Genomic DNA, 72,089 nt, shown 5'->3' on the forward strand with positions numbered 1-72,089 from the left:
TCCGGTAGCCCGATCATTACCAAAGATTTCGCACCAATCATGGTAATAGATCCACCTTTTGTGTCTTATTGATCGTGCATTGTTGTCTGCCTATGAATTTCATAAACAATACACTGAGATGCACATTTTTTTTTAAATAACCAAAGTTGAGAATATGTAAAACACAAAAAATACCTTAATTAATGCTTCCCATATGTCATTTGAAGCTTCAATGGTCTTCTCTGTGTCGTTCCATCCGACCCCACTTTTACTTAATATTGTCACCAAAGATCCGTACAATTTCTTCTAGACATGTACTTTCGAGTTAATATGTGGGTTTCCACGTAAGTTTGTGTTCGGGAATGCAATTTTCATACGATTTTCAAGAAAACATAAATAGCCTGGACGAAATCCATTCCCGCTCTTCCAACCTTCTATGGAAGCCTCTTTCAGTGCTTGTATCAGCAACTCTTCTTCACGTTCACTCCAACTACGTCTTGTCTTATCACCTTTCTTCAATTTGCCAACACAACTCTCCGAAGTTGCACCACTTTCCCTAATTATGATGTGGCTTCTGCTGTTGTGCTATGTCTGTAAATACTACACAGAACTAGTTAAACATGTACATAATATTTTAATGACTGAAAATCTCATTTCGTAAGAACTTAAAAACACAACATTTACGGTTTAGTTAATGAAAACAGAATGACATAAAATTCAATCATGTTCTCAACATTTGAAAGTAATGAACATCAAATGCCACAAGTACAAATCTTCAAAAGTTGAAACAAAATAACTACAGAAATCATAATGTTTTAGTCCAAATTGTTCCACATCGACATTGCGAGGTTCTCCCTCCACATATCCCACTCATCCGATGACTCCAAGGTGTTGATGAAATCATCTTGTGTCTCATTGGCCGGACTTACTACATCATCATTCAATTCCTCAATTGGATCATCGGGCATTTCAGACCTGATGAAGTTATGCAACAACATACATGCCATTATGATTCTGTTTTGTGTCTTCAATGGGTAGAACAAAGGACTTCGAAGTATGGCCCATCTTTTTTTCAACAAACCGAAGGCTCTTTCGATTACGTTTCGGGCTTGCGCGTGTTTTCAATTAAATAACTCCTTATAATTTTGTGGGCCATTTGCACGGTTTCCCCAAGCATCCCTATGATAACGTACACGCCTGTACGGAGTCAAGAATCCCTCGACATTGGCATATCCATTGTCACATAGGTAATAACAACCTGAGATAATAAATTTGTTATTATGTCATTAGCATTATGTAAGCATTATATTTAGGCAGAAACAAATAACAATGTTGCCGACCAATAAAGAAAAATAAAACTGACACGTAATATAAAAAAATCATAGTAAGAAAACCTCTTGGAATTTTCAGTGTCTCGTCACGAGTCAATGCATCTTTAAGAACTCTAGCATCTGCTGCTGATCCCTCCCACCCCGTAAGTGCATATATGAACTTCATCTTCCGGTCGCAAACTCCAAGAACGTTGACTGAAATAGTACCTTTTCTTGTTCTATATCGGGCCTTTTTCATGGTTGGTACATGTACACTTATATACACGTTCCGTCCAAAGCACCAAGACATGCCTGTACAAGTTATCAACAAAATATTATCATGAATGTAACTGCACATTAATGTTCATACATGAGTATGTGAAATGTTAAGTTTTTATAAGTACTTAGCAATTGTTTCAGCTTACCTTGAACCATTTCCAAGATTTGTTGGTGCAAGCATCATCGACAGGGGATGGTTTCACCAGTAGTGTAGGATGTAACATGAGAAGTGAGCGGAGAACTTGATGGAAATTGTTGCTGATTGTATGGCCACTAAGTAAATAGTCATGACCAACAAGTCGGGTTTTCTTGTGATGAGCCAATATCGACAGAAACATGGTGACCTTCTCTTCAATATGAACATATGTAGAGTCGACTAGTCCTCCAACATTAGTTAGCAAGTAACACAATCTTGCAAATGCATTCCTATTCATTGTCAAGTTCACCACACATTGAACATCTCCTATTTCAATAATACGGTGCAAATGGTGCATTTGCACATTTATTATTTGTGTCATGCTGTAGGAGACTGTGCTCCTACGGGTCTTGGAAAGTCGTTTCGAACGTAACTTCAATCGATGTCGTCTCAAGAGTAACATAATCAAGAAGGATCGACACATGATTTGGTGAAGCATCACAAAAAAGTAGACATTGTCTATGCATAATGGTCATCTATCTAACATACTTCAAAAAAATTTACAATGTAAAATGTGCTTAAAATTGCATGTACAAATACCCAAATACAACTTTCAATTATTGTAACCAAAGACAGTAGGGTGAACAACATATTTCTGTTCTTTCAAGGCATATTAAAAATTACATCCACAGATATTTCAAAAGAAATTTGAAGTGACTACGAAACTTCTTGTTTATTATTTACCAAAATATCACTAATTAAAAATCGGTTGTCACACGCACATATATCAGACGGGCTGAAGTAATAAATTGACAGATGCTTAATAAGATTTGGTGTTCGACTGTAATGAAATAATATACAAGAACTCGAAAAACAAACACAGCAGAAGAGTAATTTTACGAAGGACAGATGCAACGATTTCGTCGAACTCAGAAAAAAAAAACACAAATGAAGAAGAGATTGAGACAAACTATGTCAACCAAAACTACCGAAAATACAAATTTTTGGCAGAAACCATGAACAGAAAGAAAGGTCATTCAACTACACAGTGACACGCTCCTCAGATTTCTGCAAAATATCGCAATCTACATCCGAAAATTTAACCTTTCAAAACAAAATTTTGAAAACAACTTCGGAAAAATCGAGTGTGAAACATAGAATTTAAACAATAATTACCTGATTTCGAAAGATTTCGCCGTGAACAGCAAATACCTAAGCCACTCCCTTTTCTTCCTTCGGACGCTGCTGTTGATTTGGCTCCCTCGTCTTCTGTGGGGTTTATTTTGTAGTAAGGGGTATTATAGGAAAAGACATGTTGGATAAATTGAAGGACTATTAATATTGGCATGTGGCGTGAGTTTAATTTAAGCAGCCTTGTACAACACAGTCCAGAGGAGATTGAGTGGGTTTGATTAAAATTGTACCAAACAGTGGATTAGCATGGACAAAAAAAACAAACCTACTTAATCCATGCTACCAAATGCTACCTAAGAGTATTATTTTTTATTGTGAATATTGGTAGGATTGACCCGTCTCACAGATAAAGATTCGTGAGACCGTCTCACAAGAGTCGTACTCCTAAAATTAAATGTACAAAATTATCACTAAAAAAACTCGTCTAACAATTTTAGATCTAAAAATTTAATTATATTGTTCAATATTTCTTTCTCGATTGATAATATAATCAATCCATTCAATTTTTTGTTGTGGCATGATTGATCAGAGAAAAAGTTTTGACGATCATTAACTTTGAGAAATTTCGTTTTGCACTTAATACTTTAATCAGGACAGTGAACAAGATTTTATAAACAATGTGACCATTTGGAAAATATCCATCCATTTTTTTCAAATAATTCACCACATCAATTGCCCGATTTTGTTTCTCTTGATAATAAAACTTCAAGAATATCCGCTCTGAAAATAAATCATTTTCATTAATATCAAAAAAATCTTATGAATCAGATAACATGGTTACATGTTTTAATATTTGTCAAACTACAGTACTATATAATAAATTTATGGAATAAAAAAGTTTTTTTTTGTTGGAAAATGCTATATTTACAATGAGGGTTAAATTTGGGTTACAAAATACATTTGAAATAACAAACTATCATTGCATTTTATTTTGGAAACTCTTTCAAAAATATATTTACAATAGTTTTATCATTTCAAATGTACTTTGTAATCTAATATGTAACTCATATTGTACATTTAGCACGATCCTTATAATTGGCCTAGAAAAAGTAATTTAATATTGGGAAAAAAATTATCAAGAGAATCATGAATATTATAAAAGTTTATATTGATCACGGAAAAAATAATTTTTTGTGATACGAAGGAAAACAGACTCATGAATAATAAATTTACATTGAGTCATTTATACTATTATATAATATTTTTTCAAAATTATGAGCCCGATTCGTATGATTCTTTTGCCTCCAGATAAGAAACAACCTTGAATATATATTGTGTCATGAGTGTAAACGAACAAAATTGAACATAGCATTAAAAAAATTTTGAAGTTTGAATTAGATATATTTGAGCTCGAACTCAAACTAGCTAGAGTTCCGGTTTCATTTCGACTCAAAATTTAAAGTTTGAATTAGACATATTTCAGCTCGAACATACTAAATTAGTTTTGTAATCTACGCTTAATTTAATTCTGGAACATTTTATTTACTGCAATTTTACAAAGTATTACGTAAATTGGGTATAAAGGAAAGAGGATGAGGAAAACCACAGCCGCCACCGTCATCTTCAATTATATATATATATATATATATATATATATATATATATATATATATTTGTCAAATCGTAAACGAGTACACACCGTGAAATTAATTAATGTCTTGTCATTTGCAAAAGATGATTATTTTGGCAAAGAATCGTGGATTATTTTTTGTATATTAAACTTTATGTAGGATAATTAAATAAAAATATGTCCAAATAAATTTGAAGTTTCTTTCAATAGATTTTTTGTGTTTTGAATTTTTAGTAAATATTATTTGTATTTTAAATTATTCATTTTTACGGTGTAATGTATATTTTTTGGACGTGATGAGTATATTTTTCGAAAAAAAAAATTGGTAAAATTCAATATATGGTACAAACAAATTGATAAATAATATATATTTTTAAATAAATATTACTTGAATAAATTAGATCAGTACCTCGTTCGGTGAATGTGCCCCATATTAGTATGATCAATTTAAAAAATTTAATATTATTATAAGATTTATTTTTTAAAAAAAAATTGTTGTCAGTTGCCACCGGCCAATCAATACAACCAATAGGAATTCTAATTTATAATTAAATATAAATACATAAATTTGGATCGTTAATTTCATGTGTATTTAAAGTAATGAGCTGTTATTAAATAAAATTGTATACATATATATTTGATCTTCATCCTGTCTACGAAGATACTAAAGCTAATAACACATCATATTCACATGAAGTGGATATCCGTGATTAATTTAGAGGGGACAGATAAATTATTTAGGAAATTCAAAAAATAGTCGGCTATCAAATGCCCAACTTTTCCACAGTCGAAACATGACTTGTACTCATCAGTCGACTTTTTTTTGTAATGATTACGTCTGCTTGGGTTATGGAAATTGCCAGATTCTTTCTTGTGAATTTGCCAAATTTTTTCAAGAACAATTACATTGCATCAATGCTCTGTTGCTCTGTTGGCTTGTCTTTAAAGACATATTGATAAATTGTTGTAGTAGCCAAAGCCTTCATGAGTTTGGCTGTTGATTCATCATCAGTTTTAGTTTCAAGTTCAAATTCATATGCTTTAAGATCAGTAAACAGATCGTGCAACTCAAGCTTATTAAGATCTTTTGATTCACACATAGCTATTGTTTTGACATTTATTCTCTTGGGAGTGTCATCACAGCTTTCAATGCTATTTCTTGGTTTCCATATTCTTTTCTAAGTGCAGCTAGTTCAATAATGATACTGCTCACGCTTTCATCGAAGTTTGGCATAGATTCTCTAGCCTTCATCTTGATACTGTCAAACTTTTGAATAACAAAAGACAATTTATTCTCTTTTGTTTGATCGTTTCCTTTGTATGATTGTATCAGTTTCTCGCATATGTCTTTGGTAGTGCAACACATATTAATTGTAAGGCCCGGGGCCGAAGAGGGCGGGGTGTGATCGTCGGTGCCATGAGGTTGCACGGACAATGAGCGGCTCCTGTCAGGCTTCTAGGCGGAGGAAACATGGATGAACCAATCTTACACCGGAAGGAGAAGGATTCCGAAACTATTTAGGTATGGGACTGTGGAGTTGAAGAGAGCTTAAAAGATTTGAGAAGTACTACTGTGCATCTTCTTTTCGGTAGCTCATCACATAAGAACTCCAAAGTTAAGCGTGCTTGACTTGGGGTAATTTTGGGATGGATGACCTCCGGGGAAGTTTCCCAGGGTGCGTGTGAGTGAGAACATAAGCACGCTGGAAAGACCCGTCTTGATACAGTGAGGATAGTCATCAAATCTGGGGCGTTACAGTGGTATCAGAGCCGACCTCTCCGAGTACGATGTGGTTCGGGGACGAACCAAGCGGAAGCTGGTGGGCATGTGAGGCCCGGGGCCGAAGATGGCGGGAGATAATCGTCGGTGCCATGAGGTTGTACGGACAATGAGCGGCTCCTGACAGGCTTCTAAGCGGAGGGAACATGGATGAACCGATCTTACACCGGAAGGAAAGGGATTTCGAAACTGTTCAGGTATGAGACTGTAGAGTTGAAGAGAGCTTAAAAGATTTAAGATGTACTACTCATATCAAGAAGGTGCATCTTCTTTTCAGTAGCTCATCACATAAGAACTCCAAAGTTAAGCGTGCTTGAATTGGCGCAATTTTGGGATGGGTGGGTGACCTCCTGGGAAGTTTTCCAGGGTGCGTGTGAGTAAGGACATAAGCACGCTGAAAAGACCCGTCTTGATACAGTGAGGATAATCGTCAAATCCGGGGCGTTAGATTAATATTGCTGAAGGTATTCTTATCCAATGTCTAATATAGGATATCATTGGAAACATTGTCTAGATTTTTCTTTTTTGTCAACAGTAGTAAACTCCATTCTTGATTTTTCAATAATCTGAGGAGTATTATCAGATATGACAATGTCAATGTTACCTTTCATGATTTTTATTGGCCCGTCTGTGAAAACATACCAGATATCATCATCTTATGTAGCTAAATGAGCCGCATCCTGATCTTCCAATCATCAAAGTCTTCTTTGAGAACATTGATATTTAGGTGAACCAAACCATTTTGAGTATAGTGTTAAGAGACAAAAATTAACCTTCTCTGTTACCACTTGTTAGGCTCAGAGATTAATTTAAAGGGGATAAATAAAGTATCTCAATAAATTCTGAAAATATTTTAGTTGATTCAACAACACTTCAATGTATTCTTGTCAGTTGAGTATCCAATAAACCCACAGTGTGTTACTGCTCAAAAAGAGGCTCATTGAATGGGGTGAACGCTGAAAGAATGGTTTGATTATAATTGAGTAATATATCAAATGAATAATTAAATATATGTTGACTGAAATGTAAATGACACAAATTTTTTTCTGAATGTTCGGAGAGTTCAACACACGTACATCACACTTCTTCCTTGCGGAAGGATTGCACTAAAAAATTTACATCACCTAGTCATATACACGCTAAGTAACTTTACAAATAATTATTTATATGATGATATCAGTATATGACGAATATTTGTTATTTGGATGCTGGATGTATTATTTTGGGATGTTCAATAATATACTGAGTTTATATTTTTTTATTTATTATTTTTGTCATTTTGGTTATTTATAAATGAATTTAAATTTTTATGTCTGATTTAAAATTAGTTCATTGATATATTTAATTTTTAACAAGCTCAAACTCGAGCTCAATTCTATGCTTTACGAGCTCAAAAACGAGCCGAGCTCAAGCCATGCTTATTAAACATGATAAACGAGTTATTAATGAATCAATCTCGAGCCTTTCTTGATCAATTTGATAAACAAGCTTTTAACAAGCCGAGCTCGAGCTTTTCTCGAGTTTAGTAATTTCAAGACAAACCGAGCTCGAGCCTCAAACAATCTTAAAAGAGCCAAGCTCAAGGCGGATACTATTTGGTTTGGTTTGGTTTGGTTTGGATAATTTACATCCCTATGTGTATCCAATAATGACACATATGATCTTATGAATCTCATACAACTTTACAGCGCGTCCTGATTTTTTTAGTATGATAAGTTAGAAGATGTGAGTGATTTCTCAATTTCATGAAAAAGTGAGTTTTGTGAACACATCATGAAATCTTTTTATAAACCATCTTCAACGTTCAAATGAGAATGACTCTTTTTCCATTATGAGTACTTGAATCCAAGAATAAACTTGTTATTTTTTTTTGTACCCAAAATGGCAGCGATCAATTAGTACAGATAAAACGGATGTCACTAGTGTAGTCTGAAAGATCATCGTAAGATAATAACTTTCTGACTGTTGCTTCTGGTTTTGTATTACTTCATTCTCAGTTCGGTATACTGATACTTTTTATAGGTGTGTTATGATTCTCCTTAAACAGATCAATACCAAAAACTATGGTTCTGATTTTCCTTAATAAATATTGCTGCTGGTTTACTTTAAGCTACTTAATACCAAAAAATCTGGTTCCAGTTTTCCTTAAGGGTTTTTCCTAAGCAGCACATCACCACAATAAAAATATCCTTATGAATTTTCATCCTGAAAAAATGTGTCATTAATACAAAAATTATTGATACTAGTTACTCTGCACACGCGATGCGTGTGTACAGTCTTTTTTATCATTATCGATGAACTAAAATGAAATTTGACAAATTATGGAAGGACTAAATTGATATTTTAATTGTTGAAATAAAAAAATAAAAATAAAAGTGAATGTTGAAATTTAAAAAAAAAAACAAAAAACAAAAGTGTAATATTTATATCATATAAGGGTAAAGTTGGAAGAAAAAGTTGATGTCCCCTAGGTGGTTACTATCATGCCATCACTCTTAATAAAATAGAATAGATATGTTTGGGTACTCAGAAATCATATATCAGTGTTAGATCTGAAACATGTAGTACTCAGAGATCATATATTAATGCCATATTTTCAAGGTTTTGTACCTAATTTTTATCCGAAAAAGAAGTATCATTAATATCAAAATTTGTTTTACATATTTGCATACTAAAAAAATCATATATTAGTCACATATTTAAAACAGTTATTCCTGAAATATCATATATTTGTTTCATAGTTTCAATATTTTATATCGAATTTCAGCTGAAAAGTACATGTAAGCCTATGAAGTGCAGAAATATTTTTTGTATTAGTCAAGGAATGCAGAAAAAGAATCAGTCTAACAGATATTGAGCACACAGTTAACTATTGGGATGCGGATATTTGATCATTTGCTCCTTCAAGCCCCATTAAATCTATTAAATATAGGGATAAAAGCATAAATAAAGAGTGGATTGTTCAGAAAATTTGAATTAAGATGCAATAAATATCATATATAAATTTTCAGTTTGGTATACGTAACTTTAAAAATTAAATTAGATTGGTAGATTAAATTGATGTGTGCCAAATACACATGAAAAAATGTGTAAAGAGGCGGTTAACTTAATGTAAACTAGCAACCGAGGCACACGCGTTGCGTGTATCATGAATATATGAGCCTGATATATTAAACATTCATGATATCACAACACCATTACACCAAAATATTTTGTATCATGAATATATTATTGAAATTCAATGGATTCCGAAGCTTAAATAAATATGCCAACCTCAATTAAATTAACAAATTAAAAACCATTTAAAAAACTCATAGAAACTTGAGAAGAACACAATAAAGAAAATTGAGCACCATTTTCACACCAATTGTACAAAAATAAAATAAAATTAGATAGATGATAACAAACCAAAAAAATCAATTCACGACTACATTAACATGGAACATCGAAAACAAAAATGCAAAAGGTTCCAAATCTTCATCATCCAAGTTATTCTTCAGCTGCTCCTTTTTGAGAAGATTCGGAACATTCTCATCTTCTGAAAGATGAAAATCGTCAACCATATTCATTTGAACAAAACCAATGAGATTGAATCTTATATTGTCACAACAGAAAGCCACACTTGCATTTTTCCAATGCACATATTTTGCTACAGTTGCAAGATAAAGAAGTAGATTGTCTAGAAAAAAAAAATTCTAGTATATTTAGCCTTTATAGATCAGAACATCTTTGCAATGAGCTCCGATTATGTAAAGTTAATGTTTACACATATTTTAGGGAAAAGATATCCAAAGCCAATTTTAAATAAAAACACCCTAAATAATTTCCGTAGGAGGGGCGTTCAGGGAGGAAAAAGCACAGATGAAAATTTAGGGAATAGTCAAGAAAAATAACGGCCCAAAAAAATCAAAAAACTTCGAACATTCAGATAAGAGTCGACTTAAATTACTCCAGTCCTCCATCAAGGTCTGACTCTTCTACACCCAGTGGATAACTTCAGATATCGACAGTCCCTTTGTTAAAAAGGGAAATAACTGTCAAATTAGCCATTGCAATACATCATAGGAGGCCCGGAGTTCATAATTACAGATCAATCGATTACAGTTGTAAGAGAAAAAACGCACCAAAACCCACGAATACAATAGGATCAAAAAAGAGAAACCCGTATTCAAACTCAAAAGTTCAAGAAACATAATCGAAGAAAAGTAATAATCGCTTCGCTTCTAATAAATTACGGTTTCTTGAAACGAAGATCTCACCTTTCATGATAAACCGATCCTTGATTTCTTCAAGTAAATTACTGATCGAATGAGAAGAAATCAAATTAAAATAATAGATGCCAGTACGGCGAAAAGACGAAGCGCAAGAGCGGGAGGGTGAGGATCCGAGAGAGAAGATTTGTGAGGATCCAGATAATTTCGAGAGAGAAGAATTGTGAGGGTAAATTATTTAAATAACATTTTAAAGAAATTATTTTAAATTAGTTTTATTTATTATTTATTATGATATATGATGAAAATTAACTAATTTGACACAAATATAGAGCAGTGCCTATTATTTATCATTGCGTTCGAATATTTACTTTTATTATCGTAATATTTTTCGCACAGTGCTAATCATGAATTTTTTTATAATTTGGCCAAAATCTGTCCCATGTCTAGTTTCTATTGCATTTAAGCAATATATATTATTTGTAACAAACTAACTATAATTACTTTTAGTATTTTAAAATTAGGCAAAAACTTGTGTGAGACGCTCTCACGGGTCGTATTTTGTGAGACATATATATTATTTGGGTCATCCATGAAAAAATATTACTTTTTATGCTAAGAGTATTACTTTTTATTGTGAATATTGGTAGGGTTGACCCGTCTCACAGATAAAGATTCGTGAGACCGTCTCACAAGAGACGTACTCCTAAAATTAAATGTACAAAATTATCACTAAAAAAACTCGTCTAACAATTTTAGATCTAAAAATTTAATCATATTGTTCAATATTTCTTTCTCAATTGATAATATAATCAATCCATTCAATTTTTTGTTGTGGCATGATTGATCAGAGAAAAAGTTTTGACGATCAATAACTTTGAGAAATTTCGTTTTGCACTTAATACTTCAATCAGGACAGTGAACAAGATTTTATAAACAATGTGACCATTTGGAAAATATCCATCCATTTTTTTTCCAAATATTTCACCACTTCAATTGCCCGATTTTTTTTCTCTTAGAAAATGAAAACTTCAAGAATATCAACTCTGAAAATAAATTATTTTCATTAATATCAAAAAAAATCTTATGAATCAGATAATATGTTTTTATATTTGTCAAACTACACTACTATATAATAAATTTATGGAATAAAAAAGGTTTTTTTTGTTAATGCTATATTTACAATAAGGGTTAAAACTGGATTTCAAAATGCATTTGAAATAACAAACTATCATTGCATTTTATTTTGGAAACTCTTTCAAAAATATATTTACGATAGTTTTATCATTTCAAATGTACTTTGTAATCTAATATGTAACTCATATTGTACATTTAGCACGATCCTTATAATTGGCCTAGAAAAAATAATTTAATATTGGGAAAAATTTATCAAGAGACTCATGAATATTATAAAAGTTTATATTGGAAACGGAAAAAATAAACTTTTGTGATACTAAGGAAAACATACTCATGAATAATAAATTTACATTGAGTCATTTATACTATTATATAATATTTTTTCAAAATTATGAGCCCGATTCGTATGATTCTTTTGCCTCCAAATAAGAAACATGGTTTGTACTCATTAGTCAAATCTTTCTTGTAATGATTATGTCTTCTTGGGTTATGGAAATTGCCAGATTCTTTCTTAGGAATTTGCCAAAGTTTTTCAACAACAATGACGTTGCATCAATGCTCAGTTGCTATGTTAGCTTCTCTTTAAAGACATATTGATAAATTGTTGTAGTAGCCAGAGCCTTCATGAGTTTGGCTGTTGATTTATCATCAGTTCGAGTTTCAAGTTCAAATTCATATGCTTTAAGATCAGTAAACAGATCGTGCAACTCAAGCTTGTTAGGTTCTTTTGATTCACAAATAGCTATAGTTCAATAAGGATACTGCTAATGCTTTCATCGAAGTTTGGCATAGATTCTCTAGCCTTCATCTTGATACTGTCAAACCTTTGAATAACAACATACATTTTGTTCTCTTTTGTTTGATTGATTCCTTTGTATAGTTGTATCAGTTACTCGCATATGTCTTTGGTTGTGGAACCCATATTAATATTGATGAAGGTATTCTTATCCAATGTCTAATATAGGATATCATTGGAAAGTGTCTAGATTTTTGTTTTTTTGTCAACAGTACTAAACTCCATTCTTGATTTTTCAATAATCTGAGGAGTATCATCAGATATGACAACGTCAATGTTACCTTTCATGATTTTTATTGGCTCGTGTGTGAAAACATACCACATATCATCATCTTATGTAGCTAAATGAGCCGCATCCTGATCTTCCAATCATAAAAGTCTTCTTTAGAGAACATTGGTATTTTGGTGAACCAGACCATTTTGAGTATAGTGTTAAGAGACAAAAATTATCCTTCTCAGTTACCACTTGTTAGGTTCAGAGATTAATTTAGAGGGGGTAAATAAATTATCTCAATAAATTCTGAAAATATTTTATTTGATTTGGCAACACTTCAATGTACTCTTTTCAGTTGCGTATCCAATAAACCCACAGTGTGTTACTGCTCAAAAAGAGGCTCATTGAATGTGCCGAACGCTGAAAGAATAGTTTGATTCACTACAAGAAAAATAATTTTTCGCAGCACGTCATCAACAGCGTACATTAAAAGCACACTGCGAATATTACTTTTAACGGCGTGCACCCATATGTGCGCTGTTAATAATGTTGTACTTGACAGAAATAATTACGTACATTAAAAGCACGCTTCGGATAGTAATATCCGCAGCATGCATTTATGTGTGCTGTTAATAAATTATATAAACGACAGCGTGCAGTTATATGTGAGCTGTTAATAACCTATGCAATTTTCGCAGCGCACAATAAAGGCACGCCGTTAATAGTATCATTAACAACGCGCATGTTTATGTGCGCTGTTAAAAGTAAATCATTTAAAAAAAATCGTGTCTAGACATTAACGGCGTACATTAATTGCACGGCGTCAATATTCTTATTCACAGCATGCATATTAGCACGCTGCAAAAAAAGGGAGCCTAATTGCAATTTTTAAATTGGCGACAGTTTTGGTTAAACCGTCGCTAATTTAAAAGTGACGACGGTTTAAAAAAACCGTCACTATATCTAGCGACAGTTCAACATAAACAGTCGCTGATTTTAAATCGACGATGGTTTATTAAAAACACCGTCGCTATTAGCGACGGTTCTATATCAATCGTCGCCATTAGCCGTATTAACTTCTGTCACTAATTTGAATTAGCGACGGTTCAATAAAACCCGTCGCTATTAGCGACAGTTCTATTTTAACTGCGTTGATAGCGACGGTTTAGATAAAAATCGTCGCTAATAGTCGCAAATTGTCTATAAATATCCGATTTCCGTTCCAATTTTCTCCACACCACTTCACAACACTTAAAATTTTTCTCTCTTATACGATTTTAGTTTCGATTTAGGGTACATTTTTTGTTTCAATTTTTGGTTAATTTTTTAAGTTTTAGTTAAGATCATAAGTATTGTTATCATAGTCATATTGTAGTTTTTTTTTAAATTTATTTAAAAAATAAAAGTAAATTTTTTTTTTACTTTAACGAAAAAAGTAGCGACGGTTAGTAACCGTCGCTAAATTAACGACAGATTTAAAATCGTCGCTAAATTAGCGACGACGATGACGTTTTTTTACCATCGCCGATTTCAAAAACCGTCGCTAATTTTAGATGTTTTATGAATATTAATGGCGTACATTGCACGCTGCGGATAATTGTATTAACGGCGTATATATACACGTCGCGGATCATAGTATTAACAGCGTGCACATGTACGCCGCGGATAATCTTGAACTTTCAACAGCTTGCAGTTGTGCAATGTGCACCGCGGAAAGAGAATTTGCGCGCTGCTAAAAACCATTTTTGTTGTAGTGATTATAATTGACTAAGCTATCAAATGAATAATTAAATATATGTTGACTGAAATTTAAATGACACAAATTTTTTTCGGGATGTTCGGAGAATTCAAGACACGTACATCACACTTCTTCTTTGCGGAAGGATTGCACTAAAAGATTTTGACAGTCACAAATTTTGGATCTGCCCACTTCAGCAGTACTTACCACACTATCTAATTGAAACTCTTAGTAATTTCTTCTAACAAAACATAACAATATACTTATTGTCATATTACAAGTATTAGGGAAATGATTTGCTAAGAACAAATAAGATCGTCAAATATCATAATGAACAACTAAGCATGTGCTTTCTTTTATCAGTTGGTCTCTTAAATACATTGAAACTTTTCACAAATGCACAAGAGTGTCGTAAGTGTAAGCAAGAATCAGAGAGCCAAAAAATTGATATATTCCTCTATTTAAAATAATCAGTAAAATAAAATCTGATATCAATTCCAAATTAAATAGTCGTTGGTCACGTCATTATCCTTTCTGGAAATAGTACACTGAGCAGTCCTTGCGGATTTCTTACATTCTGATGGGAATCAGACTGTTATTACGAAAAACTTTATCCGGTATTTCACCTAAGCTCTGATTTTTATCACCGAATTTACTGATATTCTTCAGAGAATGTTTGGATTTGAGCTGATTGATCGACTGAAATAAACTGTTAGTTAGGTTCCCATCAGTTGTTCTTAGATCAGTAGGCTTTTATAGCATTAATCCTTTGCCATAGATTATTTTTCGGTTCAACAAGGCTTAGGCATTAATTGGACTCTATCTAACAGTTTTTCTTAGGATTCCTTCTTTGAATTCAGTTCAGATAGGCTTTGTGTTTATCTATTAAATCAACAGCCTTGTTAAATTACCAAAATGTAAGTATTCTAATAGATACGGTGTGTTTAAGGAGAAAACCTTACATATTAATATTAATGTTCTAAAAATCTCAGCCTAGAACCGCTAGGGTGGTGGGTGGTTGCCCAATGCCCCAACTTTTGGCTGGGCAACGCTTCTAGGAGTCTTCAAATTAATCGTCTGCTTAGGCTGTCTATGCGCCACTTAGGTCGTTTCGTAATTTTTTTAAAAAATATTGAAAATAATCAAAATCAAACTTAATCTCCAGTTTAAAGTTTAGAACATATGATGTGTTGATTGAAACATAAAAATTTATTAATATCTGTATGTTAATAATTTATTATTATAATTGAAAATTTTATAAAAAAATATATATTTCATACAAAAACATAATATTCATGAAAATCTAAGGGATTTAAGCTTAAAAAGAATTATCTAGGTGAATAGGCGCTAGGTGGTAGGTAGCCGCTCGCTACCGTCTATCGCTTTTTAGTACAATGATTAATATAATCAATTACCACGTGAATTATATTTCGTATTACTTCCAATTTTTTATGGAAAGGTAAATGGCCAGCTGTTGTTTATTTATTTATTTATTTTATATCAATTTAAATAGAGATTTCAGAAACTTATAAGAATTTTGATAGAAAATTTTGGAAAAGAAAAATTAAAGGTTGAATTTTATTTCAACAAACAAAGAAAAGCCAAAAATTTCGATACAGACTTAAAATAATGTTTTATGGCCTAGTGAGAGGGTAGGCAACAGTCCACATCACCAGCTAATTTTCAGTCAACTTCATCATAAAAGCGTGAAGACTTCCCCCCCAAAAAAAACATGAAGAATGCCCAAGGTTTTTATCAATCTACATCAATTGTAACAAATTTATACTGTCGGTTTTAAAAAATAAACATAAAGACTAGACCTGATCACGGGTTGGATTTGGTCCAGGTCCTGGTTCGGGACGGAAAAATCTCGATCCTTAACTGGTCAACCTGCGACCTTTTACGGTCCGAGTGATGAAACCGGATATCTAAATCCAGATTTGGTTAATCGTCGGTTTCGGGTCTAATTTAACCCTTCAAGTTTTTAAAAAACGATTATGTATATTTTTAAAAAAATGTAAAGAATAAAAAAATAAATTTTAAAAAAATCTTGCACTATTGAATTTATTAAAATTCTATCAAATATTTCATTATCTCAATAAAATATTTCTCAATGAAAATTATGTTACAATTCAACTTTCAACATTTTATATAAAAAATTTATTACATTTCATTATGTTCAATCACATTCACTCCCATTTCTTCTCGTCGCTATTTCGGATGTTCCTTTGGTTTCGTCTTGATCTTCTTCGTCACTTTTAATACGTTATTTCGGCCAGTGGATTTTGACCCATCATTAAGCAAACATTGGACTTCCGAATTTTTGACCTTAAGCTAGAACATCTCTCATACAATGTATTTTCTCAAATACTAAAATTTTGTTCCACTACAACGGTTGAAACAGAACAAACTAGAAATTTTTTGACATTATAGAAAAAAATTGATGTGTTTGTTTTTTTTTTTCGACCACCATCATCAAATGTTTTCTCATCTGTACCATTAAAATAAAAAATAAAGATAACATAATTCTCAAGTTCTTGACTAAAACTTGAAAATCCTCATGGACGTTTTGGTTGTTCTCTTAATAAAAGTTATGATTTAGTAAGTTTAGAAGCAATATTACTATTGATAGTTGATTGTGTTTCATTTTGAACAATTTGTCCATCATATTTGGTGTTATATTTATTATAAATATCATATAAATGAGTTTTAATATTAAACAAAATCAATGAGTTATTAAGAATAGTTTTCATAACATGGTCTAAAGATTCATAATATAATGTTAACATTTATTGTAAACCATCTAATTAAAATCTATGATCTAAAACAAAAGCCCATAAAACTATTTCAGGAATTTTTAAAAATAATTTTGCCATTTTTATTCATGACATAAATACATTGAACTGAATCGTCGTTATTGGATTTAATATATTTACTAGAAATATATGCAATATTGCAACAATATGTTATAACTAAATGAGAAGTAGGATAATAAACATCGGATAATGGATCGCTAGCATAATTAAAACTTTTAAAATTTCACAAATACTAGTACATATGTTTCATTGATTTGAAATTGAATAAATATCATAAGATTGATCACGTTTCTTAGGTTAAGCGTATATGAGTGAGAGTAATACTGAGATGGATGACTCCTAAGAAATTCTAGTGCATCAAGCTGCCGACGTTATGCTGCTTGATCTGATTGGCTAGATAGCGCGTAAAAGAGTGACATAAGATTTTAATGGATAATATTTTCTTTGCCGAGGACATGATCGACAGTAGAAAAATGATAAGACTGATCTATAAGAGATATGAGACAACACTAGCAGATAGACACGCACCTCCTCGGATTCATGGGCTAACAGCCCAACCCATTAACACCGAAGTAAGTGCACTTTACTCTGTCACGAGTATAAACTAATAATATTGTGCATTGGCTAACAACTATAGATTTTGGCCTAGTGGTAAGAGCTTGATCCTAACAATTGGTATCAGAGCAAAGCCATGATTGGTTAGGTAAGCTATAAAAGAGTGACACCAGATCTTAACGGGTAATATTGTCTCTGCAGGGGACATAATCGATGATGGAGAAATGGTAAAACTGATCTCTAATAGATATGATACAACATCAGCAGATAGACATGCACCTTCCCAAATTCATGAGCCTAACAGTCCGACCCATTAAATCTGAAATAGGCACACTCTGATGCCACGAGTATAAAGAATAAAGTTGTATATTGGCTAACAGCTATTGCTCTTGGACTAGTGGTAAGTGTTTGATCTTAACAATGGTGATGAAAAATATACATAATAAATCTTCGTATTCAAAAAAAATAATAATAACAATTTATATGTTGAATTTAAACGAATTGGAATGACTTGTGCAAATCATTTATGCCTTATACAATTTATTTTGAAAATTTTGCCACATTGTTTCATAACTAGGGATTGTGTCCATAAATAATTAATTGTGTTCCAAATTGGTTCAATATGTGATAATAAATTTTTTAGTCCATCTTGAACACACACATTTAAAATATGACATGTACACTTAATATACAAAATTTACCACCTAATGATGATTTGCATATTTCAATAAGATTACTAATACTAGAAGTATTTGGACTAGAATTGTCGAAAAAAATTGAAAAACTTGAGAAATTAGATCATATTCTTCTAAATAACAAATATAAGTTGAGAAATATTTTTTTCCGTGTGTGTTTCATTAAAAAATATATATGCGAACAATATTTTTTGAATTTTCCAATAATTATCAATCTAATGATATGTAATACTCATATATGAATAACTTTATCAACGATCACTCCAAATATCGAAACACAAAGAAAATTTATTTTAAACTTGAAAATTTTTTAATTATTTTTTTAACAAAAAAATTTCTTTTTTAAGTGTGTATTTGAGAGTATTTTGTGTGATACATCTAATAGAAAGATCTTCACTTGTAGAATGCCAGTGTTCAAAAAATAATTTATCACTTAAAATAAAATAAAATTGTTTAACCGCACAAAATCTAGCAGTTTCTTCTCTAAATTTAGATTATTCAAATTTAAAAAGTTGAGTATCATTACCTGATTGAGAAGAGTATGCTGGAATTTGAGTTTGAAAATGATCGATACCAATTTTCACCATATGATTTTTCTATACGTGCCGCGTCAAAGTTCCATAACCACCTCCTTGTTGAAATTTTAAGTTATCAAACAAAATTTTCATTTGACTTGCATATCTCTGGAGGGAAGTGCCACCATTTCGAAATTTTTAGGGAAGATATTGGAATATTTTGATAATCAAGAAACATTTGAGAATTAGAGAATGAGAGAAAATTAGTAAAAAATATGAAGGGGGAGGGGTTTTATAGAAAGAAAATTTGGAAAAAAATATTTGTGCAACGGTCGAGACAGGCCGACCGACGGGTCAACTTGTCGGCCGATTCCGATTCTGGTCCGAGTTTGACCCAGCTCTTTGCTAGGTCTAATAAAGATGTAATAGACACTATTTATCTATATTTAATTTAACTGAGAACTTCTTGATTTACCAATATTGTACACAACTTTGATGACCGTAAAAATTAAATCTTTTAAAAAATACAGTAATTAAAATACCATATTTTGATCACTCTATTAGGGCAATTATTGTTTCCTAACAGTTATCTCCGAATAATTACACTTTTTGTAATTCTTGATAATCAAATATGTGATTGACTCTAATATAAATTATAGGACCGAGTGCTTATCAGTTTCAAAAAAATATAGCTAGTGACAATAATGTTACTCTTAATCTTTTAAACTGTACAACAATCCAAATACCATGTTTCGAAAATGTAAAATGCAGCATTTTTTAGTGGATTTGTTATAAATATTTAATTTTTTGTTAATTAATTAGTTGTTAACTAGTAGGATTTGATGTTACAAACTTACCAATTACACAATTCTAACCGATTCTCTTTTCCTTCTGCCAAACTCAACCTTCATGTTAGGGCAAAGTATTTAATGGACACCTAAAAATTAAAATTTATAACAATATGGTAAATAAAAAAAAGCTTCATCTTGATCATGTAAATTTGATTAATTTTATTACTACAAAAACATCAAGATATATTATTTAAGTATTTATTAAAATATTTTATCTTCCTAACAATTCGGTTTTTTATTTTTCTTTCTTCTCCTTTTCCAAATAGGTTACAATAAATATTTATCTTCCTTTCTTTTTCATCAAAGAGATATTGTTTTAGAGTATCAAAGAGATATCATCTTTTGAATAACTTAAAATAAGTTCAAACTTATTTATAGGCCTACACAAGTAGGTAGGAAAGAATCAATACATGTTCATAATCAGAAATATAATGTCAAAAAATTGTAATTTTAGAAAATAAAACACCAGTCGAAAATATTTTCAATACAAAATTATCGTAAAGAGCTATTATCATCTTACCAAAAGTTAAAGCGAATGATAATGGTGCAACAAATATATTTAAACTCATACAATAACCCGAAAACCATGTTTCCATCGCAACTCTCATACGAAAATTATTGATTCCCAACAAATTGTTCACTCAGTAATCCATGATAATCGAACACGTGACAATGACTCTAATATCAATTATATGATCGACTGTTTGGTGTTTCACCAAATGCAATAGCTAATGATAAATACACATGTAAATTTTTTTAAAGCGTACAGAAACTCAAACACCATATACGAAAGATTAGGTCCATATCTTGTTATGTGATTATACTTTTTCCAAACTTTAACATGCATTACATGCTCTAATGAACTTAGGAATATGAGTTAGTCTATCCTTCATGAAATATTTCATTAAAGCTTTTGACGTCATTTGTTCCGTACAATGAACTTCGAAATGTTGAAATAATTTCATAGTCTTTTGTGAATATTTAATGTTTAATAGCTTAGGACAATTAGATGGTCCTAACGCTATATTAATTCATAAATATCTCCCTTTAATATAATGGTCCTAACTCTATTGATTTATTAAATATATCTCTTAATTAACACAATTGAGATGTTTCTCATAAATTATTTTTCTTAATTATATACTATACATGGGAGATAATTTTAATGTTGTTAAAAGTTATAATGACACCCGGCCTTTCTGTAGTCTTCATTTTATTTTTTTCTTCGACTCTGCGTAGGTATGCTTTCAATTTTGTAGACATATCTCCTACTTGACCCGAACCATGAAAAATAATAATTTTTTGACAAAAATATTACTTTTCACTCGAAATATTGACCGAGTCGACCCATCTTACAAATATAGATTTTTGAGACCGTTCCGCAAGAGACATACTGGAGCTATCTATGTTCACTGCAAAAAAAAGGCCTACGACAACCGTGTTTCACCGTTGTCGTAAGTCTTTTAAAACTGTTGTTAAAGCCTCTGTGGTTAAAAGGTGCGCTCAAAAACAACGATTTTTATCCGTTGTTGTAGCTACAATTCAAAAACCGTCGCAAATAAAATTAGCGACGGATTTACTTATAACCGTCGCTAATTAGCGACGGATAGCGACTGTTTAAAAAATCGTCGCTAAAATTAAGGACGGTTAATTCATGATTTCTGTCGCTAATTTTAGCGATGGCTAATTCATGATTGCCGTCGCTAATATTTTCAGTAATATAAAAAAATTACTTTTAATAATTTAATAAATTTAAAAAAACTTACAATTTGAATAGGCGAATAATATTTATGATCTTAACTAACATTTAAGAATTTATCAGAAAGTTAAAGCGAAAAAAATTACCTTAAATCGAAACTAAAATATCGTAAGAAGAAAAATTTTAAGTGTTGTGAAGTGGTAAAATCGTGTAAGAGAGAAAATTTTAAGTGTTGTGAAGTGGTGTGTGTTAAAATGGACCGAATGTGTGGATATTTTTAATCAATGTTAAAACCGTCACATTTTTAAAATTTGCGACGGTTTTGCATATAAAATTTGCGACAGTTTTGCCTATACCTTTTATCTCATTATAAACCTTTTAAACTCCTTTATACCTTTTATCTCATTATAAACCTTTTAAACTCCTTTCTCTAACTTATGGAGACAAGGAATATTACATCAATAATAATTCAAACCTACAACAAGAGCTGTAGAAAATATTAACCTTCATTTTATTCCTTTCATACGTAAGTTTTCAAGCAACTAGGCTGCCAATTTTATGGTCAAATATTTAATTAAAAGATAAATAGGAGAGTTTATACATGTCGTGACTTATATCTATGCAATAGAGGCGTAAATAAAATTAAAATAATACAAATTTTTTTTTTCACTTTTTATAGTATATATTAAATCTATTTCCTATTATTTAAAGAATAATAATAATTTGTTCGACGAACAAAATTTTCATTAAAAAATACAACCTCGAAGAAGTTTGGATTGCTTAGATGATAAAGGTGAAACCAATTCGTTTTATTATTTGAGGACAAAGATTTACCGTTAATCATTGTTTTTCAACTAAAATACGAATAATTGAAGTGGTAAAATTTATAAAAATAAGTTAAAATTTTAAGTAAAAAATAATCAATAATTTAAATTGTTAGCTACATTAATTCTCACGGGTTGCAACGGCCAAACTTAGTTGCAAACTTACAATCGGCAATTGTTGTAAGTATTTTATTTAATAAACAAAATAACTACTTGAATTATGTTTTTATAAAGGAGACAATTTTTTAAACATTTTTTTATAAATGACAAAAAATTGTATGAGACGGTCTCACAGGTCGTATTTTGTGAGACAGATCTCTTATTTGGGTCATTCATGAAAAAATATTACTTTTTATGTTAAGATTATTATTTTTTGTTGTGAGTCTCACAAATAAAGATTCGTGAGACGTCTCACAAATAAAGATTCGTGAGACGTCTCACAAGAGAGCTACTATTTTTAAATATGAATATAGACAGAGAGATTTTGTAGATATAATACACAATTTCTTATTTTTAATCAAAAAAATGTTTGAAATTCGTTCGCCCCTAAAAAAATATCGAATATTTGAACTACAATATCAGCTTCGAACCTCCCAATAAAAGTGAAATAACATTGAAAGTGCAAAAATATCTCCTGATTAGTTCTTATTATTTGATAGTACACAGAGAGTGGACCTCTAACTTTCTTTATCACGTGTTAAAGTTCGTTTTTTGTCGGTAACTATGTTTCGCCTAGTATTTTTTTGAGCAATAGTTGTCCTATTAAAAAAATCGGTACATAATGTTTGATTAATTATTGTCCAATTTTTTAAAAATAATATATATAGCCTAGTCACTTGGGAACAAGACATGTTAGTGGGGCAATTTGTCGGGTTAAAGAAATGTCCTTCCTTATACGCTGTGACGATCGAACGAGATGAACCCTATCTATATGGCCCGGACACCTGAGAAAAAAGACATGTTAGTGGGGTGCTGGAAGTTTTCTCGGCGTAACTACTCCGAAGTTCAAGTCTATTAAGTGAATACACAAAGAAAAGATAATGCAATATAAATGAAAATATAATGAGTGCCAATGATCACGACTTTTTTTTATTTTACCTATGTTGGGATATTTATTGGATGCTGAGATCGTGAATCATCTTGAGATGCTCAGGTAGTGGCCACGGTGTGGGAATATGGCCCATGTTATGATTTCCACATGATTTGCGAACATGGGGTCAGAACGGATCCCTGGATTTTCGGTGGATAAGGTTCACAATCATTTTGACTTAGTCCCCTTACGTTGCTTGGGCTCGGATACGGATCCGAGCTTGTGTGAACTTGTAACAATATGATAATCTACTCGAGCTAGTGCAAGCCCAGGGTTGATAGGAACAGAGTACTCTTTCCTTATGTGGACGGGTTTTTTGAGTACATATATTACCGAGGTAGCTATTGTGATATTTGATAAGCGTTGACATTATTTGGGCTCTCCCACACCAAGACTCTCGGGGCCAGTTTTGGGCTGGCCTTGCCTTGGCTTTTATTCTCATGCTTGAGTTAAAGGATTAATCGGGCTCTTACTGAGGTATCATTACTCCCTCCTTAAGTAGTCGGGCTTGAGTCATGTTCGCTGCCGGAGTAGTCAAGTTGGCTCAGGGCGGGAAAACAACTCCGTTTTTAATTGTAGGCGGACTATGGCTAACATAAGCCCTAGCATTTGAAAAGACGAATGTCAAGTCAGACGTCGCTTCACCTATCCTACCCGAATTTTCATCTTATCGAGTGACCCGGTTCATTTTCCAAGGTAAATTCTGATCTTTTTCTCATCCTCCGATCAACGGCCCCGATTAACCTCTTGTCTGTTATAAGTATTTGAACGCCTTCATCATTTCTCATTTTCACAAAACCTTGATCTTCCGCACTTATTGGCACCCATCTCAGCTTCTCAGATGCAATGCTTTTGTCCGGCATGCTGTTTCTGTTTTTCCGACCACCCCCACCTTCTTTTCTCTAGTCCTCGTAAGTTTTCTTGCTCCATGTTTTTTCCAAAATTTCTAACTCTACATCTTCTACTTCTAGAGCAATGTTCGTGGATCGTTTGGGTATGAGCCCACGGCAGTGCATTGTGACTTCGCCCTTCCTCGCTCTATTGCCACCTCCAAAAATCCCATCCTCGTCCCTTATGTCAGAATCGTAAGCCAAAACCCCAAAAAATACAAACAACCTAAACTCTCCCACCCAGCTACCGGGCCCTCCAGTGCCTGGGAAAAGTACAAGGAAAAATTTGAAATGGCTCTTGAAGCCGGGGCCAAGAACCTGGGTGTTTCTTGGGTTTTAACCACAGCCAGCACCCTGTGACCCGTCTCAGACGAGGACCTCCGAGCTCTCGGATCCATCCCTTTTACCTTCATGATTATTATTCTCGATCACTCGGATCGTGATGATCACCCCCCCAAGGACTTCTATAATTTCTTCCAGGACCAAGTTAAAAGTGGTCTTCGATTCCCTATTTCCTCTTTTTATATCGAGGTAGCCCATTTTCTCAGGGTTCACCTAAACCAACTCCATCCAAATTCCTTCCGTATAATGGCATCGGCCTTTGTGCTATTCAGGATGAACAACCTCTTGATCAACCCCCAATCCTCCATTACTATGTTTCTTGTCGTTTCTATGAAAGAATAGAAAGGTCGATATTTTTTCATCAGTCTTCCTTGCTCGACCAGCTTATTATTTACCATTCCCACTCAGCCCGAACTTCCTCGAGCCTACAAGTTCGAAGAGCCCTATATCCAGAGCCAAGAGCTCGTGTAATGGAAAATGTTTAAATCTTCTGCTCTAATTTCGGAGGAGAATCTGATTGTCTACAGGTTGAGTTCACGGGTGGAGAATCCCCTGGACCGAGTAATTGATGCTCTTGTTGTTTCGACTACTCCACCCGGTACACTCTTTGATCATCTAACTTTTTTTCTTAATATTTATGTCATTTGACCCAAATTTGTTTGGCTATTGTGGAATCTGCGGAAGCGAAACGATCATTTGCTAAAAATCAGGCAGTCGAGAAGGCATCAGAGGCCAATAATACAGCCACGCAGAAAGTTGCACTCGAGAAGAAAGCTCGGGCCAAGCAACTGTCCTAGAAAGTGAAGAATGTAGTCTATGCCTGGGTTGCCAAGGAGAGAGAAACTACGGAGGCCCGAGAGGCCGAGAAGAGATTAACTGCTGAAGCCCGAGAGAGGGCTGATGTCGAGGAGATGACAGGGGGAGAAATGAATGTGACTCGAGTCGAGGGACAGAACCCCAAGCTTCAATCTCCCACGAGCTACATGATCTATGAACGTGGGGTTAGAAAGGATCCTTGGATTTTCGGTGGACAAAGTCCACGATCATTTGACTTAGTCCTCTTACGTTTCCCGAGCTTGGATACGGATCCGAGCTTGTGTGCACCTGTAACGATCTGATAATCTATCCAGGCTAGTGAAAGCCCGGGCTGACATGAACAAAGTACTCTTTCTTACCCCGGATTTTTCTGGTGACTATGTGACCAAGATATCTATTGTGACCTCGGGTAAGTGTTGACATTATCGGGGCTAATTCCCACCCAAAGACTCCCGGGACCAATTCTGGGCTGGCCTTGCCTCAATTTCCACTCCCACGCTCGAGTCCAAAGATGAACGAGGATCTTACCGAGGTAACTATGTTTCACCTATATTTTTTTTGAGAAATAATTGTCCTATTAAAAAAAATCAATAGATAACGCTTGATTATTTTACTGTGAAACTACTCGAATTATAGTGTTCAGATCGAAAATGCAATAAAATTTAAAATATTTGATTTACATCAGTTATATAATGTCTATTAAGGAATCAACAACCTTTTGTCATACTTGTTTGATTGGAGGGGAAAAAACATGTGCCCTGCCTAACCTTCAATGCGTTTCAAAAGACAATTTAAACAAATCGATGAAGTTGGAGTACTATTTTATTAGTTTAAACCTCCCACCTATTTCAAAAGACAATTTAAATAAACATGATGTTGGAGTATTATTTTATTAGTTTATATTGTACTACAGCTAACTATTAATATTATATATTAATTTAAGTTTATTTCGTCACGTTTCACACCTACAGAAAAATGTGGCATGGTATTAGTGCTCAATTAATAATACTAATTCTTTAATACCTTCAATCCATTGCATTTATTGTTGCTCTAAACTTGAGCCTTCGACAAACTATGGTGTCTAATGGTGGGAGAAATCAAATAAGATTAATCTCCTTTAGTAACTTTTAAAATTTTTATGTAATTTTTTTTTCAATATTACTAATAAAAAAAGCGTCCAATCATAAAAAAATATCATTCAGAACATATTGTCACGGACTTCACCCTTGTGAGATGTCGATATCGGAAATAATTATATTTGGTTTATCTCGTATGTAAAGATTATTTTTGAACGATTTGACAATAGGAAATGTCTGTGAGACCGTCAACCCTACCGATATTCACAATAAATAGTCATGAATTAAGAATTTAATACTACGTGGAGTTAATATCGATGTTTTGGAAGATCTCGATCACAAAATTTCTTATAGTTGTAGATTTCTTACCTTTTGAATTCTTTGAATAATCTTTTTTATTATTTTTTGTCCTTTTTTCACTCTTACTATTTGTTGGGCAATAATTTGCTCCGGGAGACTGGATTTTATAATGATGGCTTAATACAATGCACAATTTAAAAATATTATTAAATAAAAAATTGATAAAAGTTGTCATACTTTGGTTTTGTCGCTCAAAAATTTTATTTATTCTCCGACCACCAAATCTTCGAGAAGATTTGAAGTTGGATCGAATAAATCAAAGACCTCGTGACAGAATCCATTGCCATCGAATTAATTTAATGAAGTAAAATATGTTTCTTCTGGATTTTTAACTATAAAAAAATGGTTAAAATTTTACAATTTTAAAATCGTTTCGAGGAAATTAAAATATTTCCGATGTTGCATCCATTGCCAAAAATCCGTAGATGATTCATATATCGTTTAGTTGTATCTTATTAAAATATTTAAATAATCTATAAACTCTTACAGAAGAGGAAAAAAATGAAGGGAAAAGAAACAAACATAGCGAACGAGAAAGAAAAATATTGCGAGTGAAAGTATATGAATAACAGTAAGAAATTGGGCAAAATATTGTTCTTAAAAATAAGTTATCATGATCTTATTTTTTCTAGAGAAATAATCTTAAAAGCTAATTTTTTTTTTTATTAATATATACACGTTTGAGATCTTTCTTGAAAATTTATCGAAAAGACTTGCAAATATCTTTTTTTACGTTTTATATCTTGTAGCGGGAGAATGACTGCTTCCGAGAAAACAGATGGCCGGAGCAAATAACCAAATCTCGACTTAAAGAATATAATTAGAAAACATATATAGTGAACTGGGAGGATTCCAACGGAGGAAATCAATTTAAATCCTGGATTTTCGAATCCAAAAATTATGGAGGGATAACTACCATTTTCCCCAACCTCAACCCAACAGAAAAAGGAAAAATGTCATCTCAATATGTACCGGGTGCTACCCGACAAGGAAGCAAATTCCAACCCTCAAGGCAAACCCAGGAACGAGAACAAACACTGCAAAATTCATCCTCGTATAGCAAAACGATTTGTTGGGCAGAAGCTTACTTAAGTAGATGAAATTCAGCACAAAGTGTGTGATGATTGCAAAATGTTCCGGATGACTCCGTGAACATACAAGCTAAACAAACCTTTATTTCATACACTCTCAAGGCGCGATTTCTTAGGTACATTTTAAGCAAGACGGGTTTTCGTGTACACATCATTGGTAAACATCAACTCAACGATGCATTTGTTATCATCTCAATTCATGACTCCAAAGTTTACGCTAAAACCTTACAACCATAAATTTCACTGACCAACACATCATTCTATTACAGTTCATAAGGTTCAACCTCAACAATAGAAAGAAATCAACTTGGCACGGGCACTGTGACATAAAACAGCTACTATTGGAATAAGATTCTCTATTTACCCATGAAGATGATGCAATAACCTCATCAGTTGTTGATTGGGTCATCCTCTCCATCACAAACATCCTTGCACGAACTAAAGACAACCAAAAAAAGGCAAAAAGGGAAAAAAGCAAGAGGGGAAAGAGAGAGATGGGAAGTGAATAGTAAAGCACGAAAATATTATTAAAGTAAAGCACCATGCCCTGGTCGGGGAGAAAAAATGGAGATTAGTTACGTACTCAATCAAAGGGTGAATTAACAGAAACGATTGGATCTTTTAATATATTAATATTAAGAAGCAAGATTACATTAACAAACCACACAGAAACATGTGCAACTAACGTGCAAGTACTTGGGATGTTACAGGCATCGCGAGGAGTAATTACACTGGACACTTTGTGTATCCTTACAAAAATAACTATGTTAAACAAATAGATAGAATGCAACGCCTAAAATGGGGATAATTAAGTAAAACACATTCAACAGAGATAATCCGTAAACATATTGAATAATGAGCAGCAGAAGCGGAAATGAGAGAGAAGATCCTCCCTAATTATCTTTGTTTTCCAATATAAATGAAAAGTAGTGTTATAATGAAATAGAATAAAGGAAATACCTGTTAAAAAAGAATAAATGACTGAACAATAAATTAATCAACCCACCCCGCCACATCTGACTTGATATCGGCCTTAAGAGTACCTTGACCAAACAACTTTCAAGAGGAAGAGAAAGAAAAAAAAGGGTATGGAAAGAAAAGGAAAAAAAGGAAAGAAAAAGGAAAATGGGAGAAAGAGAAAAGATAAACATAAAGACGAGGAAAAGGAAGTAGAAAATACAGTACAATTATCAACAAAATATTATTGTTTATATATATCCCAATGCAACAATTGTAGTTAATACTCCCAAATCATGGAGCATACTACACACGCAACAATAAACCTTCTGCTACATCGGCAAATGCGGTTGTTGCATACCTTTCAGTTACAATCAGAGAAATTCAGCAGATCCAAATCAACTGATTGAGCAACAAGAAGCAGCAGTCCAAAAACCTGCATCTTCGTGTGTTGTAACAGGCCCACCAAACCAATAAATTTATATTAAAAAGAAGATTTATATCAACCATATCAGACAAAATCGTCAATCCAACGGTACTAGTCAATCAGCTGTTCAGCAAGGAAAGGAAACAAGGCCACGTTCCTGAATCCAGGGTTAACTCATAAAATTGAACTTAGTTTGCTAGGAAATTCATTAAATTAAAATTTAATGATTTCCTATAAAAAAATTAATAAAAGTTTGATGTATGGTGGATGAAATTTTACAAGAAGGTAAAGGAATCACACTTAACCAACATCAATTCTTGAATATACTAACACAACCATTAATATCAAGTAGTTTGGAAAATACATTTCATGATTGGATCAGCGAAACACACTTCTTGAAGCGTTTTAAAAAGAGCAAGCAAGTCTCCAAACTGCATCGTTAATCTATTCAACCTCAGACCTGCAAAAGAAACAAAGAGCACATTCATCACTTCAAGAGATAAACCACCTAATTGTATTGACCATCAAATAAGAAGGCCTCAAATAAGAAGGCCCGAGTTCTTGAAGAATCCTTTCTCCCAGTTAATCACATGTTGGTTATCAACCCATACACCTCTTGAAAGCAGTCCGTCTAGCCTAATGTTCCTCAATGTGACTTTGTTGATGACCACTTTTTTTATCATCATCCTCATCTCTTTCAAAAATATTATGCGAATCATCCAGCCTGTGCACAGAGACATCACCATGTGTGATTGATATTTCATTCTTATTTTTAATAACTTTATCTTCATGTTCCACAGGATCAGAATCACTTAATTTATGATTATTTTCTTCTGAGATAGACCCCGAGGGCTTTCTGTGTTTGGACTTGTGGTAATCTGAACGCTTACTGCCTTTATGTTGCTTTCCTTCAGTAGATCTTGATCTGGAATGCATTCTATCCTGGTATTTTGATTTCTCTTCTCTGGCCCCTTCCGATCTTTCATTTGGCCGACGCTTATCTTCCTGGGATCTGGACCTCGAGCTCCTTCTGCGTTTCGATCTGCTTTCTTTCGGAACTCTCGGAGAAGATCTGCGTCCATGAGTTCGATCATCTACTGAGGTTGATCTGGAGCGTCTTTGACTCCGATATTTAGACTTTTCTGCTCTTCTTCCGTCTTTTTTATCACTAGAGTGATGCTTAACTTCAAGAGACCCTGACCTAGAGCGCCTCCTCTGTTTTGATTTAATCTCATCATCCCCTGAAGATGAAGACCTGATCCTATGATGCCGAGGAGATCTTGAATAATGACGGGATGACTTTGTTGTTCTCTCTTTTGGATTAATTCGGCGCCCCTTTGGTGAACTTGAATCAACTCGATGAGAACTCCTAGTTTGAGGGCTCACACTTCTGCTCCTGTTTCTCCTTGAAACAGGTGAAAGGCTATCACGCAACCTATCTGAGTCCCTTCTTCTACCTCTATCACTGCGATCCCTACTATCCCTGAAATATCTTCGTTCTTTTTCATTGCTCACGTAATGGCGAAATCTCCTAGGTGATCTGGATCTGTAACCACGAGCTCGGCGAGTTGGAGGCGAGAATGAGCGAGACCTCCTCCTCAACCGGTAATTCACAGGAGATGCTGACTTGGACCTAGATCTTGACTTTGTTCGAGTAGCAGAAGGTGACCTGATACAGACGTCAATAAGTGAACTAAAAATTCAATGTTTTTTCCTTGAGAAATAAAGAATAACTGTATAATATATATGATATATATCATACATAAAGCATCTCTAAATCATCTACAAACTGCTAATTTCCAAGGAAAAAAACTTAACATAAGATAAATAAATCCCAAGTCAGGAAAAACATGCAGTTAATGAACTGTGGTAAAGAGAAGATCGTTACCAAAAATAACTCATGTTTTTTAACTGTATCAGTAAATTCAGTACAATAGCAAAAGATATAAAAAGAAGCCTATGACATTTTAGAAAACAAAATATTAGTTCTTCCTTATCGGTATCATTATATAGGATACAGCTCAAAGATCAATTTAAAACCAGCAGCATGAGAAAAACATGCCATAAGAGCAACTGACGGGTAGTTCCTGAATTTAATCGGGGTATGACTAAAAATTTAGCATGTGTGATGCCAGTGCATACCTGTACTCAACAGAACTCGACCGATTTTTTTATAAAGTTAAAACTAAGAGTAAAGTTTTCAAATTATTGTCATGACAGGAGCAAACTAACCAACTGCTTTTCGAATGTAATAAAAACCAGACAAGATTCCAGGCCACTGTCATTAGAATGTCAATAATACAGTACATATAACTGCATTGACTCCCACAATATGCATAGAGGTGATTTCGAGAATATTTTGGATCCCCATTTAAGTTTCAAACCCACTTTATTTCACAAATAAAATTGCATCTTAAAAACTTCGCCTCCAAGGCCCCTCCAAATTTATTGATAGCAAACTTTCCTGACAGTAACCAATCAAAGGCGACTGAGATCAAAAGCAACATACCTTGATTTTTTATCAGAATCCTTTTCTTCAATAACCAGTCCATCTGCTTGCATCTTTTTAGTTATTTCTGCAGCCCTGGCGGCAGCTAAGTCAGTTGCAGACTTCATGGTTGCAGCTCTGTTAGCAGCCTGTTGTGCTGTAAGTGCTTGCTGCATCAACAGAGCCTGCTGAAATTGCATTTGTTGCATTGCAACAGCTTGCTGCATCACCAAAGGCAGAGAAGATGAAGCCAGTGGTGAATTCAAAACAGGCTTAGGCGGAAGTGATTTAGCCATTTCGACATTCAGAGGACGACCCCCAACATCCATATTATTCAATGCCAAGGCAGCTGTAGCTTCTTCAGGTTTTGAGTATTCAATGTAAGCGAAATGTTTTGAATCAGTGATATTGCATTCAACAACTGTGCCACCAAGGCCAAAGAGCTGTTTTAACTGATCCACGGTCAGAAGTGGGCTGAGATTGCTAATTTGCACAGTTTTTTTAAGGGAATCGGCCTTTCCTTTTTTATCAGCTGATCCTGATAGATTAAAAGAATAAATAAGTACAAATTATCAAAATTATTCAGAATCAGTATTGACAAGACAAGTTAACAAATCTAATGACAAAAAATATCGACGACATAGTAAAATTGAAACCGTAAAAAATGAGGTAAATCAAAATAGATAGCGTTAACAAAAACATAAATAAAAAATCAAGCAAGTCTCTGATTTTATGTTATTTAACAATTTTTCATAGGAACTCAAAACTTTTGGACAAGACTATATTGGTGGAGCTTGGGGAGTGAAATTCTTACCAGAGGAGTCTTTTGAGGAATTAGCTTGGACCTGCGCAGCATGGGCTTGAAGAGCCTGGGCGGCAACAATTGCCTGAGCAGCAGCCATTGCAGCAGCAGATGGTGCCATTGGCACTTGACTAAGGGTTCCCATGGTAGTGGTTGCAGCTAATGCAGTCATCAACAGATTGTGAGGCAGGTGACTAAACTTGCAATCAGTTTTCGCACACCGCCCACTAAGATATTCTCGACAAATTTCGCCGAGAGATTGCCCAATTCCGGGTAAAATTGCTCCACCAGAGGCCCCAGAAACAACACCTGGAATCATGCCAAGCAACCCAGGAAAAGCACCAGATACAGAACCAGAATAGTTTGGCATATTCGGCATGGTCTGGTTAACTAAATTCGGAAATGAAGCTGCTGGAGCCATCCCAAGAAGCCCTCCAGAGGGTGTCCCTGGATAAAAGAACTGCGATGTTCAGATTTGTACCACGTAATTATTGATAAAATTTCTTCCTAGCCACCAAAAATGCACTGAAGGAATTTAGGACAAACGATGTAATTCAATTCCATCAAGAAATGTTGCTCCCTCATTCAGAAATAGTAAAATTTGATTGATTTAAACTTTGAAGTATATATGATCCATAATTGGAGCTCAAGAGAATGAAATGGCATATGCTAAATCCAACGAAAAACTGACCAACTAATCCTTGATATATTTTCTAGCATTTCTCCATAAATTACAATTGTCAATGAACTACGGAGCACATGAAGCACAAAATTCCATATATATAGAACTTCTAAATGCTCATCCGGTGGTAGCCATGATCAACCCAACAAGTATGAAAAACACAATAGAGTATGGAGCCCTAAGAAATATCAATGGAATGTAAGAATCATAGTTGTCAAAAGCGGTCGCCTTGGTCGCTTAAGCGCAAAACGACGCGAGGAGCAAAACCTGCGCTTCGGGAACTCAGAAGCGCAAGAAGTCTATGAAGCTCACGCTTCTTTGCGCTTCGCTTGGGAGCGAGAAGCGATTGTCTGTGCGCTTCATAGAAGCCGCACAACCATTTTTTTTTAAAATTCTGCAGACTTAAAATTCGAAGTACGATTTTAAGTCTGCCTAAGGCCCTAATAATTTTTAAAAAACAAAATTAAGCCCAGCTCATCTAAACCATTGTTGTCTTGCTTCTCAAATCTCACCACTCACTGCCTCGCCTCTGCCACTGCCATCTCTGCCGTGTTCCCCTTCTCTTTTGCTGCCCAAAATTTGTAAACCCTAATTTTAGGAATTTCTGGAAAAAAAAATAAACTGTGTTGTTTTTTTTTAATAATAGATGATTGTTATTTATTTTTTAGTTATTTAATCATGTCAAACACAACAATTCCATCAAATCGAAAAGATATTGCTTGGAATTAAACAATTCCGGACCCTAAAAATCCAAATATTGTATGTTGTTTTGTGGTAAAATAAAAAATTGTGAGATATATCGGCACAAGCCACATTTAGTTTGGGGTAATAGAAATGTGAAAGCTTGTCCGAAATGCCCGGAGTATGTTATAAAAGAAATTCAAGAGTTAATGCCAAAAAAGAGTACTTTGAAGAATGAAATGGATTATAGTCCTCATTTAGATGATATTGTTGATTTGGAAGAAGATGATATTCAAACTAAACTGAAGGGAAACCACCAATATCCGGTTCAAGTATCCCTTCTACGGTGCAGGGTAAAAAGTGTAACCAAAAAGGGCCCATTGACGGTTAACCTTTATATTGTGAAAGATGTGGAAGAAATTGTCAGAAAAGACATGCGAAAAATAAAGGCCAGTATGACAAAAATAAAAAGAAACTAAGAGAAGATGCGGTTAAGTAATTTTCTACGTGGATGTATCATGCCGGAATTCCTTTCAATGTCGTTAAATATGATTCTTTGCAGCTCTGTATAGAAGCTATTGGAACATTTGGAGTGGGAATGAAACCTCCATCATATCATGAACATAGTTGTCAAAAGCGCGAGGCGCAAAAAAGCGCTCAAGTGTCTTGGGCTTCAAGCGCAAAGCGCAAAGCGAAGCGCACGCTTTACGGAAAAAAGCGCAATAAACAAAATATTATCAAAAAAATCAAAATAAAATAAAAAGTCTTTGAAAATGTGATAGATAAAATATCAAATGTCATTATAATCGTCATCTTCCAAATCTACGTCACGCCGCAATAAACAAAATATTATCAAAAAAATAAAAATAAAATAAAAAGTTTTTGAAAATGTGATAGATGAAATATCAAATGTCATTTTAATCGTCATCTTCCAAATCTACGTCATCAGCCCCATCACTTGATTTGTATCCATCGGTATCTTCTTCTTCTTCAGTTTCTTCATCAATGTTGATCTCTTCTTCATCCACTTCATCCACAAGACTAGTTCGAGCTGAAGATTGCTTTTTTTTGTTGAAGTGGATGATGCCGCTCCTTTTGAAGTAGATGCATTTCGAGATCGAAAGTCATATGCACTTTCACCAACCTCAACCGCTTGTGCTACATCACTCCAACGCAAATCATCATCTTCAAAGACCAAATCGTTATCTTCATTCTCGTTATCACTATCATCCAACTTTCCCAACAACCATTCGTTACTATCATCTATTTCTGACAAAGAAATAGGATCAATCTTATCTCGCATGGCATATCTTCGCCTCAACGCTCTGTTGTATTTGATATATACCAAATCATTCAATCGTTGTTGAGACAACCTATTTCTTTTTTTAGAATGTATCTGCCAAAAAAATAGAAAGTAAAAAATTAGGTTCATGCTCCATAATATAAAATTTAATATGTAAAAAAAACTTCTAACTTACACGTTCAAATACACTCCAATTACGTTCACAACCTGAAGAAGAGCATGTGAGGTACAAAATCTTCAGTGCAAATGTTTTTAATTCAGGTGTTGATGCACCATAAGAAGACCACCAATCAGCTTGAAAGTTGAAACACAAAAAAATATAAGATTAAATTTCTTATAATTCAAAGTTTGTATCTATACCATAAGTAATGTTTGAAAAATAAATTAATATTGCACTAAATATTATTTACTTGGTGATTTTGAAGCTCTTTGTCTAATAGCCATGGGTAAACCAAAAAGTCCTTCTGCTTTTTTGTATTTATCCAATTGATTTGTAATCTTATCTTGTAAATCTTCACCTCGCACCAATCTAGCTATGCATTTGTACAGACCCTCCAACACTTCTTCATCATTTTCTATGTCACGATTTGAGTAAAAAAACTCAGGATTTAAGAAATATCCAGCCGCATGCAAAGGATGATGGAGTTGAACGTTCCATCTTTTGTCGATGATTTCAAAAATACCACGATATTTCTCCATTATTATTAAATGATGCAGCGATAGCTTCTTTGGCTCTGTCCATTGCCTCATAGATGTAACCCATTGGGAACCTTTTTTCACCGTCTACTAGCCGCAATACTTTCAGCAATGGGCAGCCAACTTTTAATGCAAAAACTGTAGTTTTCCAAAAAGAAGGCATCAATATCACTTATGCAACACGTTTTCCAGCCGCCTCTCTAGAATATCGACTTTTTGCCCACTTTTCAAATGTAAACAACTTTCTCAGATTTGCTTGTTGAATTTGAAACCGCTTTAAAGTCAAAAAAGCGGTTGCGAAACGAGTCTTTGCAGTTCTTATCATACTCTCTGTCCAGTAAACTCTCTCATCATGCTCAACAATTGTGGTCTATTGTAAATATAACCATTCACCATCAATGCCCGTTCATGCAATTTTTTTAGGTTAGGAATTTTGAATATTTCTTCAAGCATCAAATCTAAGCAATGAGCTGCACATGGAGTCCAATATAAGTGTGGAAAATTGTTTTCCAAAAGATGACCTGAAAAAATGAAGTAAATTTACTTTAAAAATCGAAAATCAGATTTTTAATTCAATTTGCAATTTAAAATATTATCTGCTTTAACATTGCAGCTTGCATTATCTGTTACAACCTGAACCACATTCTGTTCTCCAATTCGATTCACAAATTTAGAGAGTAACTCATACATATTATCAGCAGTGTGAGAATAACTTGAAGCATCCACTAATACAACAAATATGCTTCCTTTAGGACCATTTACCAAAAAATTTATAAGAGTTCTACTTTTTTTATCTGTCCACCCATCTGCCATGATTGTACAACCATACCTAGCATGATCTTCTTCGTGTGATTTGAGAAGCATGTACGTATTTCCCAACTCCTTCTTCAAATACTTAACTCTTACTTCATGATATGATAGAGGTTTCATTCCCACTCCAAAAGTCCCAATAGCATCAATACAGGGTTGCAAAGAATCATATTTAACAACATTAAAAGGAATTCCGGCATCATACATCCACGTAGCAAATTTCTGAACCACATCTTCTCTTAATTTCTTCTTATTTTCATCATATTGGCCTTTATTTTTAGCACGTCTCTGTCTGACAATTTTTTCTACATCTTTCGCAAAATAAAGATCAATAGTACCTGCTTGTTTACATCTTTTACCCTGCACCGTAGGGCCAGACATTGGTCGTTTTCCTTTCATTTTAGTTTGAATATCATCATCATCCTCATCTTCTTCCAAATCAACAATATCATCTAAATGAGGAATATCATCTATTTGATTCTTCAAAACACTCTTTTTTTGCATGAACCCTTTAATTTCTTCTTTAACATGCTCCGAACACTTCGGACAAGCTTTCACATTTCTATTGTCCCCAACTAAATGTAGCTTGTGCCGATAAATCCCACCATTTGTTATTTTACCACAAAAAGAACAACACACAATATTTGGATTTTTAGGATCCGGAAGTGTTGCATAATTCCAAGCAATTTCCTTTCGATTTGATGGAATTGTTGTGTTTGACATGTTTAAATACTGAAATATAAAAACAAATCACATATTATATTATTAAAAATAAAAAACACAATTTGTAATTTTAAACAAAAATTCCTAAAATTAGGGTTTAGTGGTAGTGTGGTACCAATGAGAAGAGGGGACGGCGGCGGCGACGGAGCGGCGGGGGCGACACAAAAGAGGCAGAGAAGACTCACGCAGTCACGCACAAATGCAAAGCAGTGGACTTCAGGCTTCAGCAGACAACAGTAACGTAGGGATTTTAATATAAATGGGCTGGACTTACATTTGGAGCTGGACTTGGACTACATTTTGACTTGGACACAATTTAAAAAACAAAATTGGGCTGAAGCGTAATATTATCGCTCAGAAATTCTCAGGCCAAGCGCACTGAAGCGTGCGCTTGATCCACCTGCTGCTCTTCGGGACAATCCGAAGCGCAGCAAGGTCGCCTCGCCTCGCTTCTCGCTTAAGCGAGCGAGGCGAGCGCTTTTCACAACTATGATCACGAAGTAAGGGTTAAGTATTTGAAGAAGAACTTGACAACTACGAACCGGCTGCTCAAATCCCATGAAGAAGATAATGCTAGGTATGGTTGCACAATCATGGCAGATGGGTGGATGGATAAAAAAAGTATAACGCTTATAAATTTCATGGTAAATAGTCATATTTGTTGAATCGATGGATGCTTCAAGTTTTTCTCATACTGCTGATAAAATGTATGATTTACTTCCTAAATTTGCGAATCGAATTGGAGAACATAATGTGGTTCAGTTTGTAATAGGCAATGCAAGCTGCAATGTTAGAGCAATTAATATTTTAAACTCTAAATTGAATTAAAAATCAGATTTTTTATTTTTTAAGTAAATTTACTGTATTTTTAATGTCTTCTTTGGAAAACAATTTTTCACACTTGTATTGGATTTCATGTGCAGCTCATTGCTTAGATTTGATGCTTGAAGAAATATTCAATATTCATAATCTCAAAAAATTGCACGTACGGACATCGATGGTGAATGATTATATTTACAATAGACCACAGTTATTGAGCATGATGAGGGAGTTTACAGGACAAAGAGACATGGTAATAACTATAAAGACTTTTTTCACAACCCTTTTTTTTACTTTAAAGCGGTTTTACGTTCAACAAGCAAATATGAGAAAGATGTTTACATGATTAAAATATCAATATTCTAAAGATGCGGCTGGAAAACGTGTAGCAAAAGTTATATCGATGCCTTCTTTTTAAAAAATTGCAGTTTTTGCATTAAAAGTTGGCGTCCTATTGCTGAAAGTATTGCGGCTGGTAGAATGTGAAAAAAGGTCCCTTATGGGTTACATCTATGAGGCAATGGACAGAGTCAAAAAAGCTATCACTCTATCATTTAATAATAATGAATAGAAGCATCGTGGTATTTGAAATCATCGACAAAAGATGGAACATTCAACTCCATTAAACTTTTGGTATGCGGCTGGATATTTCTTAAATCCCGAGTTTTTTTACTCAAATCATGACATAGAAAATGATGAAAAAATGTTGGAGGGTCTATACAAATGCATAGCTAGATTGGTGCGAGGTGAAGATTTACAATATGAGATCACAAATCAATTGGAGAAATACAAAAAACAGGACTTTTGGTAAACCCATAGCTATCAGACAAAAAGCTCAAAATCACCAGATAAATAATATTTAGTGCAATATCAATTTATTTATGAAGTATTACTAGCAAAATAGATACAAACTTTGGATGATAAGAAATTTGATCTTATATTTTTTTTTTCCAACTTTCAAGCTGAATGGTGGTCTTCTTATGGTGCATCAACACCTGAATTAAAAACATGTGCAATGAAAATTTTGTACCTCACATGCTCTGCTTCAGGCTGTCAACGTAATTGGAGTGTATTTGAACATGTAAGTTAGAAGTGAAGTTTTTTATACATATTAAATTTTATATTATTGGAGTATGAACCTAACTTCTACTTTTTGGGAAAATACATTCTAAGAAAAAAATAGGTTGTCTCAACAATGATTGAATGATTTGGTATATATCAAATACAACATAGCGTTGAGGCGAAAATATGGCATACGAGATAAGATTGATCATATTTCTTTGTCAGAAATAGATTATAGTAATGAATGGTTGTTGGGAGAGTTGGATGACAGTGATAAGGACAATTATGATAACGATTTTGTCTATGAAGATGATGATTTACGTTGGAGTAATGTAGCACAAACGGCTGGAGTTGGTGAAAGTGCATATGACTTTCGATCTCGAAATGTTTCAACTTCAAAAGGAGCATCATCATCCACTTCATCAAAAAAGAAAGCAATCTTCAACTCGAACTAGTTTTGTCGATGAAGAAGATATAAACATTGATGATGAAACTAGGGGTGTTCAAACTTCGGATAAAACCGAAAAAAACGAAAATCCAAACCGAAAAATCAGAACACCAAACCGAACCGAAATCCGAATTTTGTAATTCGTATATAAATGTTAAAACCGAAGTTTATTTGGTTCGGTTTCGAATTATATATGTCAAAACCGAAAAAACCGAAAAAACCGAAATTTCATTAAATTTTTTATTTTTTATATTTTTATTTATATTATATATTTTGTTATGATATTTAGTGAATGAAAAATCATTTTGAACAATTTTTAGTTGATTGTTGTTTGTTTAACTAATTTAGACCTTATGTTTAAATATTTTACTGAGGAAAAGTTAACATATTATATTTTATAATATATTTATATTATTAATTTAAATAATTATACCCAAACCGAATTAACCGACCGAAATAACTGAACCGTTTTGGTAGAAAACCGAACCGAACCGAAGAAAAATGGTTAAGATATCGGATTATATATTTCCAAAACCGAAAACCGAAAAAACCGAAATAAAAAACCGAAAACCGAACTGAACCGACCGATGAACACCCCTAGATGAAACTGAAGAAGAAGATATCGATTGATACAAATCAAGCGATGAGGCTGATGACATAGATTTAGAAGATTAAGATTATTATGACATTTGATATTTCATCTATCACATTTTTAAAGACTTATTATTTTATTTTTATTTTTTGATAATATTTTGTTTATTACGTTTTTTTCCGTATAATGTGCGCTTCTCTTCGCGCTTTAAGGCCCAAGACATTGAGCACTTTTTTGTGCTTCGCGCTTTTGACAACTATGATCAAAATCAAACAACAAGAAGTTAAAAAATTCATAACAGTTGTTTTCAGCAACAAAAATTATTCAAGATTAATAAAAACTGAAGACCACAAATCATGCTTTGTTTATATGCACACAACAATGAAGCCCATTGAAACATATCCAGCATCAGATCCAAGGGTTGAACTGGAATTTTGTCCACTCAAGAGTTACCAGCAGATAAAAATCTTATTTCTTTTCTGGCTAAAACCTTGGCAAAAATTGAAACTAGGATCCTCTTAGAAAAATTTAATGAAAAACAAAGGAAAAATGTGTTTTGCTTTGAACAGTTTGGGTTATGGAAGCTGAATTTCCTTTTGGTCCACCCTGTAAACGGCTTTCCTTTTTTAAACCCATTTTAATGTTATTTGAAAAACAAATTTGATCTTTTTTTTGAAACAGTAGTTTCTGGTTTGAATAGTTTTCAAAGATAGAACTTCACTTCGGAAATTTTCAAAAGGCTTGTGACCATCAAAGCTAATACACAAGCTATGTACCTACTTGGGTGAATAACAATTGCTACACAACATAACATATAAACTACAGAACATACAGCTAACAAGCATTGGTAAGTGACGTTTCTACAAACAAAAAGACATAATTATTCAGACAGCAAACAAGTCCGAACATTATGCTATTAACGATTAGGAAGATGTGCACGTAACATACAATACACAAAGCTTATATTCATTCCTTGATATATGAATAGTGTGTTTACCCCCACCTGAGGTTCCTACACGTACGAGTTGTAACATAAAGTCTTTTAGAAACTAACAGGATTACTACACATTCAAATAAAAAATTTGAAAGCTTTGACGCCTTTCTGTAGAATGATTTTTCATATTTCATGATAAAAAAGAAAAACAATACCACATTAAAACATCAATATGATTACACAAAGTAATACGTGGATAATAAGTTAAGCACATATATATAGACAAGTTGGCTAGCATTGAAGCTCCAAATTTTACTTCAAGGTTCCAAAATTTACGTCAAGGGTTATCTTTGACTATTTAATCAGAACAGTAGTGCAATATAGAGCTTTAAATACATGCATAAAAGTAGCAGATGCCGGAAGGATTCCTAATCTTGGGGGCCAATTTTACCACCGTATACAAAAATGTGCACTTCCAAATCCAAAAAGCAAAAAGAAAAGAGGAAACCACATACCAGTGCTGAAAAAAACAGGGAACGGACTTCCCATAATTGGCTTCCCATTGCACTCAACATTCACCATATAATTCCCTCTCTTAGGCACAACATATGTCACACTATACGTCCCATCACCCATATCCTTAACTATCCCATTCTGGTCCGAACCACCAACCCCCATCCCCGGAGCAATCCTCACCACCACGTTAGCCCCTCCCCGTGTCACATTCCTCCCATCACTGTCTTTTGTGACGACAGCAAACGTCGCCCCCACACACGCCGTCCCGCCCGCAATGCCCGCACCCTGCGCCATACACCTAGCAGGGTCCACGGGACCCGCAGGGCGTGTGTTCTCCGATGATTTATCGTCATCAGAATCAGAATCCTCGGAGGATAACACGGCGGAAGCGGATTCAAGTTGTTGGGTCTGGGATTTGTTGAAGGTGGCTTCAAATGCGGCTTTGGCGGCGGCGGTCTTCTCTGCTTCGCTTTTCAGCTTGGCTTCCTCAGCTTGCTTCATCCATATCGGCTGCTTGGCGACTGCCGTTGCCGCCACAACCAGGTTGCTGGAGTTGTTGTTATTGATGCTTCGATCGGCCATGGGACTGCAATCACGAATAAGCGAACCCTAATTTCAGGGGACGTCCGAGAGAACTGGGAAGAGACTATTCGGCAATAATCAGGGATTAGAGTGATATTTCAAGTAAGTAGGGGGCCTTTTAAAAGAAGCCTTTAAAGTAGATAACTAAGAGTAAAAGGGTTAATAAATAAATTTGTGGGATTAAAATTATAGTCTTTTTTACTTCTGACCCGTTTACCCGTAGTTTGGATTTGGTTTTGGTAAATTTTGATTCGATTTTTCAAATGTTTAATCTAAAAAATCAAATTATTTTATTTAGGTTCAATTTAGTTTAGTTTTCTTGTATTACTGTTTAGTTTTAAAAAATCAAATATTTGATAATTAAATAAAACTAACAATTTAAAAAAAATAATAACATAATGAAATATAATAAATGATTACAAACATTCATGAGGTAATGCTTTGCATTAAAGTCCACGGCCATTTGAATGATTGAGCAGGTATCTTGTGAGACAGTCTCACGAATTTTTATGTGTGGGACGGGTCAACCCTATCGATATTTACAATAAAAATTAAATACTATTAGCATAAAAAATAATATTTTTTCATGAATGACCCAAATAAGATATCTTTCTCACAAAATACGACTCGTGAGACTGTCTCATACAAGTTTTTGCTTGAATGATTTAACATTACTCTTTTAACTATTTTAACATATTATATATAAAAAATTTAACTATATTAATATTTATTATTGTTATTATATATAAAATGATCGTTTCAATTTTTTCGCTTTTTAAAATTTAAATTTAACCGAAAAGTCAAAATTATCAAAAATTAAAACTGAAACCAACGTAAAAAATTTTTTCACCAAGCCAAGTTTACGATCCAGTCAGATTTTTTAGTTTAAACCATTTAATAAACAACCCCAAGTTAAAATGCAAAATTTGAAGATTCACTCTCTTGTTATCCAGTTTCACATATCTATTTTTATGATACGAGTCTACTCGATTTATATTTAAAGTAAAAATTAATATTTTAACAAAAAATAATATTTTCATAAATTAGATCAGGTTGGAGATCCGTTTCACAAAATTAAAATGTGAGACCGTCTCACATGAGTTTTTGTGTTTTTAAAAAATAATATTCTTATCTATATATCGTTGGCTTGAGTGAGTTTATAAATATAAAACGTTATAGTTTGATTAAAACCTCAATTAAATTCTATATAACTATTATTCAATAAATGTCATTTTTTTTAGAACATGTGAAATATTAACAAGGATTGACATTATCACTATTAGACCACTTCTCTTGGCTTGCTATTAACAACTACGAGTTTAATTTCACTTTCCCCACCAAGCATTTCCTTTCGCTGAGGACTCGACAGCATGGCCACACAAGTGCAACTTGATTATTTCAAGAGTCGGGATTTCTCGTATTCCAGATGGGATTGCCTCCAAGGCAGAGGATTGTAGGAGCAAGAGGTGGCGGAGATGTTGAAAATGGTAACCTTCGGCTCGCCACTTCTTTAGATCGCATGATGATTCTATAGATAGGAATTTCAGTCGTGGGAATTTGTCTTCTTTCGGCTCACACAATGGTTCTTTGAAGGCTCCGCTCTTCAGTTTCAGAAGAAGGCTCCGCTCTTCAGTTTCAGAACTTCAAGATTCGGTAACATGCCAATGATGGTCATTTTCTCCCATGGAATTACAGAGCATACCAAAACACAACTTTGTTAACGATGGCGGGAAGAGGTTGTTTCGGACAAGAGTTCCGTCAGGCTCGGCGTGGAACATGCATAGTAAAGATTCGAGTTCACGGAGATGGACAAGATTGTTAAAACAATAAAACAACCATTCATTTGATTCCTTCGTTAACCTAATATTCAGCCTTTTGAGATTCAAGATTCTTCCGAGGACCTCCTCCGTACACCTAAAATCTGTTGTGTATGAAAGTGTTCCAAGGCCTTTAAATCCCTAGTGTCTGTTTTTCTGACACGAAAATTAAGAACTTCTGGTAGATGAAAGTGATAGATCTGAAGATGTCTTAACTGTGGTATCTCCCAGATTTCAAGATGTCCAGTTATTTCGTATACGGTTCGAACAATTAAATTTTGTAGATTCCATTGTCTTGATATAAGGAGGGAATTGATTAACGTATCCGAGCTCAAGGTATCTCAAGTTAACTAGATCTAAAACTTGTACTGGGAACTCATTGGTTTCCAATGTACCGACATACAATACCTTGACCAATCCTGAGATCACTCTAAGGATTGATGAAGTACCACCAGTAACATAGATCAAGGAATGGATAAGTGGCATTGCTGTGATTATACTGCAGACTTCACCATCATCATCAGAGCCACCATTAGACTCCAAGACATCGCTGTTCTCCAATTTTCATCATCTGAATCAGTACCTGGAGAAGCTTCATCATCTGAATGACTACCATCAACTAATGTGAAATAGCCCGAATCATCAGTAGGACGAGGAGCTTCATCATCTGAACCACTACCGTCAATCAAAGCAACATCAGCCAAGACATTATCATCATTGTTGTTGTCGTCATCTCCTGCAATATTTGGATCAATAAACAGGTGTCGTTGACTATTTGATTCTTAGATACAGAAGGGCTCATAGTTATTCAAGACACAAAGAAAGTTATCTTTCTGAGCCTTTTGCATGATACGTCCTTCAAAAGATCGTGGATTCCACAAAACTCTAGCGCCTCAAATGAATCTAAAGGCGAACAAAGATTAGATTTCCATCAATAAGTTCTGGCAAGTACTCCACTGCAACCACCTCAACAGAATTAGATCTACTCCATTTCACAAATCCCTCAGCAACCCCATAGCCAGATCATACTAGCTATTTTTATGTCATGATAATATTGTGGAAAAAATCCGATATAAAGATAACACGCTTTAAAATGACGCAGCAAGTGGCTATTGTCACGCCCCGAGACCAGAGTTAGTCGACACCGACGTTGTTCAGCAATCACATAATTGCTAAACAACAAGCCTCGTAGTACAGTATAAACCAAAACTAGTTTATTTCATAATTATCATAAAATGAATAATCTTTACAATAGTAACTATGAAAACGATAAAAATTTGCGGAATCGTTTACAACTTGATTAAAAACTTAAAAAAACATAAATTTAGTTAAACTTCTTCATGCGTCCACTACCAGTCAAAAAACTGGTGTCTGATTCTTCTTACTTTATTCTTCTTCTGACATATTCGGGAGAGTAGAGTAATTGGTGATTGATATTGTTGTCACTCAGTAAGTGGGAGCCGTTCGAGCACATATATAACAAATATACACGAATTTCGAAAATCATATATCATATCACGCATAACATGATTCTCATAACATGTCATCATCATAATCATATGCATAATTTTGGCCATGAGATTCTTTACTTTCCATAGTTTACTGATATCAGTACCTAATTTTTAATCTTTTAAGGGGTCGAGGTCATATAACGGTTACAATCCCACCGTGTAAGAGTAATAACCATATCTTATATTTTGATTCTCACTTATATCCAGTTGAATTCTCACATTGTAAAAATATAAAGCATACGATAATCGTATCAAAAAGATGTAGAAGAAGAATTACACTCGATCATAATTTTTGAAAAACGAAACAATACATAACTGAAATTATACTTTTAAAACAAGCACACTTACCTTAATTCCAGATTGGAAAAAACAAAAAATCACGGAAGAATCACGCAAACGACACTTCGAGAACGCATCAGCACTTCGACCGTAAAATAAATCTCCTTCCAGGATTCGTTTTGACTTATTGCACCGTTGGATCAGGCTTCAATTTCACAGTACGTGCACAACTATGTCGAATAAATTATGAACAGTGGAGATCAGGTTTGTAGAATTTTTGACCTATTTATGGATGAAAAATCGTAGATATGTTGTTTTCGCCTTCTATATATCCAACATCTCCTTATTTAAATTCTTGGATCTTAACCTATTTATATATCCTAAAAAACGAAATATAGGCATATTATCATCTTAAATTTTGAACTTCTTGGGTGCTTGTACAAAAGATTTAATTATCCCACGAAGTTTTAGATAATCTTGATAATCTTTAAATTAAAAAAATCTTTGATATATTAGAACAAAATAATACATGGTTTGGAAATTGCTGGTTTTACAGCTATTACTTGAAAGATAATGTTTCTAAGGTTTGGTTATTGGTGGTCTTCAAGACTACATTTAAGTTTTCAAAGACATATTTTTAGTAGTATTTTGTCATGCTCATAGTTGTGAATAGCGATTGTAGCCCTCGCTGAAGACCCATAGCTACAGGGGGCGACACCCACGACACTTCCACATAGCATCGCTATTTCGGTATGGCGATAGCAAGGCAATGGATCGCTACATTGAAGAAAAGCCCAGGGCAATTTCTCAAAATACTGTCCAATCTTTAGGCCCATTTTGCTCAATGTTTAGGCCCATTTTGTACAATAATTAGCCCTAGAATTATTTTCTGTTGCGTATAGGCTTCTCTCCACTTCTCCAAGCTTACGTAAACCTCAACTCTCAACCGCTTCTCTCATCGGACATCTTGCTTTGCACCGCCGGACTTCTGGCCGACGACGGCTGGACATAGCTCATGCTTTGCACCGCCGGACTTCAGCAATATTCTGCTCTATTTCCTACCGTCTTCTCTTCTTTTTTTCCTGATTTTTTATTTTTTCTCCTACTATTCTTTCATTCTCTTGTTCTTTACAGGAAAGAAGTTGATGGATAAATATCCAAATTTGTATTGGGCCCCGTGTGCAACACATTGTTTGGATTTGATGTTTGAGGACATATTCAAAATGCCTCATTTGAAGAGGGCATTTGAGCGAGCAATTAGTGTTAATGGATATATTTACAACCGAACTATGTTGTTGAACATGATGAGAGAGTTCACCGGCCAAAGAGACCTTATCAAGTGAGCTAAAACTCGTTTTGCCACCGTTTTCTTGACTATGAGAAGCTTTCAGCAACATACGCAACATTTGAGAAATATGTTTACTTCAGAAAATTGGAGTAAAAGCAAATTTGCAAAGGAACAGACTAGTAAGCAAGCGCAGAAAATTATTTTGATGCCTTCGTTTTGGAATTCTATCATTTATGCTATGAAAGTTGGTGGCCCATTATTGGAGGTACTTCGGTTGGTGGATGGGGAGAAGAAGCCTGCCATGGGTTATATATACGAGGCAATGGATAGAACTAAGGAGAAAATAGCAAAAGCCTTTGGTAATAATGAGGATAGGTAAAAAGATGTTTAATGAGGATAGGTACAAAGATGTTTTTGAGATAATTGACAATAGATGGCAGTTGCAACTCCATCAAGATTTGCATGCAGCGGGTTATTTCTTGAACCCTCGGTTCTTTTACTCAAATTTCTGAGATAGAACAAGATGAGGAAGTAGTTACGGGGTTGTACAATGCAATCAGTAGGTTAACTTTTGATGCTGAGACAGTGAGAAAAATACATACAGAGTTGTTAAAATACAAACAAGCCGAAGGTCTTTTTGGGAAAGAAGTTGCAATCAAAATGAGAAAAGTTGTATCACCAGGTATGAAAATATGTTTCAAAGACAAGTTTTTCCTTATTTTTTGAAATAAATTCAATGATAAATATTAATATAACTATTGTTATTAACTAGCTGCATGGTCGAACTCATATGGAGCTTCAACACCACAGTTGCAAAGACTTGCCCAAAAGATACTCAGTCTCACTTGTATCTCCTCTGGTTGCGAACGCAATTGGAGTGTGTTTGAACATGTAAGCTTTTTATAATATTACAATTTTTAATTTCTAATACTGTGAAGTTTTAAAAATTTGTTCTCGTACCACGTGCTTTGATAAACATATATAAATAAATGCAGCTTCATTCCAAGAAAAGGAATAGATTGGAGCAAAAACGCCTGAATGATTTGGTGTTTATCAAATACAACAAAGCTCTGAGGTGTAGATATGATAGACGTGATACCATCGATCCTATCATATTGAGTGAAGTGGATGATGGCAATGAATGGCTGCTAGGGAGACCGCTTAATATACAGCATCTCTTTTTCTTTTTTCTTTTTTTTAATCAAATTGTTGATTGTTTTCGTGCAAATAGACGAGCAATCATCGAGAAAAAAATACCAAAGAAGCAATATTTTGTTGGAAATATTCAAAACTTTCCTACCACAAGGGAAGAAGTATGGATCATGAATCTGCTCCGAAGTTTGCAATAGAGACAAAAGAACAACAGCATACGCCATTCTTGAAACAAAGTAAATGAAAATCCAATATTTGAAGGAAATGTTGCAAGTTGCAAATTGCAAAATTTGTTAAATAGTAAATAGGCTGTTTAATTATACCAATCCCACAAGGAAACAAAAAACAGTGAAACTAACAGTTATTGTTGTCATTGTTATCATTCTTTAATTTTTTTTGGTCAATAGACCGGCAATAAATTGAATCCTTGATCCAAATGAGGCACATACTTATAGAACTTTGTGAAGTAGATGTATAAATTTTAATTTTTTATGTAATATAATTTTTAACTTTTAAATGTGGTTGTGTAATTAAAGCAATTATATAATAAACTTAAGCTGCATATTCAAGAATTAGCCAAAAACTTATAGCAGACATTGAGAAATTAGAAGAAAAAAACATTTACCATAACAAAATCTATACAAGGCTAATTCTACTGTCATTTTTTTTATATGTATTTTCTTTATTTTCGAAATAATAATATTAATACAGAATTAATAAGAAATAAATAAAAATAAAAAAGATTAATAATATCAATAAAAAATATAAATTGATAAGATGGAATAAGTAATTATTCAATAATAATTCGTATAATAATAAATAAATTAATAGTAAATAATAAGATCGATGATAAACAATAAGTACTATAATATTTATAATAAATAATAATAATAATAATATACTGATTAATATTAGTATTATTCTTTTTATTATCACTATTTTTATTTTGTCTACTATTATATATTAACATTAATTTTACTATTATTATTCAAAATATAAAAAATTAACTGAAAAATCCGCTAATCTAACTAGACTTCTCCTACCCATTTTGCTTTCTAACGATTAAAGTTTTGATTTTAGTTTTAAAAATATTGCAAAATTTAACATAGTTACTTCAAATTTTTAAGTAATTTATATAAAACAAAACATTTGTCGTTCTACCAAAAGTTGTAACTATATCCATAGATTTTAGTTGCTTATGTTGAGGAGTTGTAGGCTTGAGGAAAATTAAAGGACAATGGTACAAATATTTAATTTTCAAAATTTAAAAATCTATGTAATTCAATGAAGTGGTTAAAAGAAAATCAGTATTGTTATGCCAAAATTGATAGTAAATATTAAAAAATAAGGGTAAGTGGTAATTGCATTACCTTTAAACCAAATGGTGTGAGGGACAAAACAAGAACTCAAATTGATACTGCTAGCTGGACTGCATTGCATCACAAAGATCTTCGGCAAAGGCCTCGGTGCCGGCATTATCATGTAAGCTGGCAGCATCTGAACTAAGAACTAAGTTTTGACAATTTTAAGCTCAATGTCACTGTCTTCCCCTACTATTTCCTTTGCTGAAAACTCTGCTTTATGTGAACAACCATCCAACTCGATTATTTCAAGGGTTGGAATATTTCCGATTTCGGAAGGGATTGCCTCCAAGCCATAGCAGTGCTGAAGGATGAGGTGCTGAAGGCTTGGGAAATGGTCCGTTTCAGTTTTCCACTTCACTAGATGTGAATCATGAATCAATAGAAATTTCAATTGCTTGAATTCTTCATCATTTGTTTCCCAACAGTATCCAACCGTAGCTCTACTCAATTTGAGAACTTCAAGATTAGGCAATACACCAATGATGGTCATTTGATCCCAAGGAATTTGACAGCCTTTTAAAACTAATTTTTTCAGTGAAAGTGGGAAGGCGAGCTTCGCCAAGATATTGTCCTTTGTCACAAAATTGAACTTGCAGCATAATGATTCAAGTTCACACAAAGAGACAAGATTCTCCAGAGTGTTAAATTTGAAGCCAGCAGCATTATAGTCATATGCAATCTTTAGCTTTTTAAGATTTGGGATTCTTGTGAAGACCTCATGCATAGATCTAAAATTGATTATTTCTGAAAGTGTCTGGAGATTTTTAAGAATGTATGTATGTGTCCCTTTTCCATGAACATCGGGAATATCAGGCAAGTGAAAACCCAAAACCAGAAGATGCCTTAACTGCGACATTTCCCAAATTTCCGAAGGCATAGATTTTATATGTACGACATCAGAAATAAGGGTTTGTAGATTCTTGAGTCTGGATATTGAAGACGGAATTCGAAAAACACACCCGAGCTCAAGGTATTTTAGATTAACGAGTTCTAATATTTCCCCAGGAAACTTTGTTGTTGTCAACCTAACAATCAATACCTTGAGCATTCTTGAAGGTAGTTTAATTTTCGATGAAGTATCATCACCATGGCAAATAAAAGAATGGATAGCTGAAAAACTATCTATACGACAATAAGCAGATTCATCATCTTCTTTCATATTTGGACTAAGAATCAAGCGTCGTTGGCTATTTGTTTCCGACATATCAAAGGGTATCATGTTCCTATTCAAGACACAAAGAAACTTTTCTTTTTTACCCTCCCTGATGCATATGTCTCTAAACAGATCATGGATGCCACATATCTTTGGTTTCCCAAATGAATCATATTCATGCACAAAAATAAGGTTTCTTTCAATAACATCTCGTAAGTACTCTTTTGCAACCTCTTCCATGTTATTTGATCTGCTTGTCTTTACAAATCCCTCGGCAACCCACAGTTTTACAGTTCTAGACACATCTATTGCAGCATCTTCTTGGAAGGATCCAAAATAAAGGAAACATGCTTTCAAATGATGAGGCAAGTAGTAATAACTTAAAGTTAATATCTCTAAGGACGGATCATTATTGGTCTTTAAGACCAAACTTACACTTTCGGAAACATATCTCCAATATTCTTCTGTTAGCTCCTCCTTTCTAAGATGTCCACCAATGGCAGATATTGCTAGAGGAAGACCTTGGCATTGCCTAGCAATCTTCTTTCCAATTCCAACTAGTTCGGGTGGGCAATCGTTTTGCAGGAATATCTCTCGACGGAGTAGACTCCAACTCGAATCCTCATTTAAAAGTTGCATCTCATGATAAGTGCTAAAAGAGTTGACATATGCTGCCACTTCTGAATGCCTACTGGTCAATATGATTCGACTACCAATATTGTTATCCGGAAATAACTTTTTAATGTCATTCCAGGCCTGTTCATGCCAAACATCATCTAATACAATCAAATATTTTCTATCATATAAACTTTGATATATTTGTTGCGCAGCATCACGTTCTTCATCCAAAGGTACCTCAATATCTTCCAGAAGGCCTAAAACAATTTCCCTTACATTATATGTTTGAGATATTGTAACCCAACCACGAATATCAAAAGACTCCTTGATCAGTTGACTATTGTACAAGATCCTAGCGAGGGTAGTCTTACCAATCCCACCCATGCCAACAATCGGGAGGATGTCTATGTTGGATCGTCCTCCTACAAGTTCATCCAATAGTTCCATCTCCAGATTAGTGTCTAGTGCCACCATATTGGTTGTTGTATTGCCCCTCGAGGCTGGCCTCGATGAACTAACAAGAGTCGGAATCCTCTGCTCGTGTATCCCATTCACTTCCTTCTCTATCGATTCGAAAGCTTCCATCACTTTTTCTAAGCTTTGAGGAAACATTTTGAATTTCTCATATCTATCACTTCCATACTTCTGCGGCAAGCGAGTTACTAAGAGAGAGATAAAAACGTCAAGTGCATCATCGGTTGAATCTATGATTTGCTTCATCAAAGCATGGACCTTTTGGGAGCTAATTGGTGGGAAATCATAAAGAAAGGCTCTTAAAGAAGCACTAGCTTTTATACAAGAGTTGACTAGTTTCTCCTTAGCGAAAGGAAAGATGAATGGATCAGAAACAAGAACCTGCGTTAAAGCTTTTAAGCCAGACACGAGCTGCGTTGACGAATCAGTAAGAGTCTGAATCCTTTGCTCGAGCACCCCATATCTCTCATGATGAAAATTCTGGACTTCACTTTTCACCGATTGGATATCTTCCATCATTTTCTCCAAGCTCCAAGGAAGCATTCCGAGTTTCTCATAACTCTCACTTTCATACCTGTGCAGAAAGTGAGTTGCTACGGGAGATTCGAACACGTCTTCTGCTTCATAGGCCGAATCTCTGATTTGGGTTATCAAATTATTGACCTTTTGGTTGCAAATTGTTGGTGGGCAATTATCAAGAAAGGCCATTAAAGAAGCTACGGTTTCGTGAAAAGACTCGATTTTTTCCTTAGCGCAAGGGAAGAAGTATGGATCAGAATCAAGAATCTGCTCCAAAGTTTGCGAAAGAGACAAAAGAGCAGCATACGCCATTGATGAAACAAAGGCAATAGAATTGATCAGTAACTAACACAAGATATGGGAAGGCTTGAATCTTGATTTGTCGCTGTTCTTTGAAAATGTAGCAACCTGCAAAATTTTAAATAATATTGTCACAGCTGTATGACAACTAGGGAGGGGAATTGATCTATGGTCAATTTTTGAACAAATAAATAAAAATTGCGATTTGTTGAACTGAGCCGAATTCTTGAATGTTTGAGCTTGGTTCGTTTATAATCGAGCCGAGCTCGAGCTTTATTTAACGAATATATGCATGGCTCACGAGCTTATTCAAGCCCAAATAAACTTAATAAATATGAATTATACATTTAATTTTTTATGAAATTAATTAAAAAGTAAATTATATATTTAAATAAAAATATATTATTCTTATTAAAAATTTTAAATTTATTATAATAAATAAATTTAATAGATTTTTCTATATATTTCATAAATAATATGCAAAATCAATAAATCAAATATCAAAATTATTATTTTTTCATCTAAAAGATTACTCATGAACTTATCAACGAAGATGTTCACGAGCTAACGAGCCGAATACTGTAAAGCTTGAGTTTGGCTTGTTTATCTTAACGAGCCTCACTAAACGAGCTCAAACGAGCTTTTATCGAATCGAGCTTCGAATAGCTCACAAACGGTTTGGTTCGTTTACATCCCTAATGACAACCAGGCAAAATAAATTAAAACACGTATGAAGCAGAAGACGTGTTCGAATCTTCAGAAAATATTCTTTTTATATTTTTTATTAAGACGATATTATTTTGTTCAGTCTAATAAATTGTTGTAGATATAATGATAAGCAGGTACGAGATAACAAAGTTCGATGGATGCAATTTTATGTTGTGGAAATAAAGATACAAGCAGTTTTAAGAAATGAGAATTGCTTGGCGGCAGCTAGAAATAGACCGGTGGAAATTACGGATGATGGAAAGTGGAATGAGATGAATGATAATGTTTTGTTGCCAATTTACACTTGGCTATAGCAGACGAAATATTATCAAGTATCTAACAAAACTTATTTGGGATACTCTGACAAAGATGTACGAGGTCAAGTCACTACACAACATGATTTTTCTAAAGAGAAGACTTTATAATCTTCGAATGACCTAATCATCATCGATGATCGACCATATCAACACATTAAGTATTCTATTTGCCCAACTCACTACCATGGGGCATAAAAGTTTCTACTTCAAAGTTTACTAGATTCATCTGATCAACTTATCATCAACATAACCAAGAATATTCTTATGGGCTCTCTAAAATTCGACGATGTCTTAACTGCGGTTCTCGGAGAAGAAAGTCGGCGCAAGAATAAGGAAGATATATTGGTAACTTCGAAGCAGACAGAGGTTTTACCGATGATAAGAGGAAGATTTATGGACCGTGACTCCAGTGGGAGCCAAAGACGAGGTAGATCAAAGTCGAGAAGTAAAAAGAAAAATATTTACTGCTTTAAATGTGGCGGTAAAAGACACTTCAAGAAAAAGTGTACGAGTATAGAAAAAATTCTCAAGGAAATGTGGCCAGTACTTCAAGCGGTGGTGAAATATTATTCAGCGAAGCGACAACAGTTGCAGAAGGCAGGCACAAATTTTGTGACACGTGGATTATGGATTTAGGAGCTACATGGCACATGACGTCTTGGAGAGAATGTTTTGATCATTATGAACCAGTCTCAGGATGATCTGTATTCATGAGAAATGATCATGCCTTGGAAATCGCTGGGGTCGGTACTATCAAGATAAAAATGTTTGATGGCACGATTCGCACCATACAGGAGGTACGACATGTGAAGGAACTGACGAAAAATCTTTTGTCCTTGGGGCAATTGGATGATATTGGGTGCAAAACACGTATCGAGGACAAGATCATGAAGATTGTGAAGGGTATGCTTGTGGTTATGAAGGCGGAAAAAGTTGCTGCAGATCTGTATATGCTTTTGGGAGAAACACACAAAGAGGCAGAACTAGTTGTTGCATCAATTGGTTCAGGAAAAGAATTAACCGTGTTATGGCATAGAAAGCTCGGGAATATGCCAGAACGGGGGTTGAAATTTCTCTCAAAACGGAAGCTGCTGTCGGGACTTACAAAAGTGTCACTACCCTTTTGTGAGCATTGTGTTAGCAGTAAACAACACAGATTAAAGTTTGGCACTTCTACTGCCAAAAGCAAAAACATATTGGAGATGATTCATTCAAATGTTTGGGAAGCAACGGTTGTATCCCTAGGAGGAGCGAGATACTTTGTCTCATTCATTGATGATTTCTCTATTATATGTTGGGTGTATCCAATCAAGAAGAAATCAGATGTTTTCCAAGTCTTCAAAGATTTCTAAGCGCGATTTGAACTTGATTTTGTAAAGAAAATCAAGTATCTGAGGAGTGACAATGGAGGAGAATATATCAGTGAAGAATTTGATGCTTATTGTCAACATGAAGGCATCAAAAGACAATTCACGATGACTTACACACCTCAACAGAATGGAGTGGCGAAGCGGATGAACAGAACCTGTTTGGACAGAACAAGAGCTATGTTAAGGACTACGGGTCTAGACAAGTCATTTTGGGCTGAAGCAGTCAAAACTGCTTGTTATATTATCAATCGTTCTCCTTCAGTGGTACTTGATTTGAAGACTCCGATGGAGATGTGGAACGGAAGCCGACAGATTTTCCTATTTGCATACATTTGGAAGTCATGTGTACTTTCTGTACAATGAGCAAGAAAGATCGAAGTTGGATTCGAAATCCAGAAAATGTATCTTTATGTGTTATGCTGATGGGCTAAAGGGGTTTCGCATGTGGGATCCTACTGTTCACAAACTTGTCATCAGCAGAGATGTTATCTTCGAGAAAGATAAAGTAAAGGGAGACAAAGGCACACTGATTTCAGAAACTACTATATTTCAGGTTGAAAATAAGACGGACGAAGGTCAAATTTCTTGTGAAGCAGTACTAGAGCACGCAGAACAAGAACATGTTGAGTCTGAGGTTTCCAACGTGAGGCAGCCAACTCGAGACAGAAGACCACCAGGTTGGCTTTCAGATTATGTCACTGAAAGAAATATTGCATATTGTCAATTATCAGAGGACGGTGAGCCATTGAGTTTCCACGAGGCTACTCAAAGCTCATATGTATCCTTGTGAATGATAGCAATGCAAGAAGAGTTGGAGGCATTAAACATGAATAAAACTTGGGATCTTGTTACACTACCACGACGGAGGAAAGTCATTGGTAACATGTGGGTCTATAAGATTAAGCGTGATGACAATAACTAAGTGGAGCAGTATCGTGCTAGATTGGTGGTAAAAGGGTATGCTCAGAAAGAAGGCATTGACTTCAATGAGATTTTTTCTCCTGCAGTTCAGCTTACAACAGTCAGAGTGGTGCTGACATTGTGTGTGGTGTTTGACATACATCTAGAACAGCTAGATGTGAAAACGGAGTTTCTTCATGGAGATCTTGAAGAAGAAATTTATATGCTACAGCCAGAAGGTTTTGCGGAAAAAGAAAAAGAGAACTTGGTTTGCAGGTTGAACAAATCTCTGTAAGGTCTCAAACAAGCGCCGAGGTGTTGGTACAAGAGATTTGATTCGTATATCATGAGCCTCGGTTACAACAAACTGAATTCTGACCCTTGTACGTATTTCAAGAGGTCTAATGATTATTATATCATTTTGCTATTGTATGTGGATGACATGTTGAGATCAGGTCCAAGTTTTGAAGGCACATTTGGCTAGGGAATTTGATATGAAGGACTTGGGACCAGCAAACACGATTCTAGGGATGCAAGTTCACCGAGACAGAAGTAACAGAAAGATTTGGCTTTCTCAGAAAAATTATTTGAAGAAACTCTTGCAACGCTTCAACATGCAAGATAGTAAGTTAATCTCGACCCTCTTCCTGTTAACTTCAAGTTATCCTCCGAGATGTGTCCTAACAGTGAAGCAGAGAGGATGAAGATGTCTCGTTTACCATATGCATCAGCAGTAAGAAGTTTGATATTTGCAATGATCTGTACAAAACTGCACATATTGCTCAATCAGTGGGAACAGTTAGTCAGTATATCGCGAATCCTGGACGAGAGCATTGGAGCACGGTTAAGAGGATCATTAGATACATTAATGGTACCTCAAATGCTGCATTATGCTATGGAGGATCAGATTTTACACTCAGGGGCTATGTCGATTCAGATTATGCATGTGATCCTGATAAGAGAAAATCTACTACTGATTATGTGTTTACACTTGCAGGGGGAGCTGTGAGCTTTGTTTCAAAACTGCAAACAGTTGTGGCATTATCCACAACGGAGGCAGAATACATGTTAGCTACTCAAGCTTGCAAGGAGGCAATATGGATTAAAAGGTATTGGAGGAAATCGGGTACAAACAACAGAATGTTCCTTTGTTTTGTGACAGTCAGAGTGCCTTGCACATCGCAAGAAATCTAGTCTTTTATTCCAGGACGAAACACATTGGAGTCCAATTTCATTTTGTTCGAGAAGTAGTAGAAGAAGGAAGTGTAGATATGCAGAAAATCCATACAAAGTATAACATAGCTGATGTTTTGAACAAGCCAGTGAACATTGAAAAGTTTGAGTGGTGTAGATCCTCAAGTGGCCTAACAGAAACGTAAGCATCAGAAAATGACAAGATTGAAAAGATATGTGGAAATGTGTTTGATTATCAATCAAATCTCTAGGTTGGAGAAATGTCGACAAAATTGCAGATAACATTAACTGTGGAGACAAATTGACAGATGACAATGAATGTACATGATTTGTTGAAAAATTACAGTCATATTTTTCAAGCATTGTCAAATTTGGATGAAGGCAAATACAATTGATATTTGCCTTCTCGCGTTCACAAGCCAGGAGATCTCTATAAATAGAACTCTCCTCCATCAGTTGAGATCATCTCATTCTCGAATATTTCTATCATCTTATAGCATTTAAGTGTTTAGTTCTATAATATTTGTGAGATGTTTTGTTCTCCTATATTAAGAGAGTATGTGTTCTCTTTGGAAACACAGTGAATGATTGTACGCCGTAAAATATTATAGTGAAATTCTTTTCATCTTGCCCGTAGTTTTTACCGTAATAATTTTTAGAGATTTTACACGTAAATCTCAGTGTCCGATTTATTTTTTATACTATTATCTCAAGTTACCGCAAGTGGGACAAACATTTACCTCATTATGTTTTAAAATTAAGCTAATCTTTTCTTTTTGATATTAAAGTTAAGCTAATCTTTTGATGTGATTGTGTCTATACTAATCTACATTCAACACATATATTTTACCATTCAGTTTGAACAGCAGAGGGCGATTAATCTAGTCTGAAAACGACTTTTCCAACAAGCCATGGATGATTATGATATGACATCCTTCCGAATGAACTAATACAATGCCTAGAATTATTATTTATTTTCTTTTGTTTTCGTAGTCTGAAAACGACTTTTCCAACAAGCCATGGATGATTATGATATGACATCCTTCCGAATGAACTAATACAATGCCTAGAATTATTATTTATTTTCTTTTGTTTTCGTAGTCTGACAATGACTTTTCCAACAAGTCATGAATGATTATGATATGAGATCCTTCCGAATGAACTAATACAATGCTTAAAATTATTATTTATTTTTTTTTGTTTTCCTAATTTAAGAAATATTTGAAAAATAAAACATCAAGTACAAAAAATGAGTAATAATCCTCAGTAGAGACTAGTATGATACAATTCAACATTTTGTTTGTTCCAGTTTGATTATGTCATAGCTTTATAATTCGAGATAGTTTTTCAAAGATCTCTTAATTCCTCGCAGTCAGGCTGGCTTGGAAGCAAGCTACCTCTTACCTATCTCACCCCTTGTTCTTGAATGAGATTGATTTATTTCATTCAAAGAAATCTACTATTTTCATCAACAATAGAATGGAAATTTTGTTATCCATATTATTAAAATAAAATTTTAGTCGTATATATTCATTATCACATGTGAGATCCATAGAAAAGATCATATATCTCACATATAAGAATAAATTTAAGTTGTTGGATACACATTTGGGACAATATCCTCAGGGTAGGTTGAACTCAGCCAAATTATAGTTATGAGAACCCAAAATCGGCGTGCCAATCAAGCCATTTCCTCCCACTAATCGGCCATTTAAGTTCAGAAATGGTAAGTGCGTAATGATAGTCTCGATGCTTGCCCTGAAAGACGAACCTCCCGTTTTTTATCCTCCAACCCCACTTATAAATACTTGCTCTCATTTCTGAATTGAAGAAACAACGTTCAACATACTTTCTCTCCATATTTTCTAGTTTGTGTTAACAGCAAAATTTGTGAGCAGCATTCTATCCATTTTCGAGTGACATTTTCAAGCCAAAATTCACTTTAAATCTAATATCCACGGTTAAGAATACGTTGCCTTTTGTTATTAATATCATATACAAAATTCAGTGAAATCCAAAGGTTCAATTTTCTTATATAGCCTCCACACAAAAACTGCTCAAATTTTAAGCGATAATAATCTACTGCTTTTGGCAGTAGAAGTGTCAAACTTTAATCTGTGTTGTTTACTGCTAACACAATGCTCACAAAAGGGTAGTGACACTTTTGTAAGTCCCGGCAGCAGCTTCCGTTTTGAGAGAAATTTCAACCCCCGTTCTGGCATATTCCCGAGCTTTCTATGCCATAACACGGTTAATTCTTTTCCTGAACCAATTGATGCAACAACTAGTTCTGCCTTTTTGTGTGTTTCTCCCAAAAGCATATACAGATCTGCAGCAACTTTTTCTGCCTTCATAACCACAAGCATACCCTTCACAATCTTCATGATCCTGTCCTCGATACGTGTTTTGCAACCAATATCATCCAATTGCCCCAAGGACAAAAGATTTTTCGTCAGTTCCTTCACATGTCGTACCTCCTGTATGGTGCGAATCGTGCCATCAAACATTTTTATCTTGATAGTACCGACCCCAGCGATTTCCAAGGCATGATCATTTCTCATGAATACAGATCATCCTGAGACTGGTTCATAATGATCAAAACATTCTCTCCGAGACGTCATGTGCCATGTAGCTCCTAAATCCATAATCCACGTGTCACAAAATTTGTGCCTGCCTTCTGCAACTGTTGTCGCTTCGCTGAATAATATTTCACCACCGCTTGAAGTACTGGCCACATTTTCTTGAGAATTTTTTCGATACTCGTACACTTTTTCTTGAAGTGTCTTTTACCGTCACATTTAAAGCAGTAAATATTTTTCTTTTTACTTCTCGACTTTGATCTACCTCGTCTTTGGCTCCCACTGGAGTCACGGTCCATAAATCTTCCTCTTATCATCGGTAAAACCTCTGTCTGCTTCGAAGTTACCAACATATCTTCCTTATTCTTGCGCCGACTTTCTTCTCCGAGAACCGCAGTTAAGACATCGTCGGATTTTAGAGAGCCCATAAGAATATTCTTGGTTAGGTTGATGATAAGTTGATCATATGAATCTAGTAGACTTTGAAGTACGTGGGAAAAGTGATGCACCGATGGAAGCCACCTATTTAGCCCACGATATTCATTTCAGGGTCTTGAACACTCAATGTACTTCACTTAACAAAATATTTCTAAAATATTACGTTACTATTGATACATGTCATTTCATATTAAATTATTGCACTGAGATATTACAGTTTGACTTGTTATAAATGTATATAAGTTAAGTTTATTCTATCACCAAGTCTCTAAAGATTTAACCTCTATTTTATTTTTATTTATTACAAATTCCAGATAATGCATTCAATGACTCCGAATATGATGAAATTTGAGAATATAAATGTTGGACTGACAAAACCGTGGCATTGCTGTTTGAATTTGTATATTTTATAAATTAAAATATTGAACATGTTTTCGCTACTTTAAGTAAAAAATAATGATGATATAAATCGAAGGAAACAGATGGTATCAGAGCTCCTCAGGTTTATTCTGAAATAATTTGGGTGATAGAATAAAATCCATAAGATTTTATATTTTTGTGACTTTTATTCATATGACTTATATTGAAAGTCTTTGGTGTTTACCATTATGTCCAGACCCTCTAGATAATGAATAATAACATAAAATGTCAGTCTTAGTTTGACCCAACTACTGAGGGTTACATAATTATCAAGTTTTGATTTATGGTGAATACTGAATATCAAAGAGTGTTGCTAGTATTGTACGAAATCTTTTCTACATTGACATTTGATTTATATCTCTTAAGAACTCCAGTTTTAAAAGAAAAACAATCTGGATTTTTTATTTCCTATGCATCATCAAGAAATAGTTCACGATCAAAGAACCAAGATGAATCATCGTCAATCTCAAGATGAATTAACCAAACCAACCAAGATGAAGATCGTCGCTCGGAGGAAAATGGAAACCAAGCAGAGAGATGTATTTCAACAATTCATGCAGTTGTGTCAGCAACCACTAGCGAGAAACTTTGGCGAAAATAATAGAGACTTCAAAGATTTGAATAAATGAGAAATCTCCCTCTTGAAAGATTCATTAGATTTCACTCACTGAAGCTTCAGGGCACCTCTCACGCACAACAAGCTGAAGAATGATTAATCAAAATTGAAAGGATTTCTCTGTTGTTAACTACTCGGAGAAATAGAAAGTGAACTTTGCGGTGTATCAACTCGATGGCATCAGTGAAAGAAAAGCAACACTCCAAAAACATGGGATAACTTTCTGTGAGATTTTGAGGCAAAGTATATCACTCGGGTAATACTCGACACACGAGAACGCGAATTCATAGAATTAGTTCAGGGTTCTTTATCCGTGGCACAGTACGAAGCAAAATTCCACCGTTTGATTCACTGTGCTCCTCATCGGGAAGATGAGGAAAGAAAAACAGAAATTTTTCCAATGACTCAATATTGATATTCTTTGGGCAACCTCATATGTCAAAGCCTCGGATTCTAGTTCTGGTGTCAATCAGTAACTGTGAGTGGAGGCAGAGATCAAACTGCTACTTAGAGGATAAGAAAGAAGAAGAAATTATGAGATCTCTAACTCCTTTGAAACAAATATTCGGGAGAGAAGTTATGAAAAAGAAACCCATTAGAATCGCATGAGGAACCCTCAAGCGAAAAATTTCGAGAAAACTCAATCAACTACCACGAGAAATGTAGACATTGCGGGAACCCCAACCATAATGAGGAAATTTGCTGGAGGAAGCATGAAAAATGTGTAGTCTATGAAAGTGATCAGCATTGTGTTCAAGACTGCTCGAACAAGAAGGACAAAGCACCACCTCCACCAAAACTATAAATTCCATCCAGAGCATATGCGCTCGTTGGAAAAGAAGAAGATATCAATCCACCAACAAAAAAATGTTGGTTCCATTCAAGAATGTCCCAAAGTGATTAGAACTTTCATTACCTCTAGCTTATACAAATAACAAGTCGCTGAGAATTATCTTGCCTAAAAATAATAAATACTTTTTAATTACTTTCCCAGATGTTACGAACAAAATAATATGTTGACCTAAACTATTAAGATTATAGAATCAGAATAAACAACGGATAAAGTGATTATTCATAGATACCTGATGTTAGTCTAAGAGAAGCAACATCGGAGGAAATTGCGACTAAAAAATGGGCATGAAAACAGACCGAAAGATTCGGGATTTTTAAATGACAGTGAATCTATGGACTATATTTCTTTAAGAATGATAGATGGTAACACACCAAAATTTTTGAGGTGTTTAGTCAAAATTTAATGAATGGATTTAAGTAATAATACTAAAAATAATAATTTAATTATACGAAATAAAATGTATTATCTTCCAAATGAAATTTAAAAAAAATTATATGGAATAAAGAGTATATCAGTAAAAATACATGTATAAATTATAGAAATACAATAAAAACATTTATATTCATTTTAATAAAAATAATAATAATAAATAATATAAATAAAAGAGATAGTAAAATAAAATATGGAATAAATGGTTGTTATTTAAATTTAACATTAGATATTTTAGTTAAGAAATAAGCTTGACACATGTTAAGAAATAATGACTTAGATATATGTCAATAAATGAGCTTTAAACTTGCTATGAGATTATAAATCGCTCTCCTTCATTTTTTACTATAAATAGATCCCTTAAGAAGAATTTTGTCATGTTAAACAAGTAAAAATTTGTGCATTGTGGTAAGTGGAATTTAGGGAAAGAAGTATCCAATTAGAAAATAAAGCTATCTCCAAAAATTCTGAAAAGTTAACACAATAATCTTTTTCCACCCATAGATCATGGTGCTGCTTAGGAAGTATAACAAAATCATCAATCAATTTTGTCAAAAAAATATGATCCACAAATAACAGTTTCTGGAAAAAATTCATGGTGCTGCTTAGGAAGTATAACAAAATCATCAATCAATTTTGCCAAAAAAATTATGATCCACAAATAACAGTTTCTGGAAAAAATTCCAGAAACTATTTTTTTTCAGAAACTAGTTATAAGGTAGATATTTCTAACTTTTTTTTCACATTATTATTTAATGAATTTTGTTTCGATCATAATATGAAAGCTGTTCAAAATGTTTCTTAGTTTACAAATATGTCAGCCGATCATCTTCACAATCACAGGTAAATCTATTTTCAGACGACCATAATAAGGTTGACATACAATCTAGCTTTTTAAAATCTACTATTAATACGTTCCGAATTTTGAAAAACGACATCAAAATATAAAAACTCGAAAAGATCATTCGCAAGATAATTATTTTGCGACCAAATTAATGATTACTTAGTTAAAATATTTAGACATTTTTAAATTTATTAATTATAGTATATTATTGCATACACTGAACCAAAATGTCATAAAAATAATAACCTTCATATCTATTAAAACAATTTAAATATTTATACTTCAATTTTTTGTTAAATATGACAAATTATTTTACTTTCTAATAATTATATTTTAATTTATATATATTTTTTATTGCGTGATTACTTTACTTTTATTTTCTAATTCATCGATAATCAACTAAAACATCAAAATCATTTTTAAAATTTTACTTTATGATTTGCATACATCATTTGTGTTGACTAGGCAAAGACACCTGTGTTGCACGTGAGAATAGTAAGTAAGGTCATAAATATATGTTATTGATAATATAAACAATAGGCACAACAATAATGATAGAAATTTAATTTTTCAAAGTAGATCAGTCCAAAGTTTATCAATATTACGGCCTTCATAGTTTATCCTTTTTTATCTTAATATCTTGTCTTTCTGGTATCCTTGGGTTTCTAGGTTGTTTTTTGCTACTTCGAGTGAGTGTTGATAGATTCTTTTCATCTCCTATGTTAATTGATAGGATTTTCTGCTTTTTTGTACTCTTGTTGTCTTGTCTTTTTTCTTTGTTTTTCGCATGTGATGAGTTATTAAATAAAAGTTGATCATGTAATTTTTTTTTTTTTTTGAAATGAAGTTGATCATGTAATTTTTTTTTTTTTTGAAATGAAGTTGATCATGTAATTTTTTTTTTTTTTGAAATGAAGTTGATCATGTAATTAATTATTAGAAGTATATTCGTTCATTTTAAAATAAGTATGGATACAGATTAAAGTTAAATTGTAGCACTCTAGGCATTTTGAGTTAAAATCGGTTGGAACATAAGAATACTAGAAACAAAAGTGCTAGAAGGGACTCTCCATAGTCATTTTTAAGATTGGCCACAATTCCAGAACTATGATCTCTACTTCCAAGAAACTTAATTCTGAATCCTCACCATGATACTTCTTGTTCTAAATAGTAAAAATTAAATATTTAATATGAGTTTATAATGGATTACGGTAGACTTCTAGAGCAATTTGGATAATCATTTTCGTAAAGCGACGACGAATACGAAATAGTTGCTATAGGGGCCTATTGTGCAGTCACGCAGGCGTTGGCCTGGGCTCGAGGGGCTCGGGGCGTGACACTCACAGTAAACCAATTGTCACCGAACAATGCAAGAAAAAAATGAGTAACAGAAAATTCTATCTGCATAGTTCAGTTTTACATGAAGCAAAAACTAAAGTATTCAAACATGACATAACTAAGTCTGGCTGCAATTCCAGAGACTTTTAATTTGGAATTCCCCATCACTTGAATTTCTTGAAACTCATTCCAAGGAATTCATCTAATATAGCATCAGTCTTGCAAAAGCTGAAGGTTAAACACTGAAAAATGATCAGCAAAAAAAAAAAAAAAAGAAATAGATAAGAAAGTAAAACTATCTTTACATGACTTCTTGTCTGGATCTGATACTAAACCTTTTCATCATTGTTAATCAGAAGTTCAATGTCACTGTCTTCCCCAAGCATTTCCTTTGCTGAAGACTCTATTCCAAGCGAGCATCTATTTAATTCAATCTTTATAAGTGTCGGGATTTCTCTGATTTCAGATGGGATTGCCTCCAAGGCATTGCAGAATTGTAGCTTAAGATACTCAAGACTTGGGAAATGGTCCTTTTCAGTTTTCCACTTTACTGGATCTGAATCTATAATCTTTAGGGACTTCAGTTTCTTGAATTCTCCATCATTCGTTTCCCACAAATTTCCTACCATGGCTTTACCCTTCAATTTGAGAACCTCGAGATTAGGCAAGATTCCGATAATGGTCAATTGTTCCCAAGCAATCTGACTGCCTGTTAGCACCAATTGTTTCAATGAAGATGGGAAGAAGAAGTTCGGCAAGATATTCTCAGTTGGCACATCCTCGAAAAAGCAATGTAATGATTCAAGTTTGCACAAATAGACAAGGCTGTTTGTAGAGCAAAATGGCATGGTGCAAAAGATACATAGCCACTTAAGATGAGGGATTCTTGAGAGGACATCTTACGACTATCCCTGCAAGTGTCTGGAGGCTTTTAAGAATATATGCATTTTTCCCTTTGCCCTGAACATCACGAATATCAGGCATACGAAAACCACAAGCGAAAAGGTGCCTCAACTGCGGCATCTCCCAAATTTCAGATGGCAAAGATTGATAATCTTCAGACCAAGCAATAAGGGTTTGTAGATTCCTGAGTCTACATATTGAAGATGGAATTTCCAAAACTTGGTCAAGCTCAAGGTACTTAAGGTTAACTAGTTCTAAAATTTCTACCGGAAACTTCAGGGATTTCGTACTAACTTTCAACACCTTGAGCAATCCGAAAGATGGTTCAATTGTTGATGTCACCATGAGAAAAAAAAGATCGGATAGCTGAACAACTATCGTTTCTTGGAAATATACTGCTACAAGCAGATCCATCATCTTCTTCAATATTTGGAACAAAAACCAAGCGTCGTTGAGTATATATTTCCATAAGTTCCAAAGGTATGTCCTTGTTCAAGATACAGAAAAACTTTTCTTTCTCCGCCTCCCTAATGCATATGTCTCTAAATAGATCATGGATGCGAACACTCTTTGGCCTTGCAACTGAATCAAAGGCATTGACAATAACAAGATTTCTCTCGATAATCTCGTACAAGTACGCTTCTGCGACCTCTTCCATGCTATCCGACCATGGGTCTACAAATCCCTCAGCAACCCACAATCTATTAAGTGTAAAAACACTTATGGCACAATCTTCTTGAAAAGATCCTAAATAAAGGAAGCATCCTTTTAAATAATGAGGCAAGTAGTTATAACTTAAAGTTAGTATTTCCAAGGACGGATCATTAGTGGTCTTTAAGACAGAACTTATATTTCCAGAAACATACTTCCAGTATTCTTCTGTCTGCTGCTCCTTTTTGAGATGTCCACCAATGGCAGATAGGGCTAGAGGAAGACCTTGGCATTGATTTGCAATCTCCTTTCCTATTTCAACTAATTCAGGTGGGCAATTCTTTTGTAGAAATATCTCTTGACGGAGTAGATTCCAACTCATATCCTCATTTAGAATCTGCATTTCATGATAAGTGTCTAAAGAGTTGGCATACGCAGCCACATTTGAATCCCTAGTAGTCAATATGATTCGGCTACCATTATTGTCCTCTGGAAATAGCCTTTTTATGTCATCCCAGGCCTGTATATCCCAAACATCATCTAATACAATTAAATACTTTCTGCCCCATAAACTTTGATATAGATGTTGTTCGACATTCTTTTCTCCATGCAAAGGTGTCCCAAAGACTTTTAGAATGTCAATAACAACATCCTGAATATCATATAATTGAGATACTACACTCCAACCACGAACATGAAAAGTCTCCTTGATCAGTTGACTATCATACAAGATTCTAGCGATAGTCGTCTTACCAATCCCGGCCATTCCAACAATCGGAATGACACAGATTTTGGAACATCCTCCTACAAGTTGTTCCATTAGTCTCATCTCCATATCTTTGTCTAGTGCCACCTTATTGGAGTTATTTCGTACCGAAGCCTGTTAGAGTAGATGCCCTGTAAGCCAACGGTTGGCTAGGGAATTTATTGACTCAAGTATAATAAACAATCTTTATTTTAATATAATTTACTTTTTAATGGTTTTGTTATACTTTATCTGTATACCCATGCAATCAGCATAGATAAAGTCCTTGATTATGCTTTAATACAAATGAATCGTAATTCGATGTTGAAACTCATTTGTAAACACTGCATATTCTAAATTCGTTCCTAGTCGATTCAGCCGCCTAAAACATGGATAAAGGTCGCTTGAGCTCGAGACTAGCATCTGTGATGTTGTGTACTGCGTTTCTTGGTAAGGGCATGGAAATGTCCAAACATGCAGATGGGTAGTCATATGATGATTATACCGAACAACCCTCCCTCGGATTTTTCAAGTGGTTATCATTCATCGAGAGGATAAGTCCGTGGTTATGATTTTACACCATTAGTCCTTACGACCCGGGACAACATTGAGGCTCTATATGCTAGGGCTGTGCTTTGACTCGTTTACCGGCTCCAGGAGAGTCATCAGGTGGCGAGGTTTGGTATAGTTGCGACACATATAGGAGCCAGTGCATTGTAGTCGGGGATTCACTGCTCACCTGCAGGTGTGGATATCCTATGTGATCTAATGAAATAATAGTGCATGGAATCTCTGGCCAGAGTATGAGATGTACGTTGGAGAAGGAGTTCTCCAATAGTACACGCGATGCCACTATTATAGTTATCACATAGTTATCGAATTAATATGCAACCCTCGATGAACCAATGGTTGCAGATTCGATCAGGATATATGAGATGAAGGGACCGTACTGTACGCTAATCATAATCGACTGGTTCTTGCAGGCACTATCAGTGATACCTAGGGGATCATGGGGCGATGCTACTAGACGCTCTTACCATGATCCGATGGATGCAATCAGAAATGAGTTCTGACATTCTTGATCAAGGTGTTGATGAAAAGAATGGGGCTAAGTAGGGTAAGCCCGAATAAAGGATTATGTCCTGAATCACAAAGAGTTGTGAACCCAAGGCTAGCTGTATCCCTGAACCATTGAGGATCACACAAGTATTGGATTGTTTGTTCCCGTTGAGAGAATAAATTCAAGGAGTTGAATTTATATTATAGTATAGTAAATTCAAGGAGTTGAATTTATGATAATTAAATTTTGAGAAAATAAATTCAAAGAGTTGAATTTATGATATAGTAAATTCAAGAAGTTGAATTTATGAAATTTGGAGAGAATAAATTCAAGGAGTTGAATTTATAAAATTTGATAATTTAATTTATTAAACTCAAAAGTTGGGTTTATTAAATATTAAATTTTGGATGTGATAAATTCAACTCCTTGAATTTATAATTTAAATATTAAATTCAAATGTTGAATTTATAATCGATTTAATTTATTAAACTCAAAAGTTGAGTTTATTAAAAATTAAATTAAATATAGTGGGAAGTATGTTTAATGGGCTTGTAGGAGTACAAGTCCAACATACTAAATTATTAAAGTTCTTAATGGACTTTGATTTATAATTAAACTAGTTGGACTAGTCCAATTAATTAATCAAGTCCATTAATGTTAATTATGGTAATTAGGTCATGAAAAATTTCCTTTTAAGAAAAGTTTGACCTAAAAATAAAAGCCTCCACAAATCTCAAAAGTGTGAGGCACGAGAGGCAAAATTAAAAAATTCCTCCAAAACAATTTTTGCCATTTTTCAAAGAAAAGAAATTTGAGTCATCTCTCAAATTTTTGATCTCAACGTAAAAACTTCTTTCAAATATTCTAGTGCTATTTGAAAGAGGAACAAATCTTCTGGTCGTGGACCTGATTAGAAGAAAGGAGTCCTTGAAGAAAGTTCGTAGGGATTCATCAAGAGCTAATCCGTTTATACCGGATTAGTTGGAGTCCAGTGATTTATTCACAAAAGGTATAATTTTTAACTTCCTATAAATGTTTAATAATAAAATCATACGAGCGCCCAAATCAAAATCATATTTTGATTGTCAAAATAAATAAAATTTTAAAACTTCCGCTGCGTTTGGGCGTGTAGAAAACCGAGATCCAACAGTGGTATCAGAGCCAGGTTTTTCTAAATCGTATGGTTTTGATATTGAATAATTTATTTCTAACCACACAAGAAAATTTTTCAGAAAATTTAGCATCACGAAAATTTATTTTTTTCCAGATTTTCGAAATAAAAAAAAAATTTTAAATCTGCCCGGAACTGTTCCGGGCAGTCCGTGCGCGCAGGGCCGCGCACGGCAGCGCGCAGCGCTAGCGCAGGCGTCCGGCGTCGGACGCCTGCACGCCCCACGCTAGCGCGGCGTCGGCGCGCCTGTGCGCGTTTTGCGCGCACAGGGCCGCTGCCGCTGCCCGAAATGTTCGGGCAGCGGGCGGGCGGATGCCCGGGAGCGTCTCGGGAAGCGCGCTGGATAATGGGCTTGAATTGTTTGGGCCTATGGTGCGATTTTCTGATTTTTCAAAATTTTTGGGTAAAATTGATATTTTTGAAAATTGGTTCATTTTTATTTTGGAAATTAATTTTAGAAACATTAATAATTTTCTTGTAAAATAAATAATTAAAATATGATTTTAATTATTTATGGTAAAAATGAGTTTTTACAAGAAATCAATTATTATTGATTTAATTGGAAATTAAATAAAGGAGTTTATTTAATTTGTTAAATTCTTTAATATTTGTGGTGGTTAGTGATAAATTATTAGATATATGATTTATCAATTAATTAAATTGATGTTAATATTTGATATTAAATGTATGAAGGATGATCGAGAGCCTTGACCAATGTGTTAGGTGTATGTTAGGATATTTTACTGTTTTGTTCATTTTGTTAATATTTGATATTATTAAAGTGGGCCTGGTTTATGGCCCGTTCCCACCCCATGAGATGTATCCCTTATGTGCCATGGCTATTTAAATGTAATTATTAGAAATAGTGGGAGATCAAGATTGGAAGATGGTGGGCCCGATGATCAAGATGAAGACATGTAAAATATTGAAAGCTCTTGTAATTGTTGCATTTGTATCCCTGTATTCACCTAGGTTTTGGACCTGGATCCATGTTTGGCTTACATGGATCTAATAGTGTTGGCGATCGATCATCCTTATTTATTGTTGAATGTCATATTATGATATATGCGATATATAGTAGTATGCATGTATGTATATTATTAGATAATATAGTTGCATGAATCCGACAAACATACAAACTCGTGGCACGCGATTTTTAAATTAAAATGATGAGACAATTTTAAAATTAAAATCCCTCATTTTGAATAAGATTCAAAATTTATATCAAACCGAAAAAGTAAAAATTAAAGGAGTTTAATTTTTCCTTGCCTTCCATCAACCGTGGTTGCATGTTGATCGCTACCCGCGGACAGTGTCTGGCTCATATTATTGGGGAGGCCTGTACGCCGGAAAGCTGTGACTTCCACCGGACATATGAAGTGAATTGAGTGGAACTCCCATGACTTCGGCTCATATTATTGGGGGAACTCATGGCGACCGTCTACTACAATTCAATATTGATGGGTTGGTTTGACACGCGAAAATAAACGACGTCATATTATTGGTTCCTTATTAAACGTGAGGCAAAACACGCGGAGGTTGCATAGGGATGCAATTGGACTCTATCTTTTAGAAATTATAATTGGCTGATATTATTCGGGATTATAATTGGCTAATTGGACTCTACGTGCCTACTAAGGAAATATGATTTCCCTTTTTCATCAGAGGGTGGTGGAAATGTTAAAATAGTAGGAGGGTAATTTATAAAATGAAATCCATATTTTATATCTTAAAATTATTTTACAATAATCAGCAACAATTATTCTGTTTCCATATCAGTATATTTTTCGATTTCGTCACATAATCCAATTTTGTTATTAACAAGCTAACCGAATCTAATTTTCAAGACTGGTTGGGAAAATTGTTCTGAATTCGGAGAAAATGGCATACACACTAATGTCAGTCCTGTTGAACTGACAAAGCATGCAAGATGGTAGGACCATAGTATGCAAGCTAAAGTGTAACATGCTCGCTTTTACGTCAAATGAACTGTAGGGACAGTTTGAGGAAATTTTGAATGCTGTTGACATTCGAATGCACGTGCAAGAGTTGCATGGTGCATGAAACTATGCACACCACTTTCAAGGAGCTCATGACTACACGCATGCAAGACAGGGCTTTGGCCCATGAGCATGGTGTACGTATGACTGGGCTTATTAAGAATATGATGGGTCTGGAATATGTGATTCCTAACGAGTTACTAGGTAACATGAATTTGTTGTATTTTCTTCCTCATTTGACGGGGTTATGGTGAACTTCAATTTGAATAAGATAGATGATAGCCTTGAAGAGCTAGTCCATACGCTTATAACTTATGATATCACCATAACACAGGGAATTGTTGTTTTTCTAATGGGCCTCTCGTCAGACGAAAATTAGCCCATAAGGTAAGGGAAAGAAATGTTCCGCCCCTCACAAGAAAAAACAATCCCAATAATAGGCAAACTCTGAAAGACACTTAAAAGGCCTACAAAGCCCGATAAGTCAGAACATATTTATCTCACTGCAGGAAGTCCGGACATAAGAAATTATATGTGCCAGAAATGTTCTGGAAATGATAAGTGAATGTCCAAGTAAACATGATTTCAACAA

At 34.2% G+C, this 72,089-nt stretch overlaps 5 protein-coding genes and 1 long non-coding RNA gene across 13 annotated transcripts in view; all 6 read right to left on the bottom strand.

Annotated features, from left to right (window-relative positions):
• Nucleotides 1–395, bottom strand: part of LOC142544447 (uncharacterized) — an 884-nt gene extending 489 nt beyond the window's left edge. The window contains exons 1-3 of the mRNA XM_075651493.1: nt 357–395; nt 175–285; nt 1–90 (exon numbers count right to left, since the gene is read on the bottom strand). The exon at nt 1–90 is cut by the window's left edge and continues 489 nt beyond it. Coding sequence (XP_075507608.1) covers nt 1–90; nt 175–285; nt 357–395 — 240 coding nt within the window. The remainder of the gene's footprint in view (nt 91–174; nt 286–356) is intronic.
• An 8,756-nt stretch (nt 396–9,151) lies between these two features.
• LOC142544998 (uncharacterized) lies at nt 9,152–10,688 on the bottom strand. The gene is made up of 3 exons (XR_012820187.1): nt 10,508–10,688; nt 10,198–10,282; nt 9,152–9,786 (listed from the first exon to the last, which is right to left on the bottom strand). It is a non-coding gene; the product is annotated as an uncharacterized LOC142544998 (long non-coding RNA).
• An 18,151-nt stretch (nt 10,689–28,839) lies between these two features.
• LOC142547611 (uncharacterized) lies at nt 28,840–42,585 on the bottom strand. 7 transcript variants are annotated; one of them, XR_012820704.1, is made up of 6 exons: nt 41,904–42,585; nt 32,651–33,085; nt 31,858–32,374; nt 30,239–31,017; nt 29,713–30,072; nt 28,840–29,357 (listed from the first exon to the last, which is right to left on the bottom strand). XR_012820704.1 is itself a non-coding variant. In XM_075655977.1 (5 exons), exons 1-5 carry the CDS (start codon nt 42,484–42,486, stop codon nt 29,888–29,890), a joined length of 2,499 nt encoding a protein of 832 aa, XP_075512092.1. In that variant the 5' UTR covers nt 42,487–42,585; the 3' UTR covers nt 28,840–29,887. The 7 variants fall into 7 exon arrangements, 3 of the variants coding, with proteins under 3 accessions (XP_075512092.1, XP_075512091.1, XP_075512090.1); XR_012820703.1 differs by having other exon boundaries at nt 28,840–29,020; nt 29,283–29,357; nt 29,713–31,017; nt 41,904–42,584; XR_012820701.1 differs by having other exon boundaries at nt 29,713–31,017; nt 41,904–42,584.
• On the bottom strand, nt 34,473–36,297 carry LOC142547610 (uncharacterized). Its single transcript, XM_075655974.1, has 3 exons — nt 35,715–36,297; nt 35,480–35,598; nt 34,473–35,397 (listed from the first exon to the last, which is right to left on the bottom strand). The coding sequence occupies exons 1-3, from the start codon at nt 36,052–36,054 to the stop codon at nt 34,939–34,941; spliced, it is 918 nt and encodes a 305-aa protein (XP_075512089.1). The 5' UTR covers nt 36,055–36,297; the 3' UTR covers nt 34,473–34,938.
• A 1,140-nt stretch (nt 42,586–43,725) lies between the features above and the next one.
• On the bottom strand, nt 43,726–53,102 carry LOC142547612 (putative late blight resistance protein homolog R1A-3). 2 transcript variants are annotated; one of them, XM_075655980.1, is made up of 2 exons: nt 49,904–53,102; nt 43,726–45,036 (listed from the first exon to the last, which is right to left on the bottom strand). In XM_075655980.1, the coding sequence occupies exon 1, from the start codon at nt 52,971–52,973 to the stop codon at nt 50,043–50,045; it is 2,931 nt and encodes a 976-aa protein (XP_075512095.1). In that variant the 5' UTR covers nt 52,974–53,102; the 3' UTR covers nt 43,726–45,036; nt 49,904–50,042. The 2 variants fall into 2 exon arrangements, with proteins under 2 accessions (XP_075512095.1, XP_075512094.1); XM_075655979.1 differs by having other exon boundaries at nt 43,726–45,039.
• A 12,735-nt stretch (nt 53,103–65,837) lies between these two features.
• On the bottom strand, nt 65,838–67,356 carry LOC142544448 (putative late blight resistance protein homolog R1B-16). Its single transcript, XM_075651494.1, has 2 exons — nt 66,213–67,356; nt 65,838–66,124 (listed from the first exon to the last, which is right to left on the bottom strand). The coding sequence occupies exons 1-2, from the start codon at nt 67,354–67,356 to the stop codon at nt 65,838–65,840; spliced, it is 1,431 nt and encodes a 476-aa protein (XP_075507609.1).
• Between the last annotated feature and the right edge of the window lie 4,733 nt (nt 67,357–72,089).

This window comes from Primulina tabacum, chromosome 5 (assembly GCF_025594145.1).
Source record: "Primulina tabacum isolate GXHZ01 chromosome 5, ASM2559414v2, whole genome shotgun sequence".
NCBI lineage: Eukaryota > Viridiplantae > Streptophyta > Magnoliopsida > Lamiales > Gesneriaceae > Primulina > Primulina tabacum.

What these genes read in the sequence shown, in the direction of transcription:
- LOC142547610 (XM_075655974.1), bottom strand. Translation starts at nt 36,054, where the DNA reads ATGAGGCAATGGACAGAGCCAAAGAAGCTATCGCTGCATCATTTAATA. An exon ending in AAGAGCTTCAAAATCACCAA is followed by an intron (nt 35,599 to 35,714) that starts GTAAATAATATT and finishes TCAACTTTCAAG; the next exon opens with CTGATTGGTGGTCTTCTTAT. An exon ending in ATTGGAGTGTATTTGAACGT is followed by an intron (nt 35,398 to 35,479) that starts GTAAGTTAGAAG and finishes TTTTTTTGGCAG; the next exon opens with ATACATTCTAAAAAAAGAAA.
- LOC142547612 (XM_075655980.1), bottom strand. Translation starts at nt 52,973, where the DNA reads ATGGCGTATGCTGCTCTTTTGTCTCTTTCGCAAACTTTGGAGCAGATT.
- LOC142547611 (XM_075655975.1), bottom strand. Translation starts at nt 42,486, where the DNA reads ATGGCCGATCGAAGCATCAATAACAACAACTCCAGCAACCTGGTTGTG. An exon ending in TTCCTCAAAAGACTCCTCTG is followed by an intron (nt 32,375 to 32,650) that starts GTAAGAATTTCA and finishes TTAATCTATCAG; the next exon opens with GATCAGCTGATAAAAAAGGA. An exon ending in GATTCTGATAAAAAATCAAG is followed by an intron (nt 31,018 to 31,857) that starts GTATGTTGCTTT and finishes CGTCTGTATCAG; the next exon opens with GTCACCTTCTGCTACTCGAA.
- LOC142544448 (XM_075651494.1), bottom strand. Translation starts at nt 67,356, where the DNA reads ATGGAGATGAGACTAATGGAACAACTTGTAGGAGGATGTTCCAAAATC. An exon ending in CCGATCTTTTTTTTCTCATG is followed by an intron (nt 66,125 to 66,212) that starts GTGACATCAACA and finishes TAGAAATTTTAG; the next exon opens with AACTAGTTAACCTTAAGTAC.